The 72,089-nt window shown below is 35.5% G+C and overlaps 3 protein-coding genes across 6 annotated transcripts in view; 1 reads left to right on the top strand and 2 right to left on the bottom strand.

Moving 5' to 3' along the window:
* LOC131143684 (large ribosomal subunit protein eL36x-like) overlaps positions 1 to 2,997 on the top strand; it is a 5,173-nt gene extending 2,176 nt beyond the window's left edge. For both annotated transcript variants that reach the window (XM_058091917.1, XM_058091916.1), the window contains exons 3-4: positions 2,287 to 2,486; positions 2,740 to 2,997. In XM_058091917.1, coding sequence (XP_057947900.1) covers positions 2,287 to 2,486; positions 2,740 to 2,770 — 231 coding nt within the window. In that variant the 3' untranslated portion in view covers positions 2,771 to 2,997. The remainder of the gene's footprint in view (positions 1 to 2,286; positions 2,487 to 2,739) is intronic.
* An 8,775-nt stretch (positions 2,998 to 11,772) lies between these two features.
* Positions 11,773 to 27,259, bottom strand: LOC131144154 (uncharacterized). The gene is made up of 5 exons (XM_058092593.1): positions 26,884 to 27,259; positions 25,444 to 25,497; positions 18,318 to 18,421; positions 14,659 to 14,697; positions 11,773 to 12,362 (listed from the first exon to the last, which is right to left on the bottom strand). The coding sequence occupies exons 1-5, from the start codon at positions 26,957 to 26,959 to the stop codon at positions 12,228 to 12,230; spliced, it is 408 nt and encodes a 135-aa protein (XP_057948576.1). The 5' UTR covers positions 26,960 to 27,259; the 3' UTR covers positions 11,773 to 12,227.
* A 1,145-nt stretch (positions 27,260 to 28,404) lies between these two features.
* LOC131144153 (uncharacterized protein At2g27730, mitochondrial) lies at positions 28,405 to 42,309 on the bottom strand. 3 transcript variants are annotated; one of them, XM_058092591.1, is made up of 5 exons: positions 42,128 to 42,258; positions 41,128 to 41,185; positions 40,068 to 40,204; positions 30,192 to 30,230; positions 28,405 to 29,103 (listed from the first exon to the last, which is right to left on the bottom strand). In XM_058092591.1, the coding sequence occupies exons 3-5, from the start codon at positions 40,167 to 40,169 to the stop codon at positions 28,900 to 28,902; spliced, it is 345 nt and encodes a 114-aa protein (XP_057948574.1). In that variant the 5' UTR covers positions 40,170 to 40,204; positions 41,128 to 41,185; positions 42,128 to 42,258; the 3' UTR covers positions 28,405 to 28,899. The 3 variants fall into 3 exon arrangements, with proteins under 3 accessions (XP_057948574.1, XP_057948575.1, XP_057948573.1); XM_058092592.1 differs by having other exon boundaries at positions 41,132 to 41,185; XM_058092590.1 differs by lacking the exon at positions 41,128 to 41,185 and having other exon boundaries at positions 42,128 to 42,309.
* Positions 42,310 to 72,089: the final 29,780 nt, after the last annotated feature.

Here is a 72,089-nt window from a genome sequence, read left to right as displayed (position 1 = left end):
TTTGTGTAAAAGGTTGTCTTTTTTTTTTTTTTTTTTCTTTATCACCTGTAATGCATGTCTGACTCCCTGTTCAGAATTTTGGTTTATTCCCCTCCGCCCCAACAAAAGAGAGGGAGGGTGGAAATATTGTCATGACACATATAGTTCAAAAGATAGCTGAGGATTTATGCACACATAGTTTCTATGATCAAGTGTAATTTTGTGCCATGTTTTGGAGCACAGGACAACTAGCTAGCCAAATAATACCAAAACTAGTCTACTACAAAGGCAAGCTCATAATACCACGAGTCAATTGTCTTAAAAAATCAGACTGTTTTAGTCTTCTCAAAAATCAATGTGTTAAAGTTTTCAAAAATTTTGAGTGTTTTTCTTAAAAAATTCTCATTGTGATTTGATTTCTTGGCCTCAATTGGCAGATTTGACGAGCTTGAGAGAGAGGAATTCATCAAACATTGGGTTGCTACGATGCAATTGATGGTTTACAAAACCAATCCATGTTTTAGCATCCTAAAAAATTAGTGAGTTTTAATGTTTCAAAAACCAAATTTGAAAAATTAGCATGCATTTTAGCATCCTAAAAAACCAGTGTGTAATCCTAAAAATATAAATATATAGGTCAATTCAGGTGAAAATTAGACTGCAAATAAAAATTCACCAAATCAACAACTTCATATAAGATTTGGATGCAAGACTTTTGAAGAACAAAGCTAAGATGATGCACAATGGCTGAGCCCAAGCTAACCACAATTAATAGATCATCAATAGAAAAATCACCACGACTGCATAGTTATAAGCTATCTTCAAAACATTTAAATTTTTTTAAGAGATACTTTGGCATTAAAAAAACGACAACCCAATGGTCCTCAAATTTTCACCACAGTTTTCTATGAGCTGAAATCTGAAGTAGAGTTCATTGTTTTTTGTATCCTGACACACTATTAGACAGAGCTCATTAATATTTCTGTGCTGACATACTGTTAGATACAGTATCAACTTTTTTGTGGGCATACCTATTACATAGAATTCATTACTAGCATCCTGACACACTATTTGCATTAGAAAGACAAGCAGGCAAAATAGAGATAACTGAGAATGATATTCAGATTAAAGAAACAAAAATCAAGACTATAAACTGGGGGTGCATGAATCAGAAGATTAATATGCTCTGCTAAGTTGAAGATTAGTAAATATATAAAAGGTAATAGCATTACTCAAAAGTAATACAAGTTTTCAGAACACTGTGTTGAACCATGTCATGATATAAACAAGCAGACAGTTATTGGACACTAGTATGCATAGAAAATTAGAAACAGAGAAGGTGAGGAACAAAAGAGAAGGAGTTTTCCCATGAAAAGGAAACAAGTGAGAAAGGAAAGTCTCGCCAATTGATTACATTGTCAAAAAGTGAGGAAAAACCAATGAGAAACTTTGGAAGTCTTTAATGTAACTTCATTAGATACAAAATAAAGCAAGAGATAATAAAAGCACAGATCAGAAGAATTCTCCTTCAAAGATGGCGTGTTCTTGCAGAATTAGAGGCTCTATCACCTTTACAAAAGGAGTAAAGCTGCTATAACTTTTCCATTATCACAATGCTTTTGCTTATGGCTGCTGCTCATAGCAAAAAATCTTATTAGTTTAAATTGTACCAGCCCCTTCAACAAGCGAGGGAAGATTTAGTGTATATTTTAATTTCAATTTCACATGTAAGTGTTCAATCAAAATTTACTCACATATAACCGATTGGGCATGAAACAGATTGAAGAGTTCTGCAAATTTTTAACACAGAAAATAAATTAAGACCCACCCAAATCCAAATCCAGGGTCCAAAATCCATGCTCACAAACGCATTATGAGTTTCTTTCAAATCCATATAAATTCAAATCTAAGTCCTGAAATCCATACTCCCAAACATTACCTCAATATAGCTTTTAAGTGTTCTTGGGTTTCCTGTTTGTGGAATATAAATATTTTATGCCAACTGGTGAGTTTGTTTTTGTTGGAGTATGAGGGATTTGAATTTATTTTAGAAATATTCTGGTTTTGAAAGAGTGAAATAGTGAAGTTGAATTGAGATTCCAATTTCAATTTGCCAATATCATGCAATTGAAGACAACATTAAATTTTATTACGGCTTTTATGGGAGAAGCTTTAGTTGTATCTTCATTTTAGGTCATAAATGAACTATTTTACAAGAGTTGTATGATTACCAAATGACTTAACATCCATTTTAATGATTCTCGTGCCAATATGTTGATGTGATTCTCTAATCATGTGCGTTATCAGAAAACCAGTAAAAGAGTCCACTTTGTGAGGAACTTGATTAGGGAAGTTGCTGGTTTTGCACCATATGAGAAGAGAATCACTGAACTTCTTAAAGTTGGGAAAGACAAGCGTGCATTAAAAGTTGCAAAGAGAAAGTTGGGCACCCACAAGCGAGCAAAGAAGAAGCGTGAGGAGATGTCTAATGCCCTCCGCAAGATGAGGTAATTTATCCATTACAAGTATATGCTATTTTTCACTTTCTTGTCAGTGCCTATCATGGATGAGGTCCAATTCCTGCCTCCGACCCCCCCCCCCCAACAGAAAAAAAAAAAAAACAAAATCAATTCTGCTGCATGTTGGATTTACCATTTTGCCTTTGTGACCAGAGTTACAGTGCATTTCGAGAGCAATAATTCTGTTTGTGGTTTTAAATTGGAGTCACACTGATTAATTCTTTGATAATTATTCTTGCAGATCGGCTGGAGTCAGTGAGAAGAAGAAGTGAAGCACATATTTCTAATCTGAAGTTTACTAATATATGAATCTGCCCTTCAATTGAGAAGCTAAGTTAGGGAATTTTATTTATCATGTGTGATGTTTTTCTCTGAGAATGATGTTTTTCTTAGAACTGTGTTTTGTTTTGAAAGCGACATGATATTGGAAACAATTGGCCTTATGTATTTTGTATTTTTCATTCATACAGATGCAATTTATCCTTTAAGGCTTGGTGAATCATTTGGCAGTCATTATCTGTTGAATGCGTTAAATTGATGGTCGAAAATTTTAATTGTTTCCAAGATTGCCTCCCTGTTCTTGAAATGAATTTGTATCTCTCAATTTCTTTGTTCCCTTTGGATGAAGCCATGGGGCAGCATTCTGATTGCAGGTGTGGAGATGGAAATTTCCTTTCTACCAAAGCTTGGAATGGATAATAGCATAAGATCCCTCGTTTTGGTTACTAATACTGGACTTGTATGTTATTGAAGTAGACCCTGAAAAGGGGCTATGGTTTTATTAGAGGACCATAGATATTACATAATTGAAAGCAAGTGCGATGGGATCTACAAATATCTCTATACTATAAACATGTGAAGAGGGGAATGAACAGTACCCCTTTCCTGTGAGGGCAAGATTACCCCTACTTATGGGTTTCTTGTAAGGGTTTTTTGGTTATTTACCTGATTGTTGAGAATCTGGCCACTGCAATTGATGCAATTATGCTGGTCTTCATCGTGACTTAAGGTTGATGGTCACCAGTTGATGTCTGCAAGTCGAGGTGAAATGGGTCATCTTCCATGGTTGCGACTGCGGGCAGCGACTGTGGGATCGTGATTGAGGTTGATGGCTGCATCTGTCACCTGTTGATGGCTGCACCTCAAGGCGAAATGGCTCATGGACGTTTGAATGGATGAGTTTTCCCGTGGATGTTCCAGGGATTTTTGGATTTTGGAGCTTCAAATGGGCAGTGTTGCTGCGGACATTCCAGGGTTCCTGTGTCAAGACTTCAGCAGCAGCGATTGCATCATTGCTGGCAGCTTAAGAGGGGAATAGACTCGTGATGATGGGTAGCCCTTGTTTGTGCGGCTCGAAGCAAGGCCAGGTGATTCTTCCTCTCCATTTATTCTTTGTTTCTAATCTAATCATCAAATCTAAAATATAGGGTGGCTGAGTTGTTTAATCTAATCTGGAAAAAAAAACTAAAAGTTCATGCAAAAAACCCTTCATTAAACTGTATAATCTATCTTTTTCTATGATTCTATGAGCACCAAAGGTTTGAAAAAATGAGAAATATCATATTGTGATTTTATAATTTTAGCTCTGACTCATTCAGAGGTAGGTTGGCTGGGTTGTCTATCTGGTAAAAAAAACAACTAAAAATTGCTGCACAAAACCCTTCCTTGGGTCCTATATGTAGCCATTCCCACTTGCAAGTTGGCAAGAGCTGCTTGCATATGAAGGTAATTCTGATTTTTCTTTATGCTCTGTTTAAGATTTGGGCCAGAGTCATTAGGATAAGACAGTGGCAATGGTTCCTCCCTCCTTTGTTTGTTTCTGCCCTAACAATAAATTCAAATTTTTTTTTAAAGATTAAAAGGGCAGCCTGGTGCACAAAGCTCCCACGTGTGCGGGATTGGGGAAGGGACGGACCACAATGGATCTATAGTACACAGCCCTTACCTTGCATTTTTGCAAGAGGCTGTTTTCATGCCTTGAACCCGTGACCTCCAGGTCACACGACGACACCTTACTTTGGATACTCACCTAGTTGGAACCACTGCACAAGGTTGTAGCAACTTGTAAAACTGACGATGGATAATTTGCTTCACTGATATATTAGTTCAATTAGGAATCCTCTGCCTGTATTCTGACTGTCAATAATTGAATGCAACCATAATGGTCATGTACTTATGCAATGAGCAAGAATTAATTTTTCTTTCTTGTATTGATCCAGCAAATCATTTTTACTAACTTGAGATTGCATTTCTTGCTTTTTGTCAAGATCCTTGGTTGCAGTACAATGAAAGATGAAGATGAGTTTGCACCATGGAACGCATTTTGGCTGTATACTACCCAACACAGAAACCCTCATCTCCTTAAATCACCATCAAGCACAGCAATATTAATATAATCTCCTCATTCAAGTCGGAAATCGGCATTTGAGATAATGGGTAGCTTTGAATTGGATCTGTATTTCCTAGAAGTTCATTGCTTCTTGAACTTAAAAAAGGTGGGCCGGTGTAGAAAAACTCTGGATTGAAATGGTAAGTACCTATTTGTTCTTTGTTTCTGGTATGCTTTAAGCCTTTTTCGTAGAAACATTCAATGCATCATTCAAATGAGTTTTTATAGTGAATCTTTGGTCAGAAATTTGTTAAAAGGTATTCAAGTAGCATATTTTTATTCTTTATTTTAATGGGTATTGCTATAATCAATTGCATGGTCAATTCCATTCATAATTACATTTTGGACAGTAGTATAGTATAGTATATTGTATAGGGTAATCTGGGGGACGTTCTTTCATTATTTATTTATGTTTTGAAAAAGCAATAGTCAGAGATGTTTTAAGCTTGACTAGGGCCTTTGAGTTTGTAGTTATCTTTTTGTTCCTCAAAAGTGAAAGAAGGGAGTTTGAATTCCTTTTGATGCATGGGCAAGTATATGGTGTGTAGATCGGGTTTGAGTAGTTGGCAGCTTGTCATATAGAAGTTACAGGCCTGCCCTATTACATTCTTGCTCCATTCCATTCATTTGTGTGAGTTGAAGTGCTAACATCGGTGAATTCCAAATCTTATTGATAAATGATGAATTTGATAATAATTAGGGAAATTATTTTATCACAACAGTTTTAATATTTAATAGGACAGAGTGACACTTTGAGTAAGATTGGCCAGCAAAATACCATTTTCCCTGCTTAACAAAATCAGATTCACAACCACGAAAACAAAATAAGCATAATAGACCTCTTCTATCTTCCATAGCAAGTTCACCAGGCTGAAAACAATCTCCAGAACTTCCATCAACAAGACTATGCGAATCCATGACCATACGAGCAAAATGGTGCTTCGATATGATAATATCATAAATACCAACAGTCTTAAGGTGGCGAGCTTTGCCTATCATTAATCTCTAAGCAGAAAATGATCAGCAATGCGAAAAAAATAAATGCACTGCATGAGGCAGCTAAGAACACCTTATTGCACCATGCATCTAAGGGGGATGACAGAAATTCATTAAACTTTGCTATACTTGTATGACCAAAACACATAAGTCGAATTGTGTCCTATAAATTCCATCCAATAAAGGAAGCAGCAGTATGGCAAAATACACCCACTAAATCAGAGGTTCTCATTCCAGTTCTCGTCAAAGCTCAAGACTCTCTGGAAGTAACAGATTTTAGAAATACAAAACAAGTGGTCCAAAATTAAATTACTCATACCATAAAACAAGTAACCTTGACGCATCCAATTCTTCCAATTTCTCAGCTCTCCATTGATTTTACCCCAAGCTGTGTATCATAACTAGCATTCAAGAACTTCAATAATTCATTTCATTTGTTTTTTATCAACTTATCCTCCTCTGTTTTCTCAACCTTCCAAAGGATGTACAATATGAGCAACAGAAGGTCTATTATCACAAATGCTTTCATCTCTCTTATCGGCACCCTTTGCCATTACTGAAAAAATTGAACTGGGTTACCTTTTTCACAGAAACAGCACTACAACGAGCACCATCATCTTTATCACGCCCTAAAGACTGGTTACATTAAACAATAAAGGTTACTAGAAAAAGAAAAAAGAGTTGACAATGCAAATTTTACAAAATTTAAGCGCAATGAAGAAACCTTAGAAAGCTGTACAGGGCTGCTATGTATCTCATCCTGCTGCTTCTATGTGTAGCTCCCATTGCCAGGAACCTAGAAAAGATACCCAGGCAAATCAACCAAGCGCCCAGTCATCAGGTTACAGATCCCAGCTCCAATGTGAAGTGTGATTATTTAAAGTATTCTTGTTAATAATTTGATAATTACAAAAATCTATTTATTATTTCAGAATTTGCTTTTTTATGTTCATTGATAGTTATGGATTTGGATATCGACACTTCTTAAAATGACTACCAAACAATGTTAGCTAGAGTATCTGCAGGATACGAGCTAATGAAGTCAGCGTTGTTGAGGCATTGATGAGGCTGCGTTCTGTTTGCACCCAGGCATCATTGATGTTTGATTATCTGGCCCATTGACCGGTTGCTGCACATGCAGAGAAAATAAATATCTGATGGGAGATATGGAAGGTATGGAGCTTCCAAATAATGATACTTGTGGCATATGTTATATGTGGAGATGGTGGGGATCTGATCTATTGTTAATCTTGTGATCAACATTCCATTAAAGCTTCTTGAATATACAAGTATGCTACATTGCCATGTTGGATGTAGTTTTGAAGATTACTGGTTGTATGGAAAAAAATGTTTTACTCAAATGCTACATTGAATAGGTTTTTTGAAGCATGGAAGAAAAGATGGCTCAAATGAGACCTTCAATGTGCCTGTTATGTATGTTGCCAATTGCCATCTAGGCCGTTCTTTCTTTATATGCTAGCAGTCCTACAACTAGTTCATCTCAATTAGTCCCTGAACTCAAGCTTTGTATTGTTTCAAATTGCTTTCATTGTAATGGGTTATTGGCTGGTTGTGATTTTGGTGATGGTCCGACTCACATCATGCCATTGGTTGTGCTTAAAATAAATGATTAGTACATGGCTGTTTATGTGTTCAGGCTTTACAAAGCCTAGCCGCATTTTTTTGTTTGTTTGTTAAGGATACTCATTGTCAAGTGTGTTACCATCTATAAGGCCGCTAGCTTGGCCTTCCTTCTCAGTGCATTAACAACTTAGTTCAGGCGCCTCGCCTTGTGCTCAAATGAGAAATCAAATTCTGCTAAGAATTCCTGCCGCCGGCCTTGCTTGGGTGTCAACTTCGGCTGTGTGAAGAAGTGGCTAACACTTGAGTTATCTGTTTTCACCACAAAACTTGACCCAAGTAATGTCACCGCACGCGGAGACAATGTACCACCGCTAGTATCTCCTTCTCCTGAGCTGTGTACTTCCGTTCTACTTCACTAAGCTTATGGCTCTCGTACGCAATCGGATGTCCCTCTTGTAACAAGACTCCTACAAGGGTGTAGTCTGATGCATTTATTTGCACCTCGAAGGGTTTCATAATGTCTGAAAGAGCAAGTATCGAATCTCTCATCATGACATCCTTCAAGTCATCAAAGGCTCCTTGACTCTTCTCTGTCTAGTTTCACCCTTGACTCTTCTTTAGTAGTTCTGCCAAAGGAGCAGTTCTCCTTGAGTACCCTCTACGAACTTCCTGTAGTAGTTGGCAAGACCAAGAAAGTAACGCAGCTCCTTCACTGTCGTTGGGATCTTACATTCTTGAATAGCTCTCACATTCTCCATATCCATCCTGATATATGACCTTCTTCAATTACATGACCAAGGAATTTGATGTTCTCCTGAGCAAAAGAGCACTTCTCTTTCTTCACATACAGAGCTAGGCCCAGCAAAATATAATAATTAAAAGATAAAAGTTAACAGATTAATAGTTTAAAGTTCTACCTTATATTATTTGTTTATTTAGATAATTTTTTATGTATGTGTAGTTTTATGTTGTCATGTTAGGCTACAAGAGGCTAGCTTGAAATTAAATTTTGCATTTCAAAACTATGCTCAGCGTGTTCTAGGACTCATTGACTTTGCACAATTGCCATTTAATATTGGTTTGGGCAGCTTATCGATTTGGGACTCTAGGCAATTGTAGCCCCTCAATTTCATGAGGCATAAAATATAGTTACTGCAATGTAGAAAATTCATATCCTTGTTTAATTATGCATACAAACAGGACTTCGATGAAAAGCAAGTGTTCAAAATGATTCATTGAGAAATAACTCATGGTAAAAAAAAAAAAATTAGAAGGAAAATGTCCCTTTGAAGTTTTGAACATTCATGCATGCACTCGATAAGATTATCAAAATTGGACTAGCAGTTTGATTTTAAGATTGGGAGACATTATTTCCGGTATAGGAAAAATTCAGTCTATTTGTTTTACTAATGTAGATGATGTACTATTTATTTTCTTTTCCCTGCGGAAGTTCCCTTTAATTGAGTGGCTTTGTGTTTATTGTTCATGCAAATTTTGTGGAACAATTGTGAATTCCTCCTGTCAGGGGAATGGCAGTCATGATAAAGCCATCTTTGCACTATTCACCTGCTGTTTTATGCAAGGAAATGTGTGCGCCTTTGTCTTCTTATTGTTTTTTATTTTTCAATTGCTTTTGTTAATTTTTTTGTTGTGCATAGCTATAGTTCTTTAGTTTCTCTCTTTTTCTCCTTTTAATTTAATCCTCTATGTGATCATTCTAATACCCTCTTATTTTGTTCAAAGAGATGCCAGGAGGTATTTATCATCCGATTGATTGTTTTAATTCTATAGCTTGGATTTTTGTGGCTGAAGAGATTAACGTTAATTTGTTTGTGATATTTGTTGGTGTTGCATTTTTCGAAGTACTTGGCCTTGGCATTAGTAGGTTGTTTGATTCACTTCATCCTTCCTATTAAGAAAAGACCAGATGAATACCTTTCTCCTTATTTAAAGTGTCAGTCAAGAAAGATTAATTGGTCAAGATGAATATCAAGCAATACCGTGGAAGTCCTTAATGCCATAGTATAGGATTTCTAGGTGAATTAACATGCTTTATTTAAAAGGTGGAGTTGTGTATATTTGTGTACTGTTTTGTTTGTTTGTTTGTTTTTTGTTCTTTTTTGTTAGGTGGGAGCCATTTTGCTGTCCAATGGGAGATAAACTGCATTTTGCTGAGGATGGGGCCTAAGGGCAATGATTTCATCATCAGCAGTTCTGTCAATTGATGGTCTCTTTCTGGCATGGGTTTATATATTTGGTGCTTTGTGGGTCATATGCTCCAAATAGTCACTATGCGTATGGCTCTAGATTGAAGTATGATTTATGGCCTCTCATTTTTATTGCCAGTTCATATTGCCCTCTGTTTTAGACAGCTGAGTTGTCTGATCTTATTTCTCTTGAAAGGGATGTGTTGGGGGATCTAATGATGATCCTTTTGCTAGGCTATTGGGTTGTCTAATGGGAAAAAAGTAGAAAGAAAAATTAGTTTCAAGACCTATATAAATCAGCGTCTGGTCTTTATTGTCAATAGCTTTTTCTGCCTCAAATTCTTTAGAAATCCTGTATTAGCTTCTGCTCCATTTTCTGTTCATTTGGCTTGTGAGCGTTGGTCAATGCACAACAAAATTGTTTGGACCTATGACCTCCTTACATTTGCGTATGTTGTACATAGAGATTAGGGTTACGTGCTCCATTTAGGGTTATGTTGGGGTTATGTTGAATCCCCTTCAGCCGTTTATAATATAGAGATAGAGAGGATACTAGGGTTGGCTGCTCCATTTGCCTTTTTTTTTTTTCAACATGTGTATTTATTTGTGCTTTATCTATTATTATATGTTTATTCATTATCAAAGCAAAGCAAGTAATATTTTAGCATTTGATAGGATGTGGATGATGTCTTAATTTTGGTTTTTGACACGTATTTGCAGCTCATTCTTCTTCAAGATTCACCCTCTCTTTTGAAGACACTTGCTATACCTATGGGTTTTTAAAAATTAAATCTTTCTACCTTCATTTTGGCTGCTGTTTTTGGCATTTAAATAGCATATGGCTCATTGTTATGGTTTTAGGGACAAAATTCCTCTCTTCCTCTTCTCCTATTAGCTTTCTTCCTATGCATGTGTATTATGTGCTTTTTTTTTTTGACATTTTTTTGGGTAGTTAGAAGTTATTTCTAATGTACAAACATAGAAGGTTTTTTGTTCTTTTACGATTGGTTCTCCATATCTTAAAATTATTCTCTAAACAAGAAACAAGTCTGAATCATTCGCCATTTGGTTTCGACTAATTGAAAATGGGTAAATCAATCGGCTGGATATGAATTTGATTAGGAAAAATGGGTTGAATAATAATGAAACTTAATTGTGTGCACCGAACATCATATGATGGACCATGACAGCATGCTTTGTAGCCATTGTGATAGTTTCATCAATGTTACCTGCCAAATAAAAGGCCTGTTCAGGTAAACAAATATGTAATTTGAAATTTAATACACAAATATGTAATGTTACATATTAGATCAGGTAATTATAGTGGGGTTGTTGAAGGGAGGTTTGGAAGTGACATGAGTCAATATAAAGTATAGAGAAAGATGTTTACTTGTTTACTGATAAATTGTTGGTGTTAGTAGTTGGGAGTTAAAAATTAAATTAGGTGTGTGCGTGCGTTCGGGAGGGAGGGTGGAACGAACTCCCCATTCCAATATCAATGCCCCATGTTTAAACTGCTAGACTGTAATGTAAAAGCAACTTTCAGATCTATAAAACATAGGTTAAAATGCATATTTTTTTAATGGAGAGGAACACTATGCTTTCTCTACTACAAGTATCCCTATTATTAAAGTAAGTAGTTGTAATTAGTATTTTCCTTATCAATTAATTGCAATAGTTACATACCAATGAATAAACAAACAAGTAGTGTTTATATGATATGTAAGTGATCAAAAAGTTATATTATTATGACTATATTATTATAATATTAAGGACAAAAGACACCTTTCTTGAAGTTTGGTAAAAAAACAAAGACCTCCTTTAGGTTTGTCAAAAATGACAAATCTTTCCTAAAATTTTAAAAATACCACAGGCCTCTCTCGAGGCTTACCAAAAAGACATCTTCCCTAAAAAAATTATCTTTTTGTAAAATACAAGGGGTGTTTTGTATCTTTTTGACAAGCCTCGTCAAATCTCGAGAGAGATTAGTGTCTTTTGTCCCAATATTTATAGGTTTTACTTAAAAGAATGCCATCTAGATATTTTCTTTCAATTTCACAACATTGGTTTATTCGATATAAATAATGTTTGCAAGGAATTTTTAGTAGAGAAAATGGATAACAGAGATCAGATTCTCATTGACATTCAAATTTTGCTCCCCTTGTATGCATTAAACTACTCTACTTGGAGCAGTGGATGAAACAATATTACAAAGCCACAAAAGAAATCAGATTTCAGAGAAGAAACTTTTAGTTTTGACAAATGGCTATTTCCCAAGATCTTTCCCCATATCAATATATGACTTGGCATCATCAGTGAAGTAAGGTTCAAAGTTGCAGTTAGTCATCCAAACTATGGTACCTAAAATGTTAAAAACTATAGATTTTATCTAAAGCTTGATGATCCCAATGGGTAAAAAGGACTTGTGGGTCAACGAACATGAGATTAGGCAAACAAAAAGGGCCTAGGCATTGTCTGGGTGTATTCTTTCGTAAGAAAGTTTCCTAAACTAGTCAGCCAGCCAAACTATGACAACTATAGTTTCATGTGTCATTATGCAGAGGTGCAGGGTACATCTTCAGTGGTCGCACTGGGTTTGACAGCCGTGGGAGGTTGTTTTTGAACGGGGGGTGGCTTCAGTGGCCTGTTTGGACGAACTTTACTAACAATGTCTGATTGGATATCAAACTGCAACAAACATAGAATTATCAGTTTGAGGATGCAAAGCATCTACTATAGAAGCAAATAAATTCAACAAGGATCATGCACAGAATTAGGTGTTCATGCTTACTATATATGAAAAGTAATTTTATAAATTAAAGCTAGCTTACATAATAAGAGGTGCTTCTAAATTTGTAAATAATATTCGAAATTTAAGCTTGGGTTCCATACTACATGAAGTTATGACAATTGCTAGTTTTACAGATGACTAGTAACTTTTCAAAATCACCAATAATTATATTCGCACACTCCATAGAAAAGGATAGCAAACTCCACATGTTGGAATATCTATGTTTGAATACGTCTTGGATTTGGATTTGTATTGAATTTAGATAAAATGTAATATAAAATTATATTAAAATTTATCGATCTGATGTCATGATCAATCATACAAGATCCAATTTATGGTACTTCTCTTGGTTAGCTCTTTTCTCGATCTGCTCTTTTCTCCCACTGTTTTTTCCCCCCTACTTGCCATCCAGAGGAGAGGAAGGAGGAGAGGCAACAACATATTTGAAGCCATGATGCCACCAACAAATGGTCCATTTGCACCTGAGAGCACAGCTCTCTGCAATAGTCCCATTTTACATGACTTACAATATTGAAACCTAAATCATCCCAATATTCCTTTATTTTTTTTTGTACATAAGAAAAGGAAAGAATACCATCTAATAGACATTAAAAAATTATTGGGCTTCAAACCTACTGAATGTGAAAACAAATTATGTGGAGCAAATGAAGTTTGGCGTAACAGGAAATGCAATTGGTATAAAAAGCAAAAGTATCTAGGCCTTGGATGGGAATTGCAAAATATTAGGATCCATCAAGTTGTGGAAAACATTTTTCAGTTTTCATTCTTTCAGTTTTTCAAAGAATTATAGAAAATTTAGCTCATTTTTTAGTTTTTTAAGATTTGCATTAAAAAGGAAGAAAACAAAGGAGTCTGCTTAGTTGTGGAAAACAGTTTTTCATTTTTTATTTCTAGATTTCAAAATAATAACAAAAAAGATAACTTTTTATTTCAATTTTCCAAAACTTATATAAGGGAGAATTTGGTACCATGAATTTTGGGATTTTAATTTGGATTTGTGTGCATTTGGAAGAAACTCAATGCATAATCCACACAAATAAAGGTCCAAGATCCGAATTCCATTCTCCCATACACAAAGTACGAGTTCGAAATTAGAAAATAGTAAAATATTTTTTCCAACTTCCTATATAAATTTAGAAAATTGGAAAAAAAATGGCATTTTTGTAATTATTTAAAAAAATTAGAAATGAAAAATAGAACTATTGCCACAAGAAAAATTTTAGCAAATATTGCCAAAAATTTTGTCATTTATTTCATATAAATGTAGTAAAACTGAAAAATTAGCTAACTTTTTTGTAATTTTTTGGAAAATTAAATGAAAATGAAAACTGTTTTCCACATCTAAACTGGCACTTAAAGATTGCAAATTTCTTAAAAAACCTTTTTGAGTATGTAATATATACTGGTAAGATACGTAGGTAACAAGGACAGGGGATGATCAGCGGTAATGGCTCATCCCACCCTCAATTTGAGCAAGATTCAAGCGCTATAGTCTTTCCTAACTGTTCAGGTGTCTTTGTATGGTATAGAAAGCTGTTCAGCTCTTTTATTGATTTGCTGGGTGTGGTTTGATACAATGTGCTGGAAGCCTTGGCTTGGCAGGATGGGAATGAAGGTCAAGGGAGAAGGGAAGAAAAGGTTATTCCCTATTGGATCACACTTATATCAGGCCTTGGAACAGCCCATACTTGATTGGGCCATGACTGTTTTCGCAAGGTTAGAAATGGATCATATAGTCAGAACCAACCATTGTAGTAGTTGAGAGGAAAGAGAAAATGATTCGCTTTTGGTTTCAAGGCAGCAATCAATTCCTTACCTGTTATCTGATGTCCTGTATGATTGTCCTTGTTAGCTACCCATCAACAGATGTGTGCACACCCACACATTCCCACACCCCAATAAATAATAAAGTAATTCCAAAAATTATTCATAAAATAAAATAAATAAATAATGTGAAAAAAATCTAGCAAGATCAAGATTCCTTATGCATGCATTCACTCACTCAAAATACAAAGAGCCGCACCACTTTCACACCAGTCTAAGAAATTCATGTCAATTGTGCGATGCATGTAATGATAAAGGTGCCTTCTTATTCAACATTATGCACATGAACCCTAAAAACGAAAACATAGCATTGCAAGCAAAAGCTTAACTTATTGGAAAAAAACTGACCTTGTAACCACAGCCAGCAACACAAGCATAGAAGCATTCCTGTATGCAGCAAAGAAAAAGTAAAGAAAGAACTGTTAACCGCACTGATTCATTTTATGATGGACATTGAGCATGAAAACTGTATTAACCAGATAGGACGATGCTTACTAAAATGTTCCATAACAACAATACAGTACAATAATGGTGGTGAAGCATATGAGATAAAAAGTATGACAGTCATCAAAACTTCACACCGTGTTTTTTTTTTCAAAAAGTTTGTGCCAGCACATGCCTATTGCTCTTTCTTTTTGTGTATCCAGGACTATTTATACTTACTTGCCACTATTAAGATCTTCCAAATATTTGGATAAGCCCAATAGTTCAAATAATTTTAGCCTGAAAATCCAACTTCATCATGAATTAGTTGTTGTATTAGATCCATGTTAATATTGGTGAAATATGCGATTCAACTCGACTAAGATTTTGTAGAAATCTAAGCTTAAACCCCTTATTTAGGCAACTCTGCTGATTTCATCATTGCATGGATAGTCAAACTTAGGTCATGCATTTTAGTTGGTGGCATGGTATCTTGCATAGCAGGTTGGCTCGCTTAGAATTTCCGCATTAGAGATTTTAGATTCAAATCTTCAGAAAGACTGGGAAGGGGAATAGGCTACTCAAATTGTGCTGTCCAAGCTCAAAAAGGCCCCCCCGCAAGGAAAAAGAAAAAGAACTGAGTTAAACCTAGGTTACATGCATTTAATTAAGTCAAGGTGAATGCTTATTCTGATTAGTTAAAATTATGCATTGTTTTGTACATCCTCAAATTTAATCAATTACAGCGAACTGCATTTTAGCATTTATTCCTGGGTTTTGAAGGGAACCCCAAGTTTAAAAAACTATGTTTCTGGACTTGTAAAAGTCCAATCTAGGCTTCATAAAAATCACTTAAGAGACAAAAAGTTGAGCAAACTCAGATAGGTATTGGAGGGGACACACGCATCAACATTCAAAAATTAGGAGAGAGAAAAAGCAAAGAACCAATAGGGTAATGGACAGAACTAATGGGAAGTTCCTAAAGCTAATTGGCTGAGGGGAATTCATTTCCATTATCCTATCAAAAGTTGCTTCCCAAAAGCACAAAATTCAAAAGCTTGGTCCTTTTTCTATTTTGTCGCTTCTGTGAGCCAATTAGCCTTTGAAACGAAATTAGATTAAAAAAAAAAAAGGCAATTCCTCAACCATTTTAACAGAGTTTGGATTGATCTGGTGGGCACTTAGAACCTTGGGTCAAAACCCATCCCCTATTTTTTATAAACAGGAATAGGGTGAAGGGATGAGGATACAAAGTGGATCTATGAGAAGAGATTCTGCAAAGATAGACTGAGAAACAAGCAAAAATGAGGAAAAAATCACACACTCCAAAGACCCAAAGGATCCAAAGAGAGGTAGGCCAAACCTTTATCACTTTGACTTGAATTCCATAGTTCAATGCATATAATAATCAAAGAATGCTTAGAATGATGGTAATTTTTGGACTAGACCTTATCTTTCATGTTTTTATTGATTTCATTTGTCATGTCCAAGCAATATGGGGATTTATGGATCTCTATTTTATCATTTATGGCAGTCAAAGCATTTGTAAATCCATTATTAGTTGCATGTTTCGATTGATTCTTTTATGCTCATCCATATAGTTAGCATGATTGAGTAGCATAAGTTTAGATTTATCAAACTTGGCATGATTATAATATATGGTTAGCGTACATCCATGCTAAGATTAATGATGTGCCCTGCAGATGTGAATACTTGCAGTTTAATCTTTATATGCTTGGGGTTGTAGATCCACTAGTAGAGATAGTGACTACCTTCATGTTAATAAACTAATATTTTAGCTTCATTTTTCTGAATTTTAGACTTACCATCTTGCCCCATTAATGCTCAAAATCATGCATTTTCATACATTGCATAGTCATTCTTCTTTAATATGATATTTCTTTGACTCATCATGAAATTGCCTAAAATTTCTCAATTTCAAATCAATTTTCTGGGGTTTTCTCGATTCAAAACCGTTTCTTTAGTTTCCCAAGATTCAATTGCAACAAGTTAAACTCAAATACTGGGAGGAACCCACAAGGACTATATGAATTTTCTGATTCTTTGAGAATACTATTCACTAAAGGCCCTCTCTTAAGTCATGTGTTGCATTTAGTTGTAATTTTTCCTAGTGGTTGTAATTGTTAGTTTAATTGTAGTTTTAGGCTAGTTGATTACGAGCTTTATTTTAATATTTTGCACAAACTTAAGACTGTAGGATTTCACACAATTTGAAAGGCTTAATTAGAACACGTCAGCTTGACTTGTGATTGTGCTAACTGCCAAGAATCCCGGGCGTCATGTTTGAGCCTTGTGCACTGAAAAAAAAAAACACACACACACACCTTAATTTTCTAAAAAAAATTATTTGAAAATTAATTTCCATTTTTTAAAATAAACACAATAAAAATTTAAAAAAATGATATTCTCACATGTTAAGAGTTGTGGGATTCATGGCTCTTGGGACTAAGGTTTTAAATTTCAAATTTGACTAAAATTTTGGGGCTTCAAAAGCACAGAAACTTCAATGTTGCTTTCAATTTTTTTTTTAAGTGATAGAAATTGATAGTAAAACATGGAATTATTTTATGAAAATTATGTTAATAATGCAATAATGCGAGATTTAAACTAAAATATCATAAATAGAATAGTTTAGTGATGGATATGTGGTGCATGGTGCAATAACCGTAATATAATATCCATACTAAAAATATTCATATTCTGCTAATATAAACGAAATTCATAGATAAGTTAAACATGTGTTATTATGCAAATACAAATAATTTAGGCACAAAAGGTCAAACAAAATGTTGCAGCTAATATCTAAATTCAATTTTGCATAAAGTTCAAAAATCTGAAAGTATCATTGATATCATTGTTGTAATAGTATTTATCTACAATGAAGATTCATTAAGATAAGTTTCCAATTTAATTTCAAGGAAATTTTGTTCTATTCAAAATTTTGACAAAGTTCATTGAAATTTTAAGATTTCAATAAATTTCAGATGATTTGAGGAAATTTTGATGAAAATCTTGTAAGATGGAATTGAAAACTGTTGTGATTATGAGGGCGGTGCAAATTGGAAATTGCAACAAATTTTTTTCAATAATTTTAAGAAAATTCAGAACGATGCTTGGTCCTGACTTTCTTGACCTCAAATGCTACACCAATCCAAGTATCCATATTTTGTAATTTGCATTTGCTCTATCAAAGCTAGTAATAATTTTTACCTTTAGAATTAATAAATTCAATATTTAAAAAGAAAAATTTTCCATCAGATGGCACCATGGCCAGAACAAGGTTTCCAATGCCACATGGACTTTTGTAGGAATCAGATTTATTAGAGGAAATCAGTTGGTTGAAACCAAAATGCGGATACCAACTGTGTTTAGGATGTACCAATGAAAGAAATTTTAAAATTTTAACCAGATATACGCATCGCAATATCTTAAAAGAAAAATTAAGAAAAAGTGCAGCTTGAACCAATGACATAGTTCAAAGCAAAGGTGCAACAGTCCGAAGCACACAACTACACAATCAATTGACAAAATTAAGTACAGATGTGAATCTAAACTTATAATACCTCTGAGTAAGTGGCAGCACCAGGGGAACGATCAATGTAAGCACTCCATTGGTGATTTTTTAATACAGGGTCCTTATAGCATATCTCATCGCAATCCCCCAAGCCTGAAGATCAAATGATCCAATCAATTAAATATTAAAACGAAGTGCTATGAAAGGGCTTGTCTTTAAACTATTATAAATGTTGAACTTGCTCAGTACCACTAAACTAAAGTCTTGATTAAATATGTTAGATTACCACTTTACCTAAAAGCTTAAGCTATTAGGTTGTGGGCCAACAAAATATGTCAAGCTTTAACACATGGTAGATAAAACCCATTGCAGGGTATATAATAATGTTTTAAACACCACATAATAAGCAGGAAACAAGACTAGAACCCAAGACCTCCAGCTAACCAGCTTTGATACCATGTTAGATTACTACCTTACCTAAAAGCTTAAGCTATTAGGTTATATGCCAACAATGTGTATCAAGCTTTAACAAAATAAATTCAAGCCAAATGATCAATGAGAAGTAAGATAGACAGGTTCTAAAAGGAAATGAGAAAAAAGTGTACTTTGAGCACAATAATACCTGCAATAATGCCAAATTTTTGTGCAAAGGTTTCTAATACTAGTTATGGAACAGAGCATTTTCAGTTTTTACTGCATTAAGTGGGGGTGTGGGAGGGAACAGCATAAAGAATGAAATAACTCATTTTCTATAAGCAATTAAGCATAAAAAACCAATTATCAAGTCCAACTGCCTGAAGATTAAGATCAACACAGGACAAACGTGATCTAATTCATATATCATCCCCTGTTATGACACAGGTGAAATCTAAAGCTTAGCCCACTAGCTTTTTGAAACACAATAATTGAATATGAATTAACTGATTTTTCCAATTCTAATAGATCCATATGGAAGGTAAGGGATAAAGATCCTGATGGTTTTCCAGCCGCTTTTTTACATGATAGTTGGGAGGTGATTTAAGAGGATCTTATGGGTCTTTTATTCATGAGTTTCATTGTGATTGGATGGTGGGAATAGTGTGAAACTTTATCACTCTCATTGCAAAGGAGCTATCCAGGAGGGTGAGAGATTTTAGGTCTATCCACCTTGTTACTATTCTTTACAAGATTTTAACAAAGGTCACATCTAAGAGGATATTAGAGAAGCTTTGGTGGATATAATGACTTTGGCAGTGTCTGCTTTAATTAAGGATGGAAAAATTTTAGATGAGAGTCTGCTTTAATTAAGGATGGACAAATTTTAGATGAAGTGTTGGTTGCTAATGAGGTGGTTGAAAATATTAAAAGGAGAGAAGGTGGCACTGTTATTCTCAAATTGGATTTTGAAAAATCCTGTGATATGGTGTGCTGGGGTTTTAGAAGGTGATATAGAGTAAGAGGGTTTTTTGGAGAAGGATTATGGGTTAGTGTGGAGGAATTGGACTAAAGTTGTTTGCCCCTGCAGCTGTCTTAGTGAATGGACAACATAGGGCCACGACCAAGGAGATCCCCTTTCTCCTTTCTTGTTTACCTTGGTGGTGGATGTGTTATAAGTAGATTGATTACTCATGTGCAGGGATTGGGGTGCTTACAGGTTTAAGGATAGTAGGGAATAGAGTGTCCCACTGTTAACTTACAATGGTACTATATTTTTTTTTCTCAAAGCTAGTGTTGAGAAGTTTTGAAAAGCTCTAAATTTACTGAAAATTTTTGATATTGAAGATTTAACTGGTCTAAGAATGGTGTGTCTAGCATCAACACAGATCACGGCTCTAAACGTGTTTGAGGCTTTAGCTAGTTATATTTCTTGGCTTGGCTTTACTTTTCTTAGGTCTTCCTTTAGTGGTTAATCCTAATTCCGTTGCCTTGCGATCTGGTGGTTGAGAGATTGGGGAGAAAGTTGGAGGAGTGGAAGAGGGCATACTTATCCGTATGAGGTTGTACTACTCTCGTTATTGGTTCTCTTTCTATTATGTTTCTAGAATTCCTGTGCATGTTGCTGCAGGGACTTCGGAGAGGCTTGTGAGAGATTTTTTTATGATTTTGGATGAATGATAATGGAGGGATCATCTTGTTATTGCAGATGTGGTTAGGAGACCTAAGTCAGAAGAAGGATTGAGACTTGGTAGTTTGGTATCTTAAAACATCTCCCCAGCATGGTTACTAGAATCCCAATCTGGATCTTGCAATCTTGCGATCCTACAATCCAGATCTGCCTAAACGGTCTGGATCCTAAGAAGAATCTTGACCAAGCAGGATCCCAATAGGATCATATTTGGATCCTATGATCTTAGGATTGCGATCCTACTTGGGATACTACCTATCCTACCTGTGCAATGGAATATTTTTCCTGGTTAGGATTTTAAAGATGAAGGCGCAATATATTTTTATTGGCCCAAACACTTTACTTTTGCAATAGACACAAAATTTGGTTTAGTTGGCCTAGATGCATCAAAATTATGGCAAAGTGATGAGCATGTCCTAGAATTTGTTCGATCCAAAGTCAAAAGAGCAGCTGAGCATCTCTTGAAAGCTCTCTTCCTTTGTAATTGAAAGCTCTAAGAGAGCTTAGAGTTCTTGATAGGCAAATCCCCCGTCTTTCAGCAGGCTGCCACTACTCCTTCTAGAGTTCCGTGCGTGTTGCTGCAGGGACTTTAGAGAGGCTTGTGAGAGATTTTTTATGATTTAGGATGAATGATAATGGAAGGATCATCTTGGTAGTGCAGATGTGGTCAGGACACCTAAGTAAGAACTCAGAAGGGGGATTAAGACTTGGTAGTTAAAACATATCTCTAGCATGGTTATCAAAATCCTGATCTGGATCTTGATATCCCACGATCCTATGATCCAGACCTGCCTAATTGATCTGGTTCCTAAGAAGAATTTTAATCAAGTAGGATCCTATTTGGATCCTTAGGTTCTTAGGATCGAAATCCTACTTGGGATTCTATCGATCCTACCTGTGCAATGGAATATGGATTTTTCCCGTTTAGGATTTTAAAGAAGAAGGTGCAATATATATTTTTATTGGCCCAAACACTCTACTTTTGCAATAGACACAAAATTTGTTCTAGTGGGCCCAAATGCATCAAAATTATGATGAAGTGATGAGCATGTCCTGGAATTTGTTCAATCCAAGTCAAAAGAGCAGCTGAGCATCTCTTGAAAGCTCTCTTCCTTTGAAATTGAAAGCTCTTAGAGAGCTTAGAGTTCTTGATAGGCAAGTCCCCCGATCAGCAGGCTACCACTACTCCTCCTAGCAACAGCAGAGGCCACTGAGAGCTTTGTGATCAGAAGAGAGCTTCAACAAAAAGGGTTCTCTAAAGTCAGGTTGAGAGCTTAAAGTTCTAGGCTTGCAGCGGTTATGCATTAACTTTGTTGTCTTTTACTTTCTCCTTTTGGCCATATTTTTTTTTTTTTTCCAGCATAAAGCATATAGCTTTCTTTTTCTTTTCGACTAACAAAATGTCTTCTTCCTCCTAAAAAAGCTTTTCAGAAATTTTTAGGATCAAAATTATGAAGGAAAAACCTATTAGGTGCTTGCTAGCAAGGCAGCTACATTACTGAAATTTGTTTTATTTCTTAAACTTACTACCAAGTTTTTTGGCTTATTTTAGTGAGAATTGTCATAAAAAGCCAAATACCTAGTTTTTTTTATTTTTTATTTTTTTATTTTTATTTCACGCTGTAAGCAGAATCTTTCAATCCATGATCCGATCCTGCAGACCCCTCCAACGATCCCACGTTAGATCCTGACTTTAACAACCTTGTAAGGAGGAAAAATCTATTATGTGCTAGCTAGCAAGGTAGCTACATTCCTGAAATTTGATTTATTTCTTAAACTTACTACCAAGTTTTTAGGCTTATTTTAGTGAGAATTGTCATAAAATGCCAAATACCTATTTTTTTTTATTTTATCTCACATTGTAAGAAGAATCTTTCAATCCATGATCCAATCCTGCAGACCCCTCCAATGATCCTAGGTTGGATCCCGATGCTAACAACCTTGTTCTCTTGTTGAGAAATGGTTATGAAGGTTCCAGTTAGAGACTAACTCCATTTGGCACAGGGTTATAAGAAATAAGATGTACATGAGAATGGGTGGGTCACTAAAGGAGTAGCAATGTTTCTCGTGCGAGTCCCTAAAAGTTTGTTTCCTAGATTGTTCATTTGTTCTTTCCTTTTACCTGGTTCAAAGTCAATAATGGCAATAAGATTCAATTCTGGGAGGGTCTTTGGATGGGAGAGATTTCATTGGAGATTTTGATGCCTAGCCTTTTCAGATTATCCTCTGCTCATAATGCTCCACTCACATCCTTTCCTCTTTCCAAGGGGGACTCTCTTTCTTAGGATTTTTCTATCCAGCTCAACACTTAATGATAAATGGTTCCAAATGATCCCCAAGTGAAAGAGAGGTTGAGGAGCTTAAACTTTTGGACTTTTTTGTTCCCCAACAAGGTATAATTCTTGGTCAAGGGATTCATCAGGTTCTTTTTCTTTGAAATCTTTTTCCTTCATTTATTGAAAACTTCAACAACTTATCCTTTTCTTTTGAATAATGTCATCTGAAAAGCTACCATTCCTTTTAAGACCAGTCTTGCATATGGCCTCACTCTTAACAAGATTAATACGAATGACTTGTTGCAGGTAAGGAGCCCTTATGTCCTTGCATACAAATGAATTGTTGCAGGAAAAATCCAAATTTGCATGATGCCTCTAGAGTCCAGTGAGACCAATGTGCCATCTCTTTTGACATTGTCAGGTAGCTAGGCAGCTTTGAAACACACAATTTTCCTTTTTCTGGTGAAACTCAAGCCTTGACGAATTTATGCCAGTGCAGTTTTGAGGTTTTGGGAGAAGCAGAAAGGATTGCTTAATGGACTTGTATGGTGTATGCTATTCTTTGGACTTCATGCCTTGAAGGAATGAGAAGATTTTCAATGCCAAAGCAATATCTTCCCAGTTGTTATGGGATAGATTAGTTTTCCCGTTTCTTTTTAGGCATACTCTTGCAGAAATTTTTGAGGGATTTCATTGTCTTAGCTCCAAAGGATTGGAAATCGGCATTTTTGTGATTGCTTTTAGCTGTTTGTTGTCGGATGTATTGTCCTCTGCAGTTTGTAATTCTTTCCCTTTCTTTTTCTATCCAACCCCTCCCCCTAACCCCACCCCCCCAAAAAAAATAAAAGAAACCGTATATTGTTTACCACTTTACCTTCAAACAACTTAGGAATCACATCTGAAACATGTTCGTTAAACCTTGTCAAAAGCTATATCAAGTGCAAAGGTTAACTGACGCCACTAAATGATGCAGTTTATGATACCCAAATGTGTTCAGGACAACTGTGTATGACATTTAATTCACTCATTCCTCATAAATGAGATTCTTAACTTGACCCAGTCCGTCCAGCTTTCTGCATTGTCTCTGGGATCTCTAAAGCCTTATGAAAATGGCTCTATCTAACTATGAAGATTGAAGATGCAAACTTGTAATCAAGCTCTCGTAAACATCTCTATCCAACACTTTTGAATGCCAATATTTATAAATCAGATCACAAAACTTTATCCAGTATTTTATTCCAAATATTGGAGTGTCAACCATATACTCTTAATTTCAAAACTTACTGCAGAAATCTGAAATTCCATTGTATTTATAGTTTCTAGAATAATTCTTCCCGGATAATAATCCATATTAATATTCATAGAAAAACAAAATTATTGTCGATTGTGTTGCTAAAAATAAGAATCACTATTGAAAATAATTATTTGGCCCCCTAGTTGTTTTCAGATCAATATCCATTGTTTCTTGGAACCACATCATTTGGAATGTTAAAGTTCCTTTGAAGATTCCAGACCTTCATATTCTGAACATGACTGATGCGCACGATCTGTTATAGACAAGAAGGCCTTACAAGACTCCCTGTTCTGACTTGCGCTTCATGTGCTGCAAGTCCAATGAAACAAACACTCACTTTTTCCTCCATTTTCAGGTGGCAACACACCTTCAGAATGCTCTCTTTCTCTTGCTTTAGTGAAGCTTCAGTAGCACTTTAGAATGTGGGAGATCTCTTGCTCATAAGACATTGGGGTTTCTCAAGTAGAAAGGGCTGATAAGTGGTGTGGCCTTCTATCTTATGGAATCTTTGGAATGAGAGAAATGTTAGAACATTCAAGGGTATTACAACTTGTTTTTTATGGGACAGAGTGGTGTTCTTGGCTTCATTTTGGAGTCATTTGTTTGGAGTTTTTTTGGGGTTTATCACCATTGGACCTTCAAAGGGTTGGAACTTGTTCTTAAAGAACACCTTGTCTTCATATGATTGTGCATTGTTTCAGTCCTTATAAAATTCTCTCTTATCCAACAATTTCATTCTTTACGGTGTTTATGTCAAACTGAATCAGATTCCAATGCATGGCTGGATTGCCCAAATTACATCAAGGGCCAAATTCTATTGGACCAGGACTCAAATCAACACCTGGCACTACACAAAAATTCAAGCATTTACTCCCTTTTGATTTTGTTGTAAAAATAATGAAGTACTTAACTCATTGGACAATCTCTAAAGGCTGTGATGCACACAAATACTCCAAAAAGTTTACAAATACAGCAGAGCAATGGATTCAAAAGTATACATCATTTCATCCAAGAGCATATAGATTGTCATGTTTGAAGCCCACAATAACACTTGTTAGTTGATGCATCTGACCCGGGAAAAAAAAAAAAAAACTAGCATTCTCCAAACAATAGCACCAACAACAACTAATTGCACACCTCACTATTGTGATACAAGGTAAGGAGATGCACCCTCCATCATTGTGCAAACTCCAATAAAATAGCACACTATATTGGCAACATCCAGCAGCAGTTACATATCTGTTTCTATTGAAACAGACGAAGTCAAATACAACCTGAAATACCCAATTGCACACACTTTGAGGCACTGATACTTCAGGGCCTTGGATTTTGCAATGTTTGCCATACTAAAAAAAGATTAAGTTCAATTTAACTGTTTAACCATTCAAATAAGGAATTACCATTCTAAATTCCAAAGAGCAATAAAAACATTCAAGCATTAAAGTATATAAATCTTTTTGAGAAAATAATAAGAAAATAAGAACAGCAAAGTAACACTTACATTCCTCCCACGTTTCTGCATCAGAGTTGCACCCTTTTTTGCAAAACACTCTCCCTGTGAAATTCAACGCAAATCATTATACAAGCACCCAACTAATAGCCTTGAATTTGATGTATGCAATATTAATTATTGATAAAATTAAAATACGAAGATCATCATAAATGTCATTTGAACACAGCTAAACTAATATATTTACACCATGTAGCCTTTTGATGCTAATTGGACATTAGGCAAACTAGACAAATTTGTGTGGATTTTGCAAAATATTGAAAAAATTACCTTGTGATTGAAGAATTTGCATAAATTAGCTAGGCTTGTACATAGACCATAACTCTCTAAAAGACTTGGAGAACCTGTAAATAGCCCTAGCTGTACTCAAGTCCAAATGCCTACATTTTCTATGAATGCATGGGCCATATATAAAAATATCTTAATACAATCATCTGAGATTCTGAGTTAAACAATTTTATGCACCTAACTCTTTAACTCAATATCAACATCAAGCATTTAGAAAAAAATCTCGTCCCCAGACATACTAGTTGGGGAATTATAACAAGCTTCATGGAAAACATCAAGTGAGATCCAAAATATGCATTACTGTAATCTTCTGTTATGAATACAGCCTAGGAATATGTGCACACACAAGACCAAAATCCTAATTCCACTCATTGACTAATATTTCTCTACATACATTGAAATATTCCTAGATCCAGATTTTCCTTTTTTTTTTTGGGGGGGGGGGGGGGGGGGGTGTAGTTAGGTTTTCCCCCAATAAGATAGATAAGATTTTAATATAGGTTTGTAATGATTTTAATAGCTAAATAAGGTTTTAATATTTTTTTTCCCACAACTATGAGATGACCAATAAGACAGATGTTAAAAACAAGGCAGCCGATGGGATAACGCAAATGATAGCAAACATGTTTCTGAGATTTTTGCGCTGTGCTAAAACACATTACTGCAATTTATTAGATAGATAGCCGGACAAAGACACAATTCTGCTGCGTATTGTAACGCCAACAACTCTCTCCCTAGTTCCTCCTCCTCCTCAACCAAGAAAAAGAAAACGAACAAGAAAACAGAATACAACTGCAAAATAAACCCCTCCAAGCCTTCTCTTTAGTAGTGGAAAGGCACGAACCTAAAAGGATGGAACATTGAAAGAATGCCACGTTACCCGAGAAAAGCAAATAGGCGTGACAGCAGAACAAAATTCAGTAGCACGTGATTTGACAAGACTGACATGTATTTCAAATACCACAAACATGAAACAACAACTGCAATATTGCTTTCACAGCCCCAAAGACAGATAGGAAATAGAGTATCAACAAATAAACAGCAAAAGATCATAATAAGCCAACAATGAAGAAAAGCATTTCGAATATTACGGAATCGAACAGGGAGAAAAAAGACGTAGAAAATGAGCATATGTGGAATTACATGGGATCTGCGTAAGAGCAGCGTATTTGGTCGTGCACTGACTTCCGCAGGGAGACGCCCATTGCTGAGGAAGCATCGTCGTCTTCCCCAAATCTCTCTCTCTCTCTCGCCGGAAACCAGGGAGGAGAATAAGAGTTACGGACAGAGCAGTGGTAGCTGTGGTTGGCCCGCGGGGGCAGCGAATTTCATGGTGCTCAGTCCTCCACCCAGTGGGTATAGTAAGTGTTGGTTGGGTGGACCTCTGACAGAACGACGTCGGTGCCAAGCTCACCGAAAATACACCTCCTGATGCTCTCAATTGTTTTTCCGACTTATTTTATTTTATATTTTTCAGTTACAGAAGATTCTTCTCTAATAAAATGCCGTTAAAGACAACAGATTCTTGTTATGGGCATGGCATGTAATATAACTGTATTGTTTTCCTTTTATGTCTAAATTATTATTTGTTATTAGATGACATTTCTTAACATGAAAAAAATTTATGCTTCTACTTTGATCACAGATTTTATTTTGGGAAAAGAAAAGAAAAATAAGCAAAAAATTTATTTTATATTTTATTTTTCCTTTAAATAAAGTACCATTAAAAATGAAATTATGTTTTTATATGATTAAAAATTTTTAAAAATTAAATAATGAGGAAATGTAAAATTAAAATTTAGTTCATAAATTTTGTATATTCTTTACTTTCGTTTCAGCTAACTTGATAGTCAAATATAAAGATATAAATTTCTTAATAACTTGACCAACACGTAAGATAAACCAAATTATTATTTGTCATTTTCAAAATAACTTCCGTAGTTCTATAATTTTAAAGTTAGGCAAAATTTTAAAACCGTAAGGTAGTATTTGAGAGTATAAATTTCAGACTTTAAATTTAAATTTAGATAGATTGAACAAATCTCAAAACAATTTTATACTTCATTTTATGCAAATATAATACAACTCTAAACTCATGGTCTCTCCAAACATAAGGCAAGGTTATTTTTTTTGAGATAAATCATAATGATTTTTCAGTAAATATTAACTAAAGAGATCTTTTTTCGACAACAAAAAAAAAAAATTGTAATAGGCTACCATGTGGAATGCTTCAAACCTGTATAAGGCACAATCCTCACTTTTCCATTGACCCCAATTTCTTTAGTCGAAGTTTTTGGATAAGTTTTGGGGATATGCTCAGATGCTAAGTGATTCAAAGTTCACTAATAATTCTATAAGAGAGAGATGTAAGATATATAATCTCGAGCATGTTTTCTAAAATATTTTATTTCATTCTTGAAGAAAGCGTGATATTTTAATCCTATGAGGTGTCTTTTACGAATCACCAAATATTACAACAGCATAGCAGAAGTAAAGCCCTTTTTCAGTAGGTACGAATGAAGATCGGCTAAGATGAACTGAGCTGCAGCTTCTTGAAGTTAATTTCTACTTGGTCTAGAGCAGTTGATGTGTTCGAAGGATGCCATTTAATTTACTATCCCAGATGATCAAGGGTCTGTCAGCTTCCAGCTAGCAAACGTAAACTAACAATCCAACCATGAACAGTTTCATTTTGAAGTAAAATGGGATACAATACAAATTGTTTGAAATCTAAAGGGGCATCTGCACAATCCAACAATGTCGATGTGGCCCCGAGGATTTCTCGTTGCACAATCCTCTGTCTCGGATAAGCAACCTGATATAATCCCTCGACAATCAGGGCAATCATCAGGCAGGAGAAGGAAAGGAAATTAGAGAAGATTCAATAGGCAGTTATGATGAGGAACATGAGGAGAAAGGGGCAAGGATTCAGAGTACTTTTGTCCTAGAAAACCATTACTCAGTTCAGAAGGTGAAGCCATACCAAAACAGGGAGGAAAGGGGTGCTAGGAGCACAAAATCCTCGAACACAGATTAACATTTTTTTTTGGGGCTGCCAGAAGAAAAATAATAAAAAACAGAATTTTGTTTTGAGTTTGATTTATTTTTATACTGTGACGAAGCTAGACATGTGCAAGCAACCAAGTGATGCTTTCTACATCAATCCTGAACTTCTTCAGGCTTCTTTGCAGTTGCTTTAAGATACCATCCGAGACCACCAAGAATGGTTACTGCACCAGCAACAACAGCGTAGTTTCGGTACTTGTCAGTTGATACACCAGATGTTGAGGTTGGGCTACTCTGTTTAACGTCAGGAGTAGAACTCCCTGAGCTTGTTTCGAGCTTTTCTTCTGGTTTTGGGCCCTGAAACATTATCCCGAGGAAGCTAAAGCTAATGGGTAACATGTAACTAAAGCAACAGAAGCAGAGAATGAAAAGTAGGCTGCATGGTACTACGCTTCAAAAATTAAGAGCTCACAGCCAAGCAAAGAAGTTGACTGAATAGATCTTAGTTCATCAACCAAACTCGGCTGAAAAAATACTGAAAAATCAACAAATTGGAAAATAAGACAATACAATTCATCATATAGACGATCAATAACATTCATTTATTTGTTACAGAAAAAATAACTCCAGATAACTAAACATTGAATCAAATTTCAGATTCAGTAACATTTATTTGAGGGTGAGCCTTGACCCAATTGCAAGGGCGTTACACTCATAGGTTCAAGTCACAGAAATAGCTTCTCTAGTTGTGGAGATAAGGCCGCGTATGCCATGCCCTCTCCAAAGCCACCAAATGGCATAGAAAGCTTTGTGCACTGGGTATTTGTATTTTTTAACTTTCAGAGTTGAAGCAAGTTGCACCCACTCAACAAAAGGCTTGACAGAACAACATCAAGTTATACAAGCAATTTACACAGCAGCCAATACATTTTTGTGTACACTTTTGGTTTGTAAGCCCATTTACCTCAAAAAAACAATTACATTTTGAGAGGTTGAATGGATGAGATACAAGGAGAGAAGCAGAACAGGGTCATGTTTACAATAGCTTATTTTAAGTGAGCTTGGGAAACATGACGCTCATTACCATGCTTCATAATCACACGTTGCAAAAGTAAGGGAACAGATGCTTTTGCAGAACATGAATACATCACGTATGGTAAGCATTTTTCATTTCTTGCATACACTTCTCAGATGCTGCAATTTTCCCACTTGATCTCACTATCAATTATGGGATTTAAACATGGTTCAGAAACCACCCCTTCATTTAATCAGAGTCCCACCATATGTTAAATAATACCTCTTCAAATATCAAATAATCCAATTTGAGAAACATAAAAAAGGCCACAGTAACAATAACATCAAATTCAAAAGCTTAGGCCTTCTAATGGGACATTAATCTTCTACTTATAAAAAATAATTAAAATAAATATCTAGTATGATAGTACCTTGCGTGCAAGCTTCTCCAGCTTTTCTTGCTCAATTTTCTGCAGTAAAAGAACCAGATCATTTTCAACAGCGACACAGAACAACAACAAATATGACAAACAAGCAAAGGCATTGCACAGTACATCCAGCTCAAAATTAACTACAAAAAATTTTAAATTCACTCAAATTAAATTCTAAAAGTTTTGCCATGTCAATTTACTACGGTGTGAAATGGTCAGCCCTGTCTACTTTTACAGGCATTGGAACTGCACCAAATGTCTTTCAAATTAGTTCTCCCAACTCTCCTCCCATTCAATTTTACTACCCCTCCGGATAGTGAAAGCCTAAGCTCCTACAAATGAATTAGGGCACGCCATTCTTTTGAAAAAAAAGAGACCATGGCACTTGCTACATTTGAAAAACTTTCCTTTCGTAGGGGAGAAAGGCTTGTCAAAAATTAGATCTATTTTAAAGCAAGATTCTTATATATTAAAAAAAAATTAAAAAAAATCACAGGATTCCACTAGCTTTCTTTTTGTTTTATTATTTTTTTGGGGAAAGTGGGGGGGACGAGGGGTGAAGAAATGCATCTTATGTCAACAAATGCAGTTGGCTCAAGAATAAGAATGACAGTAATTTTTTTAATTGATTATTTCTGGCTGGATTGTACCATGGCTGAAGGCCCAGTGTAAATAGTACAAAGGAAAGTAAGACGTAGATATTCATTTTGAACAATCAGAGTTGCATACTGCATGCTTTTAAAAAAAAATGAAACATTAGCTACTATTCAATAACAATTACGAAACTTAAATGGAAAAAGTAATATTCAATGACACTATTCTTGATAGTCTTTTGAAATATGAAAACACGATTCAGTTGGAATAATCAAACCATTTAGCACAAAGGTGATATAAACTAGTGTTGGGCCAGGTGAGTTGCATGTGGGGTCATACAAGCAAGACTTATGAGGAGGGAAAGGGATTTCCAGATGTCAAAAAAACAGTATAAAAGTTTTCAACATTATTTCAAATTTCCAATGCTCATAATGCAGATTGCTTTAAGACTGCAAAAGAATGCCATATCATCGGATGCAGGTATGCTAGCTGTCCCAGATTTTCTTCTAACTATAGATAAAACATTTCGAAGGAACTAATGTCAGTAAGAGTTCATCATTGTCAATGCCCATTAACATTTGTTTCACAATCTAGGGTGAAGAATAAAACCTCAACACCCAGTTGAGAAATAGTTTTCAAACATAGTATGCCCCTCTCAAACAAATCACTAATCAGTAAAAAATTAGAACATGAGCACACACATGGGAAGAAAATGCCCAAGTGACAAATACAACAAGAATTTGGTTGTAATGAAGTGATTAATGGTCGGAAAATTTCATAACTCAAGAAGTCCTAATTTTACCAGTCTACTATGTCTAGGCCAAATTTCCTTTCCTATCAGCCAGCATCAGATCTTAAAATAATACAGCCTCTCGAAAGACTCCTACCTATCAAAAAATAAAAAATAAAAAAGAAGCGATTCCAACTCCTCCTCCCCCCCCCCCCCCCCCCCTAAAAAAAAAAGGAAAAAAAAAATTCTTTTCATGTGCAACTCTCATGTTAGGTATGTGACTGAATTCAACATTTTTTTCTACAATTAAAATGGAAGAAAAAAATATGAATCTACCTGCAAAAAGGCTTAAAAATTAATGGGCAAGGGTGTGTTGTCTCCATGTCTAAGATTTACACGACATGACTGGACTGCTATGGTGGACCAAAATACCCTCAATGAAAAGAATAACATAACAAAAAAAGAAAAACAAAAGCACTTTGTCCTTTAATTGCTTAGCCACTGCTGGTTGGTGGGAGGGGGCCAACCAGGCTTATACCGTGTAAATGGACTAAGGTCCTCCATTTTGGCCAGTCCTATGCCACAACTGTGCAGTACCAAATACAAGCCAAGGGTTGACGCAGGACGAATTCAAACAAGGGAAGAATGCAGGAAATAAAAGAAAAGAATAGGACATTAAAAGGGAGTGAAAAAACAAAGAGACAAAACTCAATTGCTACTCAATGCTCAATCTGCCAAACTGCCCCTCATGAATACACATCAAATCTTTGTATAGACCTTCTCCAAATTCTAAATAAGTAAACAATCTCTAGGAATTAATATCAAATCACTAAAAATTAAAACAACACATAATGTAAAGTCACTACATCATAAAGACCCTAGTAACCTACTAGATAATCCTACTATAGAATGCTGCAAAAATAGGAAAATCTTAAAAATAATTACCTAGAAGATTGACCAAAAATCCTACCAATGCCAAAAATAATCATTGCAAGCCTTGATGCCCATTGCATCATTCTCCCCCAATTGGTATATCTGACCTCGAATTCAAAATAATTGAAGGATGAAGAACTGACCAACCAAAATTGCATTGGAATTAATGATGCAATCCATATGCTTCAAAAATAAATATGAATGCAAGTGGGTGGAGGCACTGAAAACAAACCTATCAGGAATTATCACTTCCACATGCAATCTCATTCACATAGCTGAGAACCCAATGGACCTGCCCTCCATGGAAGGTTTATCTCTGCTATTTCCACCACTCAAGTTCCTTTATCGGTTCTTTTGGCTTAAATGTCAATTTTGGAATGTCTTTTATGCCATCAAATCCTGCTGCTAATACAAATGGTGCAGCTATGGTTTTGACCATGGTTATTAAAATTGCGATCTGGATCGTAGAATCGTACGATTCTATGATCCAGATTCACCCAAATGATCCAAGTTGCATATAAAATCGGAATCAAGTAGAATCGTGGTAGAATCGTAAAAGAATCTGTACAATCAGAATTGTAGAATCAAAAAGAACCGACTTTGTTACCTGGATTGGGATTTTTTTTTCCTTTTTGTGGTTCAATAATATGACCCAATACATGTTTTTATTCGCCCAAAGGCCCCAAAAGGTTTATGTTTGGTCCAAATTCTTCAATATATGGGACAAAATAGCTCCTAGCCCCCCATCGATGAATAGATTCAGAAAAATCTGCACCTGACTTCCCCAGAGTTCAGCACCTAAATAACTCCCAGCCCCCCATCGATGAATAGATTCAGCAGAATCTGCACCCGACTTCCCCGGAGTTTAGCACATCAGTCCTCTACTCCTCATTGAAGTTCAGCAATCCAGAACCTGAATTTCTCTCCTGTTCAACAACCATAGAACCCTCCATCTAGTGACTGGTGTTCAATCAGCAGCAGCTAGCATCTAGCAGTCTTGCTGTTTGATCAACAGTTTTTTAGTCTTCAACAACCAGTGTTGAGTCCTCAGTCCTCTTCCTTCTTTGGTGTTCAACAAGTACTCAGTCCTCTTCAACACAGAATTCTTGTTTGATCAGCAGCAGCCAAGAAAAGAGCCAAGCCAGCAGGCCCAGCAGAGGGTATGCTTCAAAACAGATCTGCTTCTCAACAGTGAGCACTGTTTTTCTCCTTCTTCTTCTCCTTTTCTTGCTCTTCTTCTTTTTCTTCTTTTTATTTTTGAACATTTTATTTTATGTTTAACTTCTTATACTTACTAAGTTACTAACCAAGTTTTTAGTCTTAATACTTGTCACAAAGTTCTACATATATAATATTTTAATATTTACATTGAAAGTAGAATCTTATGATTCTCAATCCAATTATACGATTTGAAACTGCAGACCCATCCAATGATCCCACTCAGAATCTCGATTCTAATAACCTTGGTTTACATGGGCTCCGTAAGCATCTCCTTGGATCTCTCCCTTTCTACTTCAACAATAAACTCTTTTTGGTCAACCACATTGTGAGCTTCCACAATATTGGGTGGATTGCTTAATTCACTAACTGTCAGAGAAGTTTGCTGTGTCATAACTACGGCATTTGCTTCTGTCATTTCATTGTTAATGCTAGCAATTACCTTCTCGTAATATTATAGATCCAGATTTCTTCGTTCAGCAAGGACATGGATATATCTCCAGATCCTCAATTCAAGCACATTTTTCTGTTTACTCAAATTCCATGGTCACCATGGTTGTCAACAAGGATTGTGAATGAGAGATGACAGATGGGATGCAAGACTGATGGTGGGGTGGTGACACTGACAACAGCATTAAAGATCGAATTGAGCCCACATATTAGGGACTTGGGAAGTTCTCGCACTTCAATAGTACACACAGAAAGAATAGGAAAAGTCACGAATCTGCGATGTTTGAAGATGTGCAGCAGCAGCTTGCAGTGCTGCAACTAGTACAAGTGAGACTTTGACAATTGAAAATAGTGTTGCTCTGGTTATGGCCCACAATTGAAGGGAAAGGAGATTTCAATGATTGGTTTGGGAGTTGTTGGAAAGAAACAACGCAGAAATTTAAAAAATTCACTTAGAAAACTGTGCAAAAAATTCCCGTGTGCGTCCCCTGCATGTGAGGCATGTTAGCTGCCAGCAGCAGCTTCCATGCAATGAAATTTATGGTGAACGTAGATCAGGGGATGGTGACTACATGACAGGGAGTTAGGGGTTTAAGAGAGGCAATGGCCAAGATTCTTCCGCTGGAGTGTGGTGCCACACCTGTGGTTGGCAAGGAATTTTGGGGAGGGGCTAATCAGCAGTTTCTGTCTCTGATGGTAGTGGTGGAGCTATGAAATCATACTTAGAAAGTGGACTATGAAAATAAGGGCAGTGAACAGTTGCAGTGGGTTTTTAAAAATAAAATCCTGGCTGCAAGAGAAAAAAAAAAGAGTTTGGTGAATGGTGTGAAATAGATGGGAACTGATCAAGAGAAAGAGAGAGAACTTGTGGTGGTGATCAAAGTTTGTGATAGAATTTTTAGAAGAGAAAGGATCATGCTTGTTCAAAGGAAATGCAGAGGAGGAGGAGAAAGATGGAATGAGGCTGAAGTATTGGAAGAAAAACTGAAGAAAAGGAGGTGGATTGATGTGGCTCTTATACCGAACAATGCAGAACATCATCAAATAATTACAACAAAGAAAGAATTTGGGAGAAATAGAGGAGAAATATCGAACATCAATTCTAGTACAGAACAGCAGAAATTATTCTGCCCAGGGGTGAAAATTGGGAGAGAAGAGGGGAAGAAGAAGAAGACACGTGTGTCTGGGATTTTTTTATTTGGGGGGGGGGGGGGTGTTGAGAGGACTAACACGTTCACTTCAATTTCAAATTCAAAAATAACCAACTCTCACATGGCTTCCACATCCTACTTAAAATTTTATAAGCAAGCCTAAATTGCAAGAATTGCATGTAAACCTCTAAAGATACAGAAAATTACAAATTCACCTCCCAATAAACCCATATATTACAAACCACCACATACACGTAAGCCTAATTAACTACTCTTAAATCTATTGGACTGAAATCCGATAATTCCTTACAATGGAATTCTCCAGAGCCCATCCATTGCCCTGCTTCTTGTTCTACATCATACAGCCAGTGAAACTTGAGGTCTGCTCCTCAAGGCATGTGAGGAGAAGACTTACCATTAGATCACCCCCAATAAACCCATATGTTACAAACCACCAAATACACAAGCCTAATTAACTACTCTTAAATCTATTGGGCTGAAATCCAATAATTCCTTACCCCAATTCTCCAGAGCCCATCCATAGCCCTGCTTCTTGTTCTACATCATACAGCCAGTGAAACTTGAAGTCTGTTCCTCAAGGCATGTAAGGAGAAGACTTACCCTTGGACCAAGTCTTTTTCCCTTTAATATTTGAGAACAAACAATACATATACATAACACAAGATATACATATACTGATGTAGGACGGGAAAGGGTGGCTTAGTCCTACGATTCAACCCTCACAAGCACATATACTCAATACACTTTAAATTAAGAATTTAATTATCCGAACATAAACACAATAAACCAGAGGACATTTCACATGTTTTGGGATTTTGAAAGGGTGTATGATGTTGTTCTAAAATAAGTCTCAATTGGTTCTTTCACAAAGGAAACAAGTTGAAATTACAGTAAAGATGTTATTTCAATATTTCAAGAAATAAGTTCTATGTTTAGCAAAATAGTATTCCACAATTGATTTAGACTAACAAGCAGTAATATTGAGAGTCTAGGGATTCAGATATGCTATTCAAGTTTTGGAATTTCAAAATTTCAGGCAAAGGGTTTATCAAATATGAAAGTGCAGAATTTGAAACTAAGGTTTTAGTAATTACATGGGCTGTAAGATATAACAGGGGTTCAAACAAAAATTAAAGTTACCACGAGAATCTATGGATGCTTGACGTTGTTCAACACACAATCACACCTAGAGTCCTTTTTGCAAGCTTGTAAGATACCATTTGAACGCAGCAATGCAAAGGATTGATGGTGTCCGTGTGGTGATATGAAAGTGCTGGCCGTGTGGATGTAACTTTGGTGGTGGCCATGAGAGTGAGGGAGGGAGGATATGGAGATGGAGTTGTTGGATAGGTTAGTGGTCTCTCACCACCTGATCTCCGGAGAGAATGACGTAGCCCCATACTACACAATCACAAGGATTGGACAAAGCTAATAAGCTTCAACAAAGGAATTTCCTTTCAATATCAATATTCAAAACTTAGCTTTTGTTCTTACAATGAAGGGATATATATAGCTAGCATGGGGGGACAAAGCATTAATAATCTTAGCTAGCATGGGGGGACAAAGACATTAAACAACTAACGATTCCCATACAAGCATGGGAGAGACAAAGGAAATAAACAAATCAACTTACAAGACTCATTAATGACACAACTTACTAATACTCCAACTTACTAGATACAATAAATACTTACACAACTTACAACACACACAACTTACTAAGACATGCACATGCAAGCAAGCAAGTTGTCTTGCAAGATTACAAATTAAATATAAAACAAAAGTCAATGGGAGGCCCAATTCTGTGTGGGCCCAATGGAGCCGTGTGGGGCCCACAAGACCGTGTGGAGCCCACAAGACAGTGTGGGGCCCACATGGGTCTTCTTGCTTTAATACTTTATTTGGATCTTCTCGTACCGAAAGTCTTCAAGTATGATTTTCCATTAATCCCATGGGTTCCTGCAAAACAGTTATGAACAAAAGTGGACATCTGGAAGCCGTCCACGTGTCACCATGTCGGCGAAGGAAAGGAGTAAGGTCTGCCAATCCCCATCATATACACACAGACACAAGCACAAATGTATATAGAACTTAAACAATTTTTTATTGAACTAAACATTACTGATTACAATCCCTACCTTAATAACAACATCACGTGTCAGACCACTGTTAAAGTCGCCAGTCTGAGTTACCCGGTAACTTCACAAGGTTGATGACTGGTCCAAGTTTTAAACCATGATCTAAATATCAATTTTGGGTGGCAAGCGAAATAAAACATCAAGTGAAACCCACACATTTTCCAAAGCATCTTCCAAAAGCAACTAGAAAATTTGACACCTGTACTAGACAATTTAGAAGTCGGCAAATCATGTAAATTTCACTACCTCCTTAAAGAATGATTTAGCCACATAAGCACCAAAGGTCTTGCTAGATGGGGATGAAATATACCATTTTGGAAAACCTATCTACTACTACGAATATCAAATCATGTCCCCATGCTATGTTAGGGAGTCCAAGGTTGATGACTAGTCCAAGTTTTAAACCATGATCTAAACATTAGTTTTGGGCGGCAAGAGGAATAAAACATCAAGTGAATCCCACACATTTTCCAAAGCATCTTCCAAAAGCAACTAGAAAATTTGACACCTGTACTAGACAATTTAGAAGTTGGCAAATCATGTAATTTCACTACCTCCTTAACGAATGATTTAGCCACATAAGCACCAAAGGTCTTGCTAGATGGAGATGAAATATACCATTTTGGAAAATCTATCTACTACTACGAATATCGAATCATGTCCCCATGCTGTGTTAGGGAGTCCAAGGACATAATCCCTACTCAAGTATCTCCAAGGAATGGTGTGTCAATGGAAGAGGTCTATTAAGTCTAGTGTTTTGTCTCCTAGATTTGGCTAATAGGTATGACACTAAGATACTACCTTAGCAGCATCCCTCTCAACATAGGCAATGGTTTTATCCCTTTCAAAATAACCAGCTAATCCATCACATACAACTCCCAAACTAAGAAATCTTGAAATAGAAGTGCAGGGAATGCATAACCTAGTGCCCTTAAACAAGTAAACTTCATGGATGATAAAGTTTACAAACCCTCTAATGCTGGCTGAAAAATGAATCCAAAATCAGGACAAGTACAATATTCATCCTTTTCAAATGATAAAATCCAATGACCTCAGCGCTCGTGACATGGAGAAAAACTGTGACTCTACAGAGAGCATCAGCTACCTTATCCTCTACATCGAAGCACTTTTTTAGGTATATTCATTAAGAAACTCTACCCAAACAGCTTGCTTAGCACTCAACTTCTTCTAGGAAGTCAAATATCGCAAAGCAAGATGGTCAGAAAAGCGTACAAACTCCTGGGGTAACTGATAATATCTCATATGTTAGAGAGTTCTTTGTCATATTTGTTGTATTTCTATTTAACCTCTCAGAGTTTTTCACTGAAAAATGCTAGAGTGTCCCTCCTAACTCAAAACTCCACCTATACCTACCTTAAGGACAACACCAGCAACCTCAACTACACTAACGTATCAATGCCTAAGAACAAGCAAGCTGCTGACGAGCACCACCACAGCTAAATGTTTAAGGTGAGAGATATGTTTATGGTATTTCTTCAAAAGCATAGAGTCAAGATTGGAGCATACAACAAACTCAATCCAAAGAGGTACGGTTCATATCAACTCCTAAAGAAGATTGATGACAATGCTTATGTAATGGACTTTCTAGAAGACACAAGGATTTTGAGGACATTTGATGTTGCTGACTTTTATCCCCACTATCTTAAAGAAGTGATTCATCCTAAACCAACCAGAAAGCTGAAAGCGAGTTTTTTCCCGAGCGAAGGGGGTGGACGCAGAATGGTAGCAGCAGAATTCTTAGACCAGGCAAATTGTAAGAAGTCCAAGCATAAAGCCAAGTAAAGTTTGACGCAAAAAATGCTAGAGTCAACTAAAAGACCATACAACCATTTTACTGTGCACATTACTGTCGAGTTTTCATGCTACTGCAGTTAATTATTCTTTTAAGGATTTCATGTCCTCTGCTTAATCATATTCTTTAAGCAGTCACATGGCTAGCATGTGATGTGACCTTTGAAATGAATGTATAGCTGAGATTTTATGGTTTTATTTGAGGACTATATATAATTAGGACTCATTAGACGCTAATCTGACTAAAAGTTTTTGAGTCTTCAAAGCAGATTTTTTTTGTCCAATCTCTTCTAGGTTTATCAAATGTCCACAGCATCAGTTATTTCAAAGGAATATATGGTTAAACTATTTCTATATGTTTGGTATGTAGGAATGGAGTGGGATCGAATGGAATAGAATCGAAACCATCACTTGATTTATGCATTATGCATTTTTTATTTTAAGAATAATGTGAAATTTTGACTGGCAGCAGCAGAAGCAGCAGCAGCAGCAGAATTTGTTAAAAAGGAGGACATATAACAGAAGAGGATGAAAGATCATATAACCTGACAAAGGGCAATTGGTTTTCAGGGCATCAAAAATCTCATTGCCACCTAATCAAACAAACCAAATGCATAAAGCAGAAAATGCAAAAGCAGAACATAAATTATTCACAAAAATAAAACCATAAGCTCTTGCTTTAATCTCCAAAATAATGAGCAAAATGAAGGCTTAAAACAAGGGTAAAAAACTATCCACTCTAGAAAAAATTTTCATTGTCCTTTATTTTCATTCTTTAGAACAATACAAAGCATAAGAGAATGAATGAAGAAGGGGACTCGAGGGTTACCTTGATGTAAACATTTTCGGCAGCCTTTTCCTCCTCGTTGAGAATTTTTCCACTGCTTGAAAGTCTTCGAGATACATATCTCATAGCAGTCCTCGTGGCCATGGCCCTTATTTATTAGGTTTCTTTTGCTATTTTCCCTATAAAAAATCAAAATAAAAATAAGATAGATGACAAATTTTCAGGAAAAATTTATTCACTTCTGCCACATTTGGTGATTGGAAATGGGAATGAGGGCAATCAAATGGGGTGATAGGAAAGGGATTTCTAAGGAAACAGATTTGCACAACCCTTAGTGTTGCCCGACAACGAAGGTAGTTAACTTACTAGTATGGATGTCAAAGGATAAAATTTGAAGTAAAAAATTGAAATCAATTATGATCCAAGAAACCAAGCGGCACCCCCAAATCCACCCTCCAAAATCCCATGGCACTTCAAAATATCATGCAGAGCCCTCATTCAAAATACATCATTTTTTTGGTTTTCAACACATCACTTTTTTTGGACAGAGTTTCACATCATCACTATTCTAAGTTGGAAGGTTTTCCAACCTCCCTTTTATTAATTCTGATTCTCTTTTGTCAAACATGGCCAGTGGCCTTGCTTGCACTAAAATATCTACACTGACACGCTCTGTGGGGTGTTTGACAAAATTAAGGGTTAAGTAATGAATACTAAATTAAGTTTTGAACCTTGTAATTGAACTGTGTAAACATTTTGATATGTGAGTTCTTTTACCATTTTAACTCTTTGAACAATTGCAAGCTCATTTGATTGCACATGAAATTCAAAAAATACAGAAAAATGCAAGAAAATGGCACAGAAGTAAAAAAATGCAACAAAATACAAGACAATCTTAGGCTCATGTGGTTGTTTGGAAACCCAAAAATGTGTGCAGGTGCAAGAAAATCTCAAAAATAAAATCTAGAAATGGGGGGAAATGCAACTGAAAAAAGGCAATTTTGATGATGATTAGTTTGAATCCTTTTGGAAGCCAATAATTGGCAAGAAAACAAGATATAAACAAGAAGAAGAAGAAGAAGAAGAAGAAGAATTTACATACCAACCTCTTAATCAAACACTGACCAAATCACAGGTTGCCCAACTTATCAATTTCCCTCCTATGGACAGCATCATAATATATGAGATACAAGCATTAAATCCATCAATCCGATATAAGTTTGATGCAATGGATGACCAAGAAACTTGCAGCATGATTTCTAAATTTCAAATCAGCAGCAATGGAAGATGGGGATGCTTATAAAAACCCTTTTTGACATGTACGGATGAGTTTCCTCTTGTTCCACGTTTGCTGCTATAGCCAGCAACAGGAAAAACTCAAAGGGCAAATGGGCACTGATTACGGGTCAATCCCAAATTGCACACTGCTAATTTACATAATCCTACACTTAGAGCTCTAAGGACCCGAAACATGTAAGGATGAGTTTCCTCGCGGTCCACTTTTGCTTTACATTTTTTATTTTTTATACTAAAAACATGAAGGAAAAGCAAAATGGATTGCAAAAGCCTTTCCATCTCTCAGCAGTTAGTGAAACCCTATTCTCCTATAATATGGTCAAAAAGAATTTTTAAAAAATAAAAAATACACCGGGGATTTCAACCTTCCAAGACTTCCAAATAAAAGATGAAGAAGAATGTAATCTGCTACGTCGCAAATTAGACGCAACTATAGCGACATTGCTAAAATGATTTGCAGAGCTCATAATCATCCTAGAGAAGAAGCCTGATTCTGAATGGGAGGTTTAATGTGTGCGTGTAGATAGAGATAAAAATGAAATGCAATCCACCGTATCCATATATTGCCGATTTAAACCAGAAAATGAAGAAGCAAACGAGTAAAACTGGAGCCTGGTTTAAATTAAAATAGTATAAATATTTTAAATAACACCACGGATTATAACTACAGCAAGTGACCAGCTAGAAAGGGAATGAAATCGACAACACAAAATACCAACAGCTACGAAAAACAAAATCTTAATAGCTTGTAAGTGATGAACCCTAGAATAGGAATGGCACAGCAGCTATTGAGAAGACAAGCTTACCGGAATGGGTCAATGGCTGCTCGCCCTCGGGAAGAGATGAAAGCGTGGTTATGGAGGTTTATAATGGTTCTTTCTTCTAGAGGATACCCCAGGTAGAGAAGCTACTCACCGTCAGATTTAAGAAAGGGACTGATTCACCAAAATGGATTGTGACCCATTTATCACCTACTCGTAATTTTTTTTCTTTCAAAAAAATGATAATCTGTTTTTTTTTTTTTTTTTATCACATATTAACTCCAGCTACTAACAAGCCCTTTGAACCCCTGGTGCGGCACCAAACTTACGAATCAGCATCCTCCCCCTAGATCTGGCTGATCAGGTAAAGTCTGAAATGCAGACACAGCTTCCGTGCATTAGTTGAACGTTCAGTCAACCCAACCTCCGAGACGCATCTCCATTACCATTCACGATCTTCGCTGGCTCACAAAGTGAACTCTCACCATTCACGATTTCTGTTGGTTCACAAAGTAAATTCTCACCATCCACAGGTACCTCTAGTTTCGTGAGTATATCTACCTGTAATTGAACCTCCGATATTTCTTATGTGCTGATGTCTTTTCACCGCGCCATGCCCATGAAGGTAAAAAAAAAATGATAATCTTTTCAACGACTTTACCAATGTCGCATTTTGAATTCGGGATGGCACATCTTTGAATGTTACACATCCAAATTGGACGATAGCTTATTTTAGATGTAGAATAAATATTTATATCGTGTTGTCCTAATAATATCAAAATAGTCCTATTATAATTTGCAATTTGTATCAATGGGACAGAGAGAGCACCTTTGAATATTGAGCTAGTAGTCATGGGCCACGCTCAATGATAAGTTAATTGCAACATGACCCTTTATGACAACCTAAGCTCACTAGGGTTTCATATTCATTTGTCTTGTGTTCATCCATTTTACAACATTCATCATGCAAATAACGGTGTGGAGTTTATATTTTGAGTTGAGAGTAAAACAAGTGAAGTATGATTCCTCACATATGTTGCAATAATAATAATAATAATAATAATAATAATAATAATAATATAAATATATATAATATAATAATATAATAATATGTATAAGGATGCATCCTTATCAAAATTGGATTAACAAATTCAAATTGAATCATCCATACAGGCACACATACAACCCTTTTCTTGACCTATAAGTTTCCTTCTTCTTCTTTTTTTAATTCTTGAGTAATTTCCTCACAAAATTATAAATTTACTCCTTCATTCTCTATAAATAGGAGAGTTTTCAATTCATTTTTCATAGAAAATTTGAAAGAGGAATTGAAAGAAAAGTAAGTGAAAAAATTAGTGGTAGAAGGATAATTTTTATACACTTAAAATTCTCACTTCTCCACTCTTTTCAATCTCATTTTAAGAGTTAAAAAGTCATTGTGATCATTTCACACGGTTAAGTAAGCGTAAGTGAGTTGGATTATGTCATTCTTTTTATTTAATATACCCAATTTAAATTAAAGCACGAGAATTGAATTATATCAGTTATATTTAATATACCTGATTTAAATTAAAGTACGGAGATTAGATTATATCAATTTTCATTAAATATACCCGAATTAAATTAAAGTATGTGGATTATATTATATTAACTTTTATTAAATATACCTTACTTAAATTAAAGTACGAAGATTGGATTATATTAGTTTTTATTAAATATACCTAAGTTAAATTAAAGTATAAGGATTGAATTATATTAGATTTTATTAAATATACCTGGCTTAATTAAAGTACGTGAATTTAATTATATCGATTTTTTTTATTAAATATAATTGAGTTTATTGTTTTAAAAGAAATATTTTAATCCACTCGGGTAATTTACAGTATTTTAATTTTCTATTAAAAATTGTTGACTTTTTGAGTTCGATCCCTATTTTGATTTTGACAAAACACAAGTTACTTATATATGTATTTAGTGATTGAGTAGGTTATAATTCAACACACACATAAAATGACTGGCAATGGAAACCTTTAATGATGTAAAAACTATACACTCAAGCGCATTTCATGATGTCAGAAGAGCAAAGAAGAAGACTTATTTAATTGTAATTGTAAATACATTTAGTTTTCATATTTGGTCTGTAATAATGCATATATCTTGTATGATATGATTTGAATGCTCAGATGACTGTAGTTTAACCATAGGGAACCAAATGACTTTAGGGCACTTAACATTTTTAAGAAAAATATTTTCCTAAAAGACTAAAATCATATAAAAGGTTTAAAAATAACTTAGGGTCAAAATCATGCTCTTAAATAGCCCCATTCAACCGAACCTTTCTGGTAATAACCAGCTGGGTCAACCAAACACTTGTAGGCTAAAAAGACTAAGTTCCGGTCGACCAAACCAAACTAGTAATAACTAGCTTGGTCGTCCGAACAACTAGTTAGCTAAAAGTAAAAAAGTTGACTAAGTTTCGGTCGACCGAACCCCAAGCAGTGTAAAAGCCTTGGTCGACCAAACCAGTCAAAAGTCAACAAGTTGACTTCTCACGGTCGACCGTTCTAAAATGAACGTATCGTCCTTGGTTGACCGAATTGAAACATGTCTAACTCTTCAACTGTTCGACCGACTGGTTGTGTAGTTCAAATTGGCCATAGTCGACCGAACCATATGAGTGGTCAACCGAACCTTAGCCATGGTCGACCGAACCTATGAAGGGGTTCAGAATCGCACTGAGATGGTCGACCATTTCTGTAGTTCAAAATTGCCACGATCGACCGAACTTATTAATATGGTCGACCGAACCTTGTCTATGGTCAACCTAACCTCTCAAGTTGCGGTATTTTTAAATGCTAAAACGAGTTTAAAATTTAATTAAACTTTTTAATAATACCTAGTGTGTCCCTAATGGTCAAAAATTTCTCAAACTCTATATATACCCCTTTCATAACTTAGATTAGCAACTTTTATTCACAATTATTTTCTCTTAAATTTTTCACTTAATCAAAGTTCTCTCACTTACTTTTCATTTTAAAAATCATTTTGGGGTTAAATTTTTTACTCTCCAACTCTCTTCATTACTCTTTGGAAAATCTTTTGAAAGAGAGTATTTATTTTTTGTTTGGCATTTGTTTTTAAATTGTGATTATTGTGAGCACAAATCCTAACTTCTCCACACATCCTTTATTGCAAATCTTTGTTGGAGAAAATTTTTATAACACTTTGATCTTTGAGGTTCTTGATATTTTACCTCACATCAAATATCATTGTTTGCAAGATGCCTTTGAAAGCAAACCCTAGGTTCTCCTAATTTTTATTGGAAAATAGTTTTTGGAGAAATATTTCATTAGGGTTCAAATATTTGAAATACCTTTTCATACACATCATTATTCAAAAATTGAAAATATTTATTTTGAAAAACACCCTTACTCCATTGAACATCATTTTATATCATTGGAGTGTGCATTTTAGAGCTTAATGTGTACATTTCTACGTGTATTTAGAAGCATTGTATTATGTACAAAAAGGGTTTTTAATAGACCGATTGGGTTCAGCCCACAAATTGAATTGGGGAGTCTCAGTCTCGTAAGTGAGACCGGTTGGGTTCAGGCCAAAATTAAACTGGAGAGTCTGAACCCCGTAAGTAAGACCGGTTCAGTTCAACTAGAAAAGTTGAACTAGGGAGTATCCACCCCGTAAGGGAGACAAATTGAGCTCATTCTTGTAATTGAGATGAGGTTTACCTCGCCCCGTAAAGGGAGGTTGTAATGACTTATGCTCTACCCGTTTAAGTGAGTAGGGTTAGTGTAATCCTTGGGGGGTATGCCCAAGGTAGGGACGTAGGCTAGTTTGACCGAACCTCGATAACAAATCTTATGTCACTCACTCTCTATCTCATTTATATTTCTACACTTAAATTTCTGCATGTGTCTACTTTTATTTTTAGTTATAATTATTTGCATGCACACCTCTATTTGAAATGAGATATGTTCTACGTGTATGTCTATATTTATCACTTTATTAATTTACATACACGTTTGTATTATGAATGAGATATGAACTGTAGTGAATCGGCAAATGTATAAATTTGCTAAAAAAATTTAAAACCTAATTCACCCCCTCTTGGGTTCATACCAATTCCAACAAAAATAAATAATTATTAACACACAAATCATGTGACATGAGCTTATTTTAGTACATATTAAATAAATGAACAATGATGAGATTTTTATGATACTATATTTATTACATGTTTCATAATGATGGGATTTTTATAAATGCTATTTTATTACACGTTTTATAAAATGATGGTATTTTTATGATACTATTTTATTACATAAATTATAATGGTATGTTTTAAGAACCCTGATGACTCAGAGATTACAAATGCTCAGTACTGTTGCTTACAGATTACAGTTTATATAATACACCCACACTGTTTACAAAGTAATTTTTCAAAGTGTTAGATTTCTCCTGAGTGCATACTTGATTCCGGACCAGGACTTAATAGAGAAAATATCACTTGTAGATGATGTTATAGTTTGATTTAGTTTGATCGGTGAGCCTGCTAAGTCCAATCTTCGGACCGCACAACCCAGTCATCGGAGTAAACATGACTTACAGTTAATAGGCCAAAAGGAGTTTTTTTTTTTATACATATTTATATATTTATGTGAATATGGTCATTTAGTAGGCCTAAATGATAATTTGAAAGAAAAACCTAAAGGAAAGTATGCATATATATGTGAACAAGGTCTAGTTTAGAAGGCCTAAGTGATGATTTACAGGAAAAGTATAAAGGAAAGTATATATATATATATATATCTATTTGGATGTAAATAATTTATAAATGTGTTACAATTGTTCAAATATGGGTTTTAACAGTTACAATATTAAATATTAATTATTAAATAAATTTTGATACCGTAAAGCTCATCTTAACTACACACTGATAATAATCTTTTCCACTTAGTAAATGTTGTTTCACCCCAATTATTATTCCACCTTACGGATAACTATGTAGGATGTACTGGGCATCAGGCATAGCAAGCATCTGGGCAAGATTGGAGAGTGCAGTTTAGAATAAATGTTTGTATAGTGTCAGTTAAATATGTTTTCATATTTCACAAAATGTAGATGTTGTCATTGGAGATATTCCTGTAATACAATTGTTTAGTACTCTGATATAAAGGACTCAAGGTTTCAATTACTTTCGCTACTTTATATTTATTGCGTCAATTATATAACATTTATGGAAAATCGCACCTTAAACCCTATCAGGTTCGGGGCACGACATATGTCTACCTATGTTAGAGCGAAAGCAAGCAAGTAGCATCAAAAGCTTTATAGGAGAATGTTTATTAATAATATTGTAAACTTCACTAGCATTGTATTTGTGTTCGAGGCTAGTTGCTTGCTTACTAGAAAATGTATTGTGTATGAAGGTATAACGAAATAAATTATATACTTCATGCTTGTTGTCTATTGTGTACTTTGTATTTGGTACTTAGGAATGTGTTCTTGTGACATATTTGTAGTTAGCTTTCAAATGACTAGTTAAAGCTTGTATGCCACAACTAGTATTACACAATCCTCACACGATGTAAGGTGTTCAATTTGTGAAACAACACCTATGTCAACATATAGGCATGACTTTTCAACAAGTCTAGATTGAAGGGGGGGTGAAGCCCCTCTCTCATTGAGGAGCTCAATGCACATCTTCCTCCTATCTACAAAAGTTAGAATTGAATCTCTTGAGACCCCCTTTCCTACTTGTTCTTTGATTTGCCCCTTTATCTCGTAGCCTCTTTAGTTAGGAGGTTATTCCTCAAATCATTTAATTCAATTAAGCATTAGCAAGGGGCATGACACGCAAAAGATGTATATTAAGAACTCAAATATACAGACCACATGCAAATTGAGAACTCAAATAAAATATATATGGTTGCCTATGCACTTAAGATCAAAGTAAGATTTAGCTAACTAGCTTGAGCAAGATAGGAGACAGAGTTGTGGCTCTAATCTAATCTAATATCTAATAATAGATATTTAAATCTTAAGCATAGGCATATCCTTCTACCTTAGCACATGGCACATTCATTTTTCAACAAGTTATGTTTATTAGTTTGACATTCACACTCATTATCTCTTTCTCGCATGATCTTACATCTCTTCCTCCCTATTCTCTTATCATTTTCATTCATTTATTTTTCCATCTCTCTCTCTCTCTCTCTCTCATTTTCCCCACTTTTCTTTTCGTCTCATGTAGATCATTACTATCTCCGCTCGACCACAATCGCTTATATACATGCATGACTAAACATTAAAATAGATACTCCTTTAATAACTAGGGATCAATAAATGTGAACAAATAAATAGACCTTGACAATGGATTTAATTAAGAATTTTGCATTATTGAAAATGGTAATCGAATACATATCATTTTATAATTTTTGCTTACCTTACTAAGTTCAAATATATATTTTTGTTAAGTAAATTTACTATATGAAAATTAAAAATATTTGTACACAACATTGTGCTTTTGGTGCGTGGCATGAGGATTTACCCAACTATTGAATAAAACTTTGACTAGCTAGTTGTGACATACCTGATTGCAAGTGATGCAACTTTTAAATTTTTTAACAAAAAAATAAAATAAAATTTAAACTTTTAAATGTGCGTAAGAACTTAAGAGTATTTATTTGTTTATTTTTGTTCCATAGTGGAGGCCCACAATGATTTGTGCTACACAATGAGGTATGTCACACATCTTTAATTCTGTGTCTAATTTATTCCTATTCTCTTTCAAGATTCTAAATTTTTAATGTAAGACAGTCAATACAAAAACTTCAAACTTTAACTATTGAGATGTCCAGTAAGGAACAAAAACATAAAATGTTAGACGATGTTCAAAGTGAAAAGAATAATTAAAAACAAAAAAGTATTATCTATAATCAAACTCTGTCATGTTTATTAATTAACATGGTGCTATATTTGTTATATTATAGGAAGTCATAATTTTGAGGGTAACTTGGTTAAACAATTGTATATATTACAAAGTTTCCATTATTTTTTTAGAATTAATTTTTTTTCTCGAAATCTTATCAATTCATACAACACATTACTAGTGTGTCACATATTTTGAAGATACGTAAAGAAATAAAGATAATCAAAACCCAATCATGTAATTACCTAGAACTTTTTACTTGCTTAATTTATATTCACATTTTACACTTGTTCATTCTTATCTTTTTAAATTTATTTCATCATGAGTTTATTTGAACTTTCCATGCAAGAGAGATATTTGGTTAAATGATCTTACCATATCCCGATAAACAATGCAAACAAAACAAGTTAAAAAAAAATCTCAAATTACTTCAATAATGACTTCAAAACAATTCATATAGTATGTTACTTATGTTTACGACAACACCAGGTAAAGCAATTTTAAATCTATAGTTTTGGATAAAATTCCAATGTTAGAGTAGATTAAACACAACTCTGGAATATGGTTAAACGAGTTCTACTATGTCAACGAAATGCAACTTCAAATGAGTCATCTCAAAGGTATAATACTCATAGATGATCACATTCTGTTTTTTATATTCTAATTATTTAAAGAAAATGTGTTTGCAAGATTACAATCGGCAGTTGAACAAAGCATACAAAAATGGAGATATCTACATCAGAGGTATCCTTTTACAGTTTAATATGCCTAACTACATCTCTTATTCTACTATGCTTTCTTATGTCACATTCTTCAAATTACAAACGAGAGTCAAAGAGAAAATGATTGACAAACCGTACAGCATAATTACGAGGTGTTGTTTTCTTCTCTACATTACACAACACAAATTTATATTCACATATTAATATTAATTTTTTGTGTATTTTTTAATAAGAACATTGCGAAAGTTAATGGGAGACAATTAGTAGAAGATTGAAAGATGTTCATATATGCGTTGTATAGTTGTTAAAACCAAGTCTTGAAATTTTATTTGTTTATATTATATGTAAATATTAAATATATTTTAACTATTACCTCTTAATGAACAATAGTAGGTACATGTTTTTTTTTTCTTTTCAAATGACTGTTTTTATATGTAAATATTTTAGAACATATGAATATTATCCAATTTATTTATCCATTAATCACAAAAATCATATATTACCATTACCATCCAATTTCACATGAAGAGTTTGAAACTTATAAATATCATCTTATAAACAAAAATATCTAAAAAGTCGTAGAGCATGCGCATCGTGCGCACCTGCAGCTAGTTTGTTAATAATGACCATAAAATTATTTTGTTCATGCTATTATTCACATATTTCTCTTTTATATTTTCCACCACCACATCCCTTGCATGCCATGACACAAACTCGTGGTGCTACCACCCATTACCTCTAACCTTGCAAGCACTTAATAGGCTGCCTCTCCTTATGCACTCAAGTCCAAGCTTGATTTCCACATGATGACGTCCTAAGTTGTAATGGATTGATCCATCAAAACCTAGCAACTCCTCCTTCAATGCGGATCCTCCTATAAAAATAATTGGCAAATAGACGCTTTGATCAATTGCTTAGTATAGAATTTTAAGAATAAATTCATTGATATGTAGATGTCCTATATATAGGAATTGTACAAAGTATAGTAGTTATAAATTCAAAAAGATTCAAATAACATAACAAGAAGATCATAGGCTATCACATATCAACAAATATTCAAATAATAGAACAAGAGAATCTCATGTTATCGGATATCAACCAATATTCAAATGAGGAGATCATTGGCGGTATCAGCAACGAACAAAATCGTTGATAGTTTCAGCAAGTCGTCGACGATTTTCTTCTAGAAATGTTTTTGTTTGAAAACGGTGATGTAACGGTCGATGGGCTATGCAATAACCATCGACAACTTTCAAGAAATCTGGTACAACTACATGATTTCCTTTATACACCCCCTCAAAATAGGCGTGCCATTAGATAAGCTGATCTTGGTGCACAAAGTTTGAAATTTCTGACGTGATAGAGCTTTAGTTAGAAGATCTGCAAGCTGGTCGTGTGTGCTAACATGAGATACTTGCAGCAATCCTTTGGTGATCAAATCATGAACAAAATGAAGATCAATAGCAATATGTTTCATCCTTAAATGCATTACAGGATAAAGACTTAACTGAGTAGTACCAATATTATCACAAAACAAATGTAGAGGCTTAGGTATCAGAATACTGAGTTCATGAAACAATGAGCAAATCCAAACAATCTTGGAGGTGGCTGAAGCAAGAGCACGATATTCCGCCTCAGTCGAGGAATGAGCCACAACACACTGTTTTCATGTGCTCCAGGAAATATGACAATCACCTAGAAAAATAAGATAGGTAAGGGTGGAGGATCTGGTATCGATCCCTTTCACCTGCCCAATTTGCCTTAGAGAAACCTTGAAGAGTGAGATTCCCAGTGCGCTTAAGAATAATGCCATGACAAAGAGTGCCTTTCAAGTAACCCATAACATGTTTGGCAGCAATCTAATGAACCCGAGACTATTTATGCATGAATTGAGGCAAATTATTGATCGGGAAGGCAATGTCAGGCCAAGTAAAAGAGAGATATTGGAGAGCTCCTATAACTCGGTGGTACTTGGTCGAATCAGAAGGAGAAGATCCATTATGAAGCTAAAGAAGATCATTTGTGGAAAGTGGAGTTATCACGACCTTGGCACCATCCATCTTGGTGTGAGGAAGAAGATCCCAAATATATTTTTGTTGGGATAGGAATAGCCCATGTTTGACTTAAATCACATCGACACCAAGAAAATAATTTAAGGGGCTAACCAAGGTCCTTTAAAGAAAAACGATGACCAAATTGCTGAACAACTTTAGAGATAGCAACAAAATTAATCGCAGTGAATAAGAGATCATCCACAAATACTAGAAAATAGAGTGTAACTCCATCACAATTGTAGATAAATAAAGAGGAGTCAGATTTGAACTGTTGAAATCCCAATTGAAGAAGTCAAGTTCATGGTTCTTGATACCAAGCATGAGGTGTGACGCCCCAACTTTTCATACCATTTTTTTTCTTTCCAATATAAATAAAACCTATTCACATATAATCAACCATTACATCGGTTATGTCAGAATCTCTGATACTGTATCAACATACTCGACCCGAAGTGGGATACCGGGTAAACTGTCATGCAAACAAGCCTAATAGTGGAAGTCAACATTTATAAACCATTCAGAATACAAATACCCAGAGTACTAAACATCCATACATATATACAAATCCAACATACTCCCAAAAATCAATCAAACTCTAGGGGAAACATACATCCCTAGCTAAAAAACACTCACCCTGTCTAATCAAGGTATCAGTTCCCCTCTATCTCGGAGCTTTATCTCCAAGCCTGTCACGGTTCCCTAAAATATTTAGATATTTGGGTGAGACACATCTCAGTAAGACAGAATAAATTATATATAATGTGTGACAGTATGAGTTTCATTATATCATAACATATATTCATTTCAGTGATAATACCTTCTGAGAAAAATATACCAATTACACATTTATAATCATATAGATATACAACACAAGCTTTTAAAAGCTTTAATTCTCCTTTTCAATCTCATTCACATGCAACCCATGTTTATCAGCGGAAGTTCACGAGGATAGGGGAAATTACACACCCATACATGTAGCTCCCCTTTGCTCTGATATCATTTGTAACCTTACTTGATTAACTTGAGTTCGACTATAACTGATACTTATCAGGGCACTCACCTCACTCAGTAAGCCCTCAGGTGGAGAGTTTTACTTCGCCCTAATTATTTATGTTATTAAACTCACACTCTTTCTTTTTACTTTCAATTTTATTTCATCATCTAGCACGTGAGTGTCCTCGGTAACTAGTACATCCACGTCTGTAACTCATGACTGCCCTGAGGATATTCTCCACGTCATGCTTCCTCCCATGGTCAAGGTTGTGCGTCCCGAAGGCTGGATCTAACTGCGGTTGGTCTACCTGGTTAGATCAAAATAAACAACCCATAGACTCGTCTTTAGTACGAATGGCCTGCCATAAACCCTGGTCCTGACCTAGGGGCAAAACTACCCTTCTCACTGGTTCATTCGACTATCACGCCACACGCCCCATGAGTCTGTGTGGTTGTACGTAATCAGCACTAGCAACGGTACCATGCTTAATATCAACAATCGTCCATTAGGGTTATCATTCCACATTTCATCATTCACATTCCAGTATTCATAATTGCAGTATTCACATTGCAATTTTCCACATTTCTATATTCACTATTCCAGTATCATATATCACATTCATATTACAGTATTCACGTTGCAATATTCACATTCTCATATTCGCATTTCAGTATTCACATTAACATTCACATTGCAGCATTTACATTACAATATTCACATTTTCATACTCACATTTGAGTATTCATATCTCATCACAATAGTATATATCACATTTCACTATTCACATCATTTTCTATTCCTTTGTCATCTTTTCGATACCCATTCCATTCTCATAATAGTGTGTGTGTGTGTGTATATATATATTTCATTCCGAAAATTTCCACATTTCTTAATAACACATAACATATTTTCATATTTCCCCATTCATTATAGAAAACATTTTTATAATCATATTTCATATCACAAAACATCACATTTCAATATTACTCATATGCCACACAATTTCGTCTAATATTCATATCATAATATTCGAAGGCAAAAATATCATATTTTCCTTTTTACATATTCATTCAATCATTAATTTCAAAAAATACTGTTATAATTTATTTCCCTTACCTAACTTATTGAGAGGCTCATAAACACCCAAATCCTAAGCCCGCGGCGTCCAAAATTCAAAACCCTAAAAATCACATTTTTCCCAAGTTAAACAACTCATTTCCGAGAACAATTTTCGTTTTCCACTTCCTAGGTTTCGAATACTTCAAGTAGCCTATTAATCACTAAAATACTTCACTTACCCTGATTTTGGGATGGTGCCCCAGAACTCCAAATTGAAAATCTGTTCCAGCTATGTTGAAGAGAATCTCCCCACGAACTTCGTGACGGATCCTGATCGTCAATTAGGGTTATAACAAAGCCGGAATCAGAGAGAGAGAGAGAGAGAGAGAGAGAGAGAGAGAGAAAATCGTAGGTTTAGAGAGAGAGCGAGAGGGGAGAGAAAATACATTGAAAAATATGGGTTTCCATATTTATAGGCCGGCGTTCGTTGACGAGTTCAAGTGATTCTTCAACGAACCCATGAAGGCATTTCGTTGACGAGGAGTCTAGTTCATCTACGAACTTGAAATTCTATAAAATTCTCCTAACTCTCGGCATCTTTTCATTGACGAGACACGTATACTTCATTGACGAGTTCTATAGGGACATTTGTCGACAAAGACCATGGGTCCGTCGACGAATCCCTTCTATTTCCCCCTTTTAAGATTTCTTTCCCTTTCTCTCTCCTTTATTATTATTATTATTATTATTATTATTATTATTATTATTCATGAATAATTTTTTTGGGTCTCTACACAAGGTGCTTGTTTCAAGCTATACAAAGACTTTTTTAACCTGCAAACATGAGGAGGCAGATTAGGATCAACAAAACCCAGAGGCTGAACCATGTAAGATATCCTCTTGAAGTTGGCCATGCAGAAATGCATTATTAACATCTAGCTGTCGAAATGGCCAATTTTTCTGAACAATAATGGAGAGGACAACTCGAATAGTTACCACTTTGACAATATGGTTGAACGTCTCATTATAATCAAAACCATGTTGTTGATGAAAATATTTGGCTAATAACCTTGCTTTATAGAGAGAAATACTACCATCAGAGATTTCATTTGATTTAGAAAATCCATTTGCAACCACCAAGTTTGATCGTGGAGTGTTAGTACATTAAAAGTATGCATTCTCATGGAGTTTTTTATTCGTTTGTAATTAAGAAACTAAAACTTGAATGCTAGAGTGCTTCAATTTATAATTTTTATCTTTGTTTTACAATTTCCACTCTTGGTCCTTAACATAGTAGAAGATCAAGATGTAAGAATGCTATCACTAGTTTTAGTTGCAATATTCCTTGCTTCAATCGTAGAAACAACAACCACTTACTATGAAATGCAATTAGGTAGCATGGGATACTTGTTGCATAAATAAACCCTTTTTTTTTTTGTGATAGGTATATGTTATTGCTTTAGCAAAAAATCACTATATTTAGGCTTTGGTGCATGAGAAAGAAATTACAATTGAATTATATTCATTCAAAAATCAAGTTACAAATATTTTTACAAAGCTACTTAAAATCAATACTTTCTAGCTAGAAGTTCAAAAAATTAATTATATGATAAGTTTTTAGACCAAATTCCTTTTTGATTTATTTTACGAAGTACCATATTTCAGTTTTGTGTATGATATGTATGAGAAATTATATAAGGGACTTATCTCTTGATCATGTGTTCGTGTGCATATTTTCTAGTTTGGTGAAATAGACATGTTTGTGAAGATGGAAATTTCTTACACCTGGACAGAAAAACCCTATGAAGCTTCATTATTCCCTAGGATTGGCTTTGGGCCCTTCTTGTACAACTTTGGCAGAGGGAAAAGAAGGCCTCCTTCCTCGCACACGAAGGGGGAGTGGGTAGCTGTCAGGGGTGGCAAGACGAGTTAATGGGTCGGGTTCGGGTTTGGGTTGACTCGTTTATTAACAGGTGACTAATATGTAAACCTAAACCCATGGGGTTACCTGTTTAAAAATATAATTTATTTATTTTAAAAATTTTGAAACATGAAATAATTATGTCTTTTTTTAAAAAAAAAAAAACACTCTACTGACTCTAGTAACATTGAATGAAATGAAAAAGCGTGGCCTGGCCTCCCTTGTTGAGAACCCAAATGTCTCCTCATCTTCACAAGCCTCAACCTTGACCTTACCGGAGCCCTTGACACATTCAACTTCTCATTCCTCGATCACGGCACTGCTGGCAAAGAAAAAACGCCCTTGGCACCGTAGTCCCTTGCAAATTCAGTAGCAGAAGAATTCATTTTTTTTTTTTTTTTCAGAAATGCTAATTGAATGGAAAAAAGAAGAGAGGTGAGATTCAAGCTTAGGGTTATGTAGTGACGAGGAGTAGGATGATGGAGAGGTCATATGCAGCTGGAAGTCGATTAGCATATATATTGCTGCCAGGAAGACATGGGGCGGTTAAGCAGCGATGGAGGGCAGCATTTTTTGGCAAGATCAAGGCAGAAATGCAAGGAGCAGAGGACAAATACGATGGGATTTGAAAAGCATTTATCCAATGTGAATGAAAGGGCTTGGAGTTTTTGCTTAGTTTTGAAGAAACAAAGACAGACAACTTTGTCTCCGAGAGTAGGGGCGTGGGGGCTATTGTCGTCTGACGTTGCGAGCTTGCGGCTGGGTGTATCAAATTTGTGAAAATATTACAGTTTCAATGATTCAAAGAGTAGCTTACAACATAATATATAGACAACAATGCAATGATTGGACCAACAACTGAACTAACAACTCAATAACTAAACTATAACTGCTCATTGCTGTTGTTGTTAACTGTAACTGCTCCTGCTAATGCTAACTGCTACTAACTGTAATACGCCCCCTCAAGCTGGAGAGTGTATGTTAACCACACCCAACTTGGAAAGTAAAGAATGGAAGGCATCCGAACCCAAACCTTTAGTAAAGAAGTTTGCCAGTTGATGACGTGAAGGCATATAAAGAAAATGAAGAAAACCAGGCTGAACATGATCACGAACCAAATGACAATCTATTTCAATATGTTTAGTTCGTTCATGAAAACTGGATTCGATGCAATGTCCATGGAAGCTTGGTTATCATAGTATAAAGCTATAGATTACAAATGAGAAACATGGAGATCCTTAAGTAAATATACTACCCAAACCAGCTTACATGTTGTAGAAGTCATAGCCCTATATTCGGCTTCAAAAGAGGATCTAGAAATTGTCTTTTTCATTTTAGAACGCTAGGTAATGAGAGATGAACCAAGAAAGACACAAAAATTAGTAAGAGATCATCGAGTTATAAAGCAGCTAGCCCAATACGAGTTAGTGAAAGCACTAAGTTGAAAACTTGAGCTACTGGAAAAGAACAATCCTGGGCCAGAGTTGGATTTAAGATAACGTAAGACACGTTCAGCAGCTTGAAAATGAGAAGTACGTGGATTGGCCATAAACTGGCTTAGAACTTGAACGCTGTGGGTCAGATCAAGCCAAGTGATAGTAAGATACAGCAAGCGACCAGCCAGCCTTCTATATGGTAATGGATTAGAAAGTAACTCACTATCTTCATTGGTAAGTTTGAGATTCTGCACCATCGGAAAAGCAACTGGTTTACATCCCAAAAGGCTTGAATCTTGTAGAATGTCCAAGGCATATTTTTGTTGGCAAAGAGAAATACCCTTTGAAGAATGAGCTACCTCCAAACGCAAGAAATAATGTAAGGAACCAAGATCTTTAATCTTAAACTTCTCATCAGAAATGATTTGATGGTAGTAATGCAAAACATATTAGAACTAGCAACGATAATGTCATCAACATAGACGAGAAGAGCTGTAAAATCAGCACCATCAACAAGTGTAAACAAGCAAAAATCAGCTTTCGATTGAGTGAAACCATAAGAGAAAAGTGTTGATGTAATCTTGGAAAACCATTAATGACGTGAAGTTTTCTTTAAACCATACAAGCTTTTATTTAATCTACAAACCGTATTCGCTCCCTAAGTTGCAAATCCTGGAGGAAGCTGCATATACACTTCTTCAGACAAATCACCATGAAGAAAAACATTATTCACGTCAAGTTGGTGAACAAAGAGATTCCAGGAGGCAACAACAGCAAGTAAACACCAAATAATAACAAGCTTAGCAACCGGTGAAAAATTTTCAAAATAATCTAAACCTTCACATTGAGTATGCCCTTTAGCTACTAAACGGGCTTTATAACGTTCAATTCATCCATTTGAACGATATTTAATCTGATATACCTATTTATAGCCAAAGGGTTAATGCGTGGGAGGCAAAGCAGTGACAGTCTATGTATGATTTTCTTCAAGAGCCTCAATCTCAGTAGCCATAGCATCTGTCAAATGAGAAAACTTAACAACCTTATAATAGAACTGTGATTCCTTAGTGGAAGAAACAGCAAGAACAAAAGAGTGATAGGAAGGAGATAGTGAATCATATGAAAGAATTGAACAAAGATCATATGGCATACCTGAAGAAGGCCGAGAGCAAGGAAGGACCAATTGGCTGGGTTGTGAACCATTGGCTAGATTATAGTGATAGTCGCATAGATATGATGGAGGATGACGAACACGAGTAGAACGACAGGGAGGAACAGAAACCGAAACATGAGAATCATTAGAATTGGAATTAGATGGAGAAGCCAAGGTGTTTGATGGAAAAGGAAAATAAATATCATCAGAAGGATGTGGAAGAACTAAAGAAGAAGAAAAAAAATCAAAGGTAGAGGTGAGAAAATTAGAAGGAAAAGATGAAAAAGGAAATTGTGTTTCATAAAAAATAACATCTCGTGAAATAAAAATTTCATGAGAGTGAAGATCAAACAATCGGTAACCTTTGACAGCAAAAGGATAACCGAGAAATACACATTTTCGAGCTCAAGAATCAAACTTATTACGAGAGGAAGACAAAGTTGATGCAAAACACAAACAACCAAATACCCCTAAATGATTATAAGAGGGAAGTTTAGAAAAGAGAACTTTAAAAGAGGATTTTTTAGACAAAAGATGAGTAGGCATTTGGTTTATAAAATAGGTTGTACTGAGGATATGATTTGCCCAAAAGGGTAAAGGCAGGTGAGCTTGAAGTCGAAGAGCACGAGCAACATTAAGCAAATGTTGGTGCTTTCATTCAACAACTAAATTTTTCTGAGGTGTAGCAACACAAGTGCGTTGGTGTATGATTCATTTTGAAGCAAGAAAATCAAACATAAGAAATTCCTGCCCATTATCAGTGCGAAGAATTTTGACAGATGTATGAAACTAATTTTCAACAAGAATAAAAAAATTCTGAAGGAGCATACGTGTCTCACTTTTATTCTTCATTAGAAAAATCCATGTACATCGAGAGAAATCATCTACAATGGAAAGAAAATAACGAAATCCTTGTAAGGAAGCCACAGAAAAGGGCCCCAGATATCAACATGAACAAGTTGAAAACTAAAAGTAGTCACTGAAGTACTTGAAGGAAATGGCAAGCGATGTTGCTTAGCCATGGGACAAACATTACCAGGACAATTATTAGCAGACTTAAAAGAATTAAAAGAAAGCAAATCACGAAGCAACAATAGCCTGAAATCAGATGGATGACCAAGCCTTTTATGCCAAACATCGAAAGAAGAATGTGCAGCTGTGAGACACTTTGGAGCTGAAACAGAGGGTGATATCAAATGACACAGGCCATTAAGCAATTTCCCCAAGCCAATCGTCCTCCATTGCTGCAAATCCTGTATAAAGTAAAAGGAAGAAAGAAAAATGAAGGAACAAGAAAGATCTAAAACCAATTTACTAGCAGAAATAAGATTGAATGTGAATGAAGGAACACATAAAATATTCTTTAAAACTAAATAATCAGATAGCACAATATTACCAACATGAGTAACAGGTACTTGAAGACCATTAGGAAGCATAACAAAACTCGAAACAATGGATGTAATGGAAGAAAAGAAATTAACTGAGTTATCCATGTGATCGGTAGCTCCGGTATCAATAATCCATGAAGTGGAAGGAGAATTAACCGTGAGAGAGGCAAAAGCATGAGGCTGAGATGAAAAAGAAGAACAAGAATGACAAGAAAGAATATCTGTCATGTGAGTTGGAGTTAAAGAAGTACCACTAACTATTGCTAAAACTGATGAAACCGATGGCTAAATGAGAGCTAATAACTGCTGACATTGTTCTTGAGTAAAAGGCAATGTTGAAGAATAAAAAATAGTCTAAGTAGAAACATTGTGAGCTAAACTTGGTGCTACAAAATTTAAACTTAACAAACTTGTATCCAGGAGGAAAATCATGTAACTGATAACATTTTTCCATAGTGTGACATGTTATACCACAATGCGAACAGACAGGACAATCTTTCTTGACAGAAGATTTTGTGTTACTGCGTGTGGAGGATGTTGGAGCAGAGGAACTAATCATTGCAGCTGAATCAAAAAGAGGAGTAGATGGAAACTGAAATTTGTCATTGACTCTCTTCATAAAGCAAGAGAGAAAATACTTTGTCGATCGGCGGAGGATCAAGTAATAGAATCTGACCCCATATGTGACTATAGGATTCATTCAACCCCATTAGAAATTGAAAAACATGATTATAGTGTTGAAAGTCCACAACATATCGAATAGAACCACAAGAACAAGTTGGAACACAAGAACAAAAGGGAGAAGGACGATAACTTTGAAGTTCATCCCAATAACCCTTCAATTGAGTATAATATTGAGTAATAGAAAATTGTCCTTGAGATAAATCCAAGATAGCTTTCTTGAGTTGAAATATGCGAGGTCCATTGCTATGAGAAAAATGATCATGAAGATCTAACAACATTGCACGAGCAGTGGTCGCATAGATAACAATAGCTGCAATCTCCTTAGAAATTGAATTGAGGAGCCATGTCATAACCATGCTATTACAGCGACTCCATGGATAGTGAAGAGAATCAGAAATCAGTGGTTGAGGGAGAGATCCATCAATGAAAGCTATCTTATTCTTTGCATTTAAAGAAGTGAGCATCGATCGACTCCATGTATGATAGTCATGTCCTTTGAAGACATGAGAAACAAGAACAACACCAAGATGATCTGAATTACTAAAATAATATGGATTGACAAAATCATCAATGGTTGACGAAGAAGAAGAAGAAGGTGGAATGACAGAAGCGGAAGGAGAAGAGGAAATTGACGCGTTACCCATTAGAAAAGCTTGATAGAAAACACTATAAAATTTGCTCTTATACCATTAGGACTGTACATGGTTCGATGCGATTCGGTTTTGGCCAAAACTGAAAATCGAACCGAAATTTTCGGTCTTGGGATTTCTGAACCGAAACCGAAACCGAACCGAAATTATGCTTTAATTGAAAACCGAAAATGTAGTGGTTCGGTTATAGTTTTTCAGTTTTAAACTGATTTTTTTTACAAAAAAAATAACCTTTATTTTTCAAAAAATTGTTAAAAATTTATTGAGCATTTTAATTTTTTATAGGGACTCATAATTTTAACAAAATAAAATATGTTGGACACTTTTAACAAAAATAACCTTTATTTTTCATAAAATTCTTAAAAATTTATTGAGGATTTTTATTTTCTATAGTGGCTATATGGGTATATTGTATGCTATATTTTTACTAGCCATATTATATATTATAAATCGATTTTTTGGTTTTTTTCGGTTCAATTTCAACATAAAATCGAAACCGAAACCGAAACCGAAACCAAAAACCGAAGAACCGAACCGTTTATGGTTTTGGTTCGGTTTCGGTCCGGTTTTTGATTTTTCGATAATTTTTGTACACCCCTAGATTCCATATCAAATTTGTGAAAATATTTCAGTTTCATTGATTTAAAGAGTAGCTTACAAATATATAGACAACAATGCAATGACTGGACTAACAACAAAACTAACTATTGAACTAACAACTCAAGGACTAAACTTTAACGACTATAATTGGTAACTGCTACTGCTACTAACAACTGCTGCTACTGCTGATGCTAACTGCTGTTAACTGTAATAAGGTGTCTGGCTGGGTAGCAAGGATAGGGACAATGCATAGGGCAGGAATGGAATAGTGGATAGAAAATAGGGTTAACTTATGTGTAGTGTGTTTATAGTAGGCAAATAAACAGGTCATCTGCTGGGTGAGCCGACCTGAACTCGGGTTGACCCGTTTATAAATCGGTCGACTTCAAGTTGACCCGTTTATAGATAGGTTGGCTTATATAAAATCTAAACTCAGATTGAACGGACGAGTCACGGGTCACCTGTTGGGTTTCGACCCGTTTTGCCACCCCTAGTAGCTGTTAGTGAGATATCACTCTAGTAAACTTAGAATTCTAATATTGTGTCAGAACCTATGAATTGAGGGTAGTCTCAGGTAGACAATTTCTATGGGGCGTAAGCCTCCGAAAAGATAGCAGAGGAGTATAAAGGTTTCCTTGAGTTAGATGAAAATTAGCCCTCGAGTACAAAGGCAGAAGGGAGTTTGACTAAAAGAACCACCAAATTTATCTAATTGAGAAATTGATGTCTTGCTCCTTGACTTTGAGGGAACAAGATAACAATAGGCTAAGAAATGACTCAAATGGTTTTTTTTTTGGATTTAGGCGTTCATTAGGCATCAAACAAAACCATTATTGCTTTGAGATATTGATAAAGTGAATAGCCAATTTATTCAATGTCAGGCATAATGAGTATAAGAATTTCTAAAAAAATTTCTTATCATATGTGCTTTGAGTATGAAACATTTCGTATAGCTAGTAGTACTACAGGTGACACGACGTTAGTTACTCTACGACATTGGATTCTCTTATTGATTGGGAGTGCTTAAAAGAAAATCTTCTGCATATTTCTGCATCCACGTGACACGCATGTATTTATCATGAGAATGGTCAATGATAAATATTATAATATGATAATAGTGACACAAGTCATATAGTTATGTGTGCCGAGAAAACCATCCTCTACATCATATTCTTGTTAAGGACAAATTTCTTGATCTACCTAATTATGTTAATTATGACAAGTTTTAGACTATACCAACCAAATCTTAATTGATTTTTAAATGATTTTCAATTAATGCACATAAGTTTTTAAGCAAATCTTTTTCAGAAATGTTATACTTACCTTTTAATACCATTCGTTTATTTGCTTAATACTTATTTGTATATATTATGATATTATGACTATGATATAATTATATAAAGAATTTAGTAATTAAAAAGTGCATTTTTTAGGCATTAAAATGTAGCACTACACCACATCACGAGGCATGGCTTCACCCAAAAGTAAAACTAAAAACTAGCTGATGGAAGTGCTGAAACAATTACATTAACTGCACGTAATCCTTCATGCAAGTATCATGCTAGCGGATCCTAAGAACATCATCACCTGAAACTATGCCCTCACTTGCTCCCTTATTCATCAACTAATTCCCATTTTCATGCCCATCTCTCTCCTCCCCTCCTTCCCATTACCCTTGTTTTTTTTTTTTTTGCACATATATATAAAGCCGCAATATGCCTAGCAGTAAGCATATTCATCAGCACCAACTCAAAAAGTCAGCAGAAATGGCAATATCCCCACAATGGCTTCTCTTGGCCTTCCTCCTCCTCTTCATCTCTACCATCTCCTCTGCCCACAGAGCCACCCCTGCCGACACCGGCAACGATGTCCACGATAAGGCCAGTAACCAAAACCATGATTCCGGCTACCACACAGGACTTGGAGCTATATGGTCATGGAGAACTGGCGGTAGTGGTGACGGTGATGGTTACACCTCTCCCTCCACCAGTGGTAGTAGCAGCAGCAGCAGCAGCAGCAGTCGTAGCAGCGCTGGCTCTAGCAGCACTCAGAACGGCGGAACTGGTCGTGGCGGTGGCCCTGGCGACAGTTATGCCGGCGGAATGGGAGGCGTTTCCCAAGGTAGCAGCGGTGGCGGTGGCGGCCATGGCTCGGGTGAAGGTTTCGCAGGCATCACGGGCATCCCGGGATCAATCCCCGGCTTCCCGGACATCCCGACCATATTCCCTACAATAACCATTGAGGGCAGCGGATATGGACAAGGTGATGGAAGTGGCAGTGGCGGCGGTTATGGGGGTCCCCCGGGTATTGACGGTCCCGCGAGGGGGGGCGGCAGCGGCCGCATTGTTATCGGTGGGGCAATGGGTTATGGCGGCGGCGGCGGAGGGTGGTACCCATATGGTCAGCCGGTGTATTGCGCGCCCATAAGTTGCCAAAGGAATGGGTACGAAGGGTCTTGCAATGTGTTTGGGTTGCATTTTGATTTTGACAACTACAGATGGAGATTGAGTGACCCTGAGCCTGGAGTGGGGAGTGAGGGCGCAGGGCGCAGTAGTCATGTCCAGGAGCACATGGCGGACGCCATGGCGCCAGAGTCTGCCTAGCTAGCTAGCTAGCTAGCTGTATGTGGGTCTGCTGAATAGCTTGAAGCTTCCATATATGCATCTCCCTTTCCCAAACCCTGAAAGCAGTTGTTGTGCAAAGTAGCGAAGAAGAAGAAGAAGAAGAGGAGGAGGACAATTTAGGTATACTTTCAGTACTGTAATTAAGAAAAGGCATTAGACAACCTCTGGCTTGTTAAAGCATTATATGTCTGTCATGTTTATACCTTATAACTAATAAGATCTTCAAGCTCCGTTTCTATAATTCAATGGTAGTGTAGTTGTAATAACTCGAAAAAAAAAAAATCAATTAATTAGTTAAATATTATTAAATTAATGTATTAAGTAAATCAGTAAAAAGAAATAACATGAAAAAAAAAAAAAGTTAAGAGTAATTATTAATTAATTAATTAATTAATATTATTAAATAAATAAATAAATAAAAAATTAAAATAATAATTAATTAATTAAAATTTAAAATAATTATTTAATTAATTATTATTAATTAAATTATATAATATAATATATAATATATTAATATAATATATTATATAGTTAATCAAAAACCATCTGAAGTTTCAAAAGAAGCTTCAGACCATTAGAATTGAATAAAAAAAAAAAATCTCATAAGTTCGATAAGTTCTCTCACTTTCTCTTAGCGTTCACTCCATCGTCTCTGTCTCTATCTCTTTCTCTCCTAAATTTCGTCGGCCTAACGATTACCGATCGGGAAACAGAAGGTGCCGTTGGATTCTTAGTTCCGCCATCGATATTTCTACTGGAGCGGATTTGTCGTGAGAGCGGCGTAGGTATCATTCCTAGGATAAGATAATTTTTCCCTAATTTCTCAATTTCTTATTAAATTTGCTGTTAAATCGACAATCAAGTACTACCATGGGGTCCTAGTCGTTATCGTCGTTATTTTGACGTAAGTAATTTTTCAATTGAGGTTTTTTAAACCCCACTCCAAAGCGAAAGTGGGATTTAAAAATTTTGGTAATTTGGTTATATTTAAGGGTATATTTATTTATTTAGAATTTATGAGCCTAAAAAATATTAAAATAATATTTTATTTAGGATTAATTTAATGGAATTAGGATTTTTGATTTAGGATCTGGGTGAGCGCCACAGATATTTTTTGGAGTCCCAGTTGGCGTAGTTCAAGAAATCAAGTAAGGGGAAAAATATATATTAAATCAGAATTTTTATGAATTTAATGAAAAATGAATCATGTTATATATACGTGTATATGTTTTGGTATGAGTTTAAAATGCCAACCATTTAAATTATATTTTTCGAGTTTATGGTTGTTTATTAGATATGTATACGCAAAAATGAACTGATGAAAGTGGAAAAATATTTTCAGGATAATTATGTAAGAAATGAAAGGTATTTTCAGTATATAAACGTTAAATGTTGGTTGACTTATTTTACAGATAATGTATGAATTTTATTGTTAAATTGTGTGACATGAGATTTTGTGCAAATATATGTTAAATGCATGAGATGTAGGTTAAGTAAGTAATGCATTGTGAATAAAACATAATATGAATTATGCTATTTGTGTGTGTTAATACAACCATGTAAACAGTTGAAAAATGCTGGGTAAACAACTGATAAATGTTAGGTAAAACAACTAAAAGATGCTGGATAAAACAACTGAAAGATGCTGAGTAAATATGTAACAGCTGAAAAATATTGGGTAAAATAGTTGAAAAATGTTGAGTAAATGTATGATAGCTGAAAGATGCTGAGTATGAAATGAAATGAAATGAAAAGGGAAATGAATGAAATGGAAATGAAATGTGAAATGTGAACAATGTAAAATGGGAAAGAGTCACTTAAAGTGAAATGAAATGCAATGTTTAAGTTATGAACATGAACGAATGTGTATGATTGAATAATGACAGAAAAGAATAATGTATTATGATATTAGAAGTATTTATGTATGTAGAACATGTTACGTTTGGGCGGGGCGCACTCTTCGCCTGAGGGCTTGCTGAGTAAGGCAAGTGCACTAGTAGCTTCAGATGTGGCAGTAGCTGCATAACGTACTAGGGCAGAGGGAACCTACTTGTATGGGCGGGTAGATTTCTCTATCCTTAGGGCCTTTGCCGGTAAGCTGTTGTTGAACGGTGTGAGTACGAGATCAATCTAACACTTGAGAGCTTACTGAGTAAGGTGAGTGCCCTAGTATGCTTTATTAGTGACCTTAGGGTTACCTAAATATCAGAGCATAGGGGTGCTACTTGTATGGGCGGGTAATCACCCCTATCCTTGGGTTATTTCGTGGGTTAAATCTTTGCATGTGATTGATTAGGTTCAGAGAATGATTTCAGAAATTTTGTTAACGATTTTCAAATGTTAAATATTATGTTGTTATATAGACTCATGTTGGCTACACACTGTTTTAATATGTAGTTTCTTCCCTTACTGAGATGTGTCTCACCCGAATATGAATTTATTTTTTTTAGGATTTCCTCGAGATCGAGCTTAGAGAGCTCGAGGTTTTTATAACATTTTTGGAAAATAGAAAAAGAAAATAGTATATTTCTATGTTAATTTTGGGGAATGTAAATATTTATGTTTTATGTCTTTATGTTTTAAGGCTGTTGAGTAAGAAATGATTATGAAAATACTGAAATGTTTTGGGAATTATGTAGATTTATGAAAATGCAGGTGATAGATGATTTATTATAGATTATAGTTAGAATTAATAAACTCTGATATTATGGTATATGGAGATTATGTTTATATTTTCCGCTGTGTATATGTTGATTATGGATTATCAAGAATTTTATCAGGTATAATTCGTCGGACTTAGGTTTAAGGGTTTGGGGCGTTACAGTAGTACTTCCGCACTTTAGCTTTATTCATCATGGTCATTGGCATATACACTTCAAATATTTGTATGTGTGTTTGTGTTAGGGTTCGAGCAATGCTCTAAGAGGATTTAAAAAGAAATTCATCAAGAACCAATTATTTCATAATTCCCATTCTTGTTTGCTTCCTTTGCACGCAGTAAAAGAAAGACTATGAAGAATAATGTGAAGTTCATATACATCAATAAATTATATAGAATTTTAATGTGCATAAGGGATTTAAAAAGAAATTCATCAAGAATGAATTATTTCATAATTCTCATTCTTGTTTGCTTCCTTTGCACACAGTTAAAGAAAGACAATGAAAAATAATGTGAAGTTCATATACATCAATAAATTATATAGGATTTCTCCCTCGAAGTGTATATGTGCTTATTTTATAAATGTCAAACATGCGACAAATGAATTCCGCTTTTTGATAAATCTGGGACCTACTTATAATATATTTAAACCTTTTTCTGAGACAGTGCCCAAATAGTTATGCTTTTTGTATGAGTTGGAACTTACCCAACAAGAAATTTCGCTACCTTAGGATCATACATAGGCTTCCATCTACCTAAACATTAATGCATAACGCTTAAGTTTTGGCAAATTCTTACTTTTCCCCCTGACCTAGGCCTTTAAAAAAAACACCAAGTAATTTATGGTTGGAACATTCTTATCTCACACGCACACATATCCTATGCTTAGATGCTAAGGTGAGGGACCATATATATGTATTGGAGATTAATAGGCCATTCATTTACTCTTTTGAGCCAATTGGGTGGTATTATATGTAAACAACATTTAAATTAGGTCTAAACATTTGTGTGGGATTCTTCTAGGATAAACAACATTAATATGCCATTTCCTAAAATGAATCATTCAATCGACAAAAAATAATTTTTAATATTAAAATATTTTGGTAATAGGTTATCAAAAGAATTGAAAATCATAAATTTTTGTTTTTTTTAATTTAAAAATAATTGAAAAGTGATAGTGAAAATAAAAACTAGCAACATAAACATATGCATTGTTAGAATATGTTTTTTCACTGTATTAAAATAAAAAATAAAACAAAATTATATATACCAAAAAACCCTCAACTATAGTGAATTTAAACTAGCTAGAGAAAGGAACTCTTGTTATGACAAATTTTACACTAGAAGAAATTAAATTGGGGCATGAGGTATTAAACGACACCTTATAAAAGGAACAAAAGAAAGCAATTCAAATTTAATAAATGGAAGAGAGAGAAACAAAAGACATCTATGTTTCTAGAAAGAAGTATGAGAACAAATAAAAAGAAATCTAAATAAGAAGAACATGCATGTTGATATGCCCTAAATATATCAGCTTATAAAAGGAAGTCAAAACCCAACAATCACTACCCAAGTCAAATTCTCTAACAAGAACAATTAGCTTTAATCCAATAATGAAAGGAGAGATCCACACTGGCGCTTTAAACCTCTAGAGTGATCAACGCCCCCGCATCTTAATGACGGATCACCCCAATGGTTAAACCTCGCCACTATAAAGAAGGGTGATGCAAACAAGCCAAGGTAACTCACTCTTAACATACTTTTACTGTTGCATTCAACCTCTTTAAAGGATTCCCTTATTTAGGCATTGAAGTGATCCCCCAAAGTACACCCCGAGTCCTCCAAGCCTGCTGTGTTTCCATCCATTTCAAGTCATTGGAAGTCGGAGAGCGATGTCCCATTGCCCAACTAATGAGCAAAGCTCGTGAGGCCAGAAGTGTCATGCCCCGAACCCAGCAATAGGACCTAGGGTGTGATGTAATAACCTAACCTGTCCTTGTATCATACAAAACACAAATGATACTATAATGAATGAGGGTCCGACCCCGTGGGGTTCCCGTGCACCCTATACACATTCACATACACGACATATACGCAGCGAAAACATTCATTCCATACATATATAATACCATACCAAAGTCGATACAAAACAGATTCTAAGCTCCATATTACAAAATATAACCTAGGGTGTTAGCTATACTCAACACGACAACCCTGTTACAGTCCTAGTACTTACACAAGTACTTTATGAAGTAAACCGACCACCACGCTCCTAACACAAAGACGCTAGTTCCGATCACTCGAAGGACCAGAAAACATGTACATACGATAAGGGGTGAGACACCTCTCAGTAAGGAAGAATTAGGTTATATCGGTGTGTGGCATATGACTGTTATCATGACATAAAATATATCACAGTTTAATACAATTCCAGTATTTTTCAAAAAATAGTTCCAATATAGTTCCCAACACACACATGATCAATAAACCCAGTGTCGTTACACCCTTTGGCACAAAGCCACCCCGCATTACACAACGTCCTTGGCACATGGCATAGCCCTAGGCTCCCATGGCATCATATTGATACATCTGGTGGATCCACACCCTTCGGTGATCAGTTGATAAGAGACGATATTTCACGCCCTCGGATATAGAGCCAGACATTCTTGCCACTAGCAGGTGGTATTTCACACCCTCGGACATAGAGCTGGACACTCTTTCACAAATTGAAACAAGTCGAAACATATGTTCCTATATCACATTTCAGCAAATCACAACTTAATGCATAATCATATAACAATTCATTCCACACTCATTTGGTAATCTCAAAATCGTGATTTTCAAAATACAGTTTAAAACAAGTCAAGGCACGACCATCTCTATAACACAATATATCTACGGTTTTCCAATGAAACCAGAGATGCAACCCGATGCCTCCTTTTCCCCAAAACTATAATATGAAAACCCTGTAATTTTCACCCATTAGATTTTCCCAAATAAGTAGCCCCAACATACACAAGATCGTAAACCACAGTTCTACCGAATCCAATTTCAAAAATAATTGATATAAACAGAATCCCCTTACCTTTCCCCGAAAATCCAAACATGAACTCTACGGCTCCTAAACCATGAACCGAGTTACCAAAACCTATAAATCACAGTACAATAATTACTTACAATCTTATGCTTTACAGATCTATTGGAACATAAATGAAAATCGAGCCTTACCTCAATTTTTGGGGTCAAAACCCGAAGACCTTAAAACGAAGATCCGTTCCACAGAACACGTAGAGATTCCTTCCCTAATCCTCGCAGTAACGTCGGTTCGTCGACGAGGCGGTGTCTTCGTCGACGAGCCAGCAAAGGAAATTCGTCGACGTAGTGGTGGTCTTGTCGATGAGCCTGAGATTTCAGGATTTCCCAAACCTCTCAGTTTCTCTTCGTCAACAAACCTCTGTATTTCATTGCCGAACAGTAGAAGGGCCTTCATCGATGAAACTCTGGCTTTGTCGACGAAGCCTGCTCAAATTACTGTTTTATCCTTTTCTTATTTATTGATTCCATATCTCAGAGGTTGGGTTCTTACAACCTCCCCTCTTTACAAAAATTCCGTCCTCAAAATTTGTAATCTCTCATTCACCAACTCATCCACCCAACCAAATACACATACTCGACTCTAGGAAGAGCCGACGACCACTTACAACGCAACTCCGCCACAATACATACATACCCTCGCTTATAGCGGAGGAATACTGTAATGACCTGAATAATAATGGTATTTAAAGAATAAAGAGGGAGGGAAATGGAAACAGTAACAGAAGGAGGCAGTTGATGACGTTTCACTTTGGGATGCAATGACCCAAGAAAATTTATCAGGTCCTTATCGACGAACACAAGGGATTGGTCGACGAGGGTACAAGAGGGCCTCGTCGACAAAGACAACTTTCGTCGACGAGAAAATACCAAAAGGATATTTGAGCGACTCTGAATTTCGTCGACAAAGGGTAGGGTTCATCGACGAATGGTCTCTTGATCTCGTCGATGAGGTGACATGGCTTGTCGACGATGGCCAGTGTATAAAATGGCCAAACTTCATTTTTTTCAGCAGAATTTTGACGCACAAACCCTCTCTCTCTCTCTCTCCTCCCTACGGTTCCTCCCTCTTCTCTCTTCGATTTTGGCCCCGTTAGTCAATGAATTGACGATCTAAGGCCACCACGACGCTCTTGGGGAAGTTCTCTTCAAGTCTGCTAGAGCAGATCGTCGGTGGGATGAAGTTGGATTTCATCCCAAATTCAGGGTAAGACCCTTTTGTTGAAATTTGACTTTTCAGCAGTTGTAAGAAATGTTGTAGACATAGAAATAGTAATATTTTACTCTAGGATATATGATTTTTAGGGTATTTGGTGGAGAACCCTGCGGGTGTAGGACCCGTCAGAGTAAGATATTTTTAGCAGGAATCAAGTAAGGAAAATATGTTATGCTAGGCAGCTTTAGAATGATTTTCAGTATAAAATGTATATTTTACCAGGTTATTATTCTCAGCAGAACTATATATAGTTTATTAATTATGAATAATATGTTTTAAATTACTGTGTGGCTTGAGAATATAGATATACTACAAAAACATGCTTTACATTATTTTTTCAGAGTTATGTTTTACAGAATATACAGACAGTGGATATGTTTTACAGTAATTACATAATACCATGATTATACAGTTTCCAGTACCATGACATACAGTTTTACAGTTCATTTCAGAAATACAATTGATACAAATACAGTTTATCACAGTGTCATGATTTATACAGTTATTACAAAATCATGGTAAAATAAATAGTTGTATATAGAGATGTATTACATAGTATCAGACCCTGATGGACCATTACAGATACAGTTTACAGAGCACAGTATCGTTGCTATATACAGAATAGAGTGCAATCACCTATTTAGATAATACGTGGTAAGTAGGTCAATCAAATGCCCATGTGTGGACATGCTCCCCATCAGATATAGGTTGAGGAGGGCTAATCAAACTGATGGAGTATAGTGGTTTATCCTGGTCGGCCAGCCAGGATAGATCCCGCCTACTAGCCACACAACCCTGTCATGAG

This window comes from Malania oleifera, chromosome 12 (assembly GCF_029873635.1).
Source record: "Malania oleifera isolate guangnan ecotype guangnan chromosome 12, ASM2987363v1, whole genome shotgun sequence".
NCBI classification, from domain to species: Eukaryota; Viridiplantae; Streptophyta; class Magnoliopsida; order Santalales; family Ximeniaceae; genus Malania; species Malania oleifera.
The sequence above is the reverse complement of the archived record's forward strand: the minus strand, read 5'-3'. Positions and strand labels throughout refer to the sequence as shown.

What these genes read in the sequence shown, in the direction of transcription:
- LOC131144154 (XM_058092593.1), bottom strand. Translation starts at nt 26,959, where the DNA reads ATGCTTCCTCAGCAATGGGCGTCTCCCTGCGGAAGTCAGTGCACGACC. An exon ending in GTGCTGCCACTTACTCAGAG is followed by an intron (nt 14,698 to 18,317) that starts GTATTATAAGTT and finishes TGCTGCATACAG; the next exon opens with GAATGCTTCTATGCTTGTGT. An exon ending in TTGCTGGCTGTGGTTACAAG is followed by an intron (nt 12,363 to 14,658) that starts GTCAGTTTTTTT and finishes TGTTTGTTGCAG; the next exon opens with TTTGATATCCAATCAGACAT.
- LOC131144153 (XM_058092590.1), bottom strand. Translation starts at nt 40,169, where the DNA reads ATGGCCACGAGGACTGCTATGAGATATGTATCTCGAAGACTTTCAAGC. An exon ending in CCGAAAATGTTTACATCAAG is followed by an intron (nt 30,231 to 40,067) that starts GTAACCCTCGAG and finishes CTTTTACTGCAG; the next exon opens with AAAATTGAGCAAGAAAAGCT. An exon ending in TGGAGAAGCTTGCACGCAAG is followed by an intron (nt 29,104 to 30,191) that starts GTACTATCATAC and finishes ATAATGTTTCAG; the next exon opens with GGCCCAAAACCAGAAGAAAA.